The sequence below is a fragment of the Podarcis tiliguerta genome (assembly GCF_965153285.1).
Source record: "Podarcis tiliguerta genome assembly, contig: HAP1_SCAFFOLD_176, whole genome shotgun sequence".
Lineage (NCBI taxonomy): Eukaryota > Metazoa > Chordata > Lepidosauria > Squamata > Lacertidae > Podarcis > Podarcis tiliguerta.
Genome location: NW_028148613.1, coordinates 1 through 53,912, shown reverse-complemented (window position 1 = coordinate 53,912; position 53,912 = coordinate 1). Strand labels below are relative to the sequence as shown.

The window sequence follows — 53,912 nt, the reverse complement described above, 5'->3', positions numbered from 1 at the left end:
TCAGGTAATTGCAAGGCTCCAGCAATGCTATGGGGACAGGTGAGGGGTGAGTTATTTACCTGAGGGATACAGCCCCCTAGCACTGCCTATGTGGGGCATTGCATCATCTTCACAAACCTTTCATTTGATTTAAGCTATCTCCCTCTGAAACATGAATACAGAAGATCTGAATGTTTTCGATCTTACTTCTGTGGAAACTGCGATGACTGACCGAATGCAGGAATGCCGTTCCAGAGGCACGTGATTTTGGCAACGTTCTCTTCCACGTCAGCCTAAGTCACAACGTCTCAAAGAAATTACAATTATGAAATCTGCTTCTCCCTACCTGCCCTCTCTTGGCAAGCTTTGGGGCTCCATTTGGCTTAAAAGCCGGCACTGGGCTTTGCCACCACAATTCAACCTGAGCCATGAAGATCCTTCACCTGTGCTTCGCAGTTCTCTCTTTGCTGTTCCTGGCTTCCCCAGGTAAGGGATGGAGAGGAAGAAGACAGAGGGACACCTGCCAGCCTATTATGGGGTACAGAGGAGTACAGTTGCTGTTCTGTGGCCTTGCAAAGGAAGCTCACTTTTCTTTCTAGAGACATTTCTTTAGTGGTAATCTCTTTAGTGGGAATTCTTTGCATAAAAATGTATATATCAGACAAAATTGCCTACAAAGGTGCATCTATTAGGGGACATATGCACTGTGTTGCTGAATTTCCCCCATTATGCCCCAAACTGCTATGCAATTTCCCCTATTATAACCTATATTTTCATGTTATTGTCATGAAATTACACTTTTTCAGGTACATTTTAAAAACATGTTACTTGGAGGGAGAGCTGCCTTTGAGAGGACGGCTGTGCTTTGATGTTCACATGTTGACTTCATTATGGCACAGTAATATAAAGAAAAAGGGATGCGGGTGGCCCTCTGATTTAATCTACTGAGCCTCTTGGGCTTGCTGATCAGAAGTTTGGCGGTTTGAATCCCCACGACGGCTCCCATTACTTGGTTGCAGCTCCTGCCCACCTAGCAATTTGACAGCACATCAAAGTGAAAGTAGATAAATAGGTACCACTCTGGTGGGAAGGTAAACAGCATTTTTTGTGTCCTGCTCTGGTTCACCAGAAGCAACTTAGTTATGCTGGCCACATGACCCAGAAGATGTCTGCGGACAAACGCCGGCTCCCTCAGCCTGTAAAGTGGTATGAGCGCACAACCCCAGAGTTGTCTGCAACTGGACTTTCCCCAGAACTCTTCCTCAGGGCCACAAAGGCAACAAATCCCTGCCGTGCATAACATCCAGTCTGCAGGAGAATATTGGAGACCTTGGAAGCTCCCTCACTATTTCGTGACATATTTAATTGTACATAGAAAAGTCCCCCAGGGGACTTCCGGGTTGAGCGCCATCGATCATGGCGGCCCCCTGCTGAGCACCGGAGGGGGAAGCTCCGAAAAAAACAGGGTTCTACCGCCACGGCGACGCGGGGGACCCTTGGAAACGTGGACGGAGGAGGTCTACGTCCGTGGGACTCGGCGGGCACCAACAGCGCTCTCCCAAAACGTCTCCGGGGCTCAGTAAGAGCTCCGGAGCGTGGCGGGGGTTGAAGCGGTGCTGAGAGTCAATCGCTTCTTTTCGGAGTGACGTCGCGCAGCTGTGATCGGAGCAGCGCTCAACTTTTTCCTGTGCAATTGGGACTAAAAAGAAGGATCCGTGAGTAGGAAAAATACAAATACTTTAAAGGATCTGACGAAATTAAGCAAGAATTGAGAAGTAATTGGATTTAAATTGGACTTAAATTAACAACGTAATATGATACCGAAGCGGAAAGGTTTAAACAGGAAGTCAGCCTTCCGCCTGTAAATATTGGAAAGCAAAGACGTGAGGACTAAAAACCCTACAAAAATAAAGTTTGAAAGGGTTGAAATCTGAAGTCTTTGGAGAGAAATCCCCCCCCCCTCGGGAAGCAGGGAAAGAGGGGGGGAGTTTAAAAAAAACTTTTTTTATTGCCTGCATTGAAAGAAGTTGAGTATAAAGTTCACTGCCTGGACTCCTGGTCCTGACCTGTCAAATCTGAAAGTTAAGCTATATGGACTGTGGAAGTGCTTAAAGGGATTTTTTACAAGGACTGGAGAAATGGATGTGGAGTTGTGAGTTGTGGATATTGAGAGGGAACATTACTGATACAAGTTTGCTGTGAAAGGAGAGTGGGAGACATATTATCCCTTCAGCTGCAACATCTGCTAGGTCCCCCTGGTGGCTACTGGAATTGTTACAGAGCTACAAAATAACTGAGAAAAATTTCCACTGTTTACTTTGGAGTTGATAACAAGTTACAGCTGCAGAGTAACCTTGAAACAGTCGGCTTATGGCAGAGGAAAGAGGGAAAGTACAGCAATTTCAAGACAAAACAACAAGATCTGGCAAATCTTTTCACACGGGAAGGAGGGGATCCTTCCCAGAACCTACAGGAAGTGCCTCTGTTACACCTAAAGTTAAAGCAATGTCTGGGACAGAAGACCTTATCACGGCAGGATTTGCAAGGGTACAGGGATCCTTAGACAAACTGACAGAAGAACTGGCAGACACTAAAAGACAAGTTACGGAATTAAAAAGCCAGGTCGCAGAAACAAATAAAGGAGTAACAGAGGCCTTCCAAAAAATAGAACAAAATTCTGCAAATATAAAGCAAAATACAGCTTCAATTAAGGAATTATTGGAAGCATCGGCCGAGACAAGAAGAATTGCTGAGGAGGCAAGGGAAGTTGCAGTTGCCACAGAGGAGAAATTACCACCGATGAATAAGCAACTAGAGGAATATAGAGCAAGATTTTCTATGCTGGACCTGAAAGAGAGACAAACGAATCTGAGAATTAGAAATATACCAGAAATTGAGGAAGGAAGCCTGCGGGACCTTCTTACACAAGAATTTGAGAAATTTTGGAACTTGGAACCCGAGAAAGAGGAATTTAAGATCTTGAGTGCCTTTCGATTGGGAAGAACAAGTAAAAGGATCAAAATTAGAGACTGTTTGGTTACGTTTCGAACCAAAGAAGAAAGAGACAAGGTTCTTGGACTACATTTTCAAAAACCCTTGGTAATTAATCAATCCAAAGTTGAGATCTTTAAAGATATTCCAAAATTTCTTTTGGACCTTAGGTCAAACTACAAGGACCTGGTTACTCAACTAAGAAAAAACAATATCATCTTCAGGTGGGAATTCCCGGAAGGAATTTCTTTCAGTATCAAGGGAAGAAAGATAAAGATAAAATCAGTGGAGGACAAGAACATATTCCTAGAAACCTACGAGGAGGACCTACAGAAGGGAATTTTAAAAGTAACAGACCCATCGGAATCATCAGAGGAAGGGAGTGAAGGTGTGACAGGAGCAAAACCAAAGAGGACTCGGAAGAAAAAGACACCACCGGACTCGACAGATAAGGATAAGACGTTGGGAGCAACTGGAGGAACATAATAGAATAAATTCACCATGTCTCTGCAAATTTTAAGTTGGAACTGCAATGGTCTTAACTCGATTCGAAGGAGGAAATCGATCTTTCATATCTTAAAAAAGGAACAATTGGACTTAATTTGCTTACAAGAAACACATGTGACAAGGCTCCATAGGAAAATTTTAATTAATAAAAGACTGGGCCAAGAATTTATCTCATCTGACAAAGTTAAAAAAAGAGGGGTTGTAATATATGCTAAAGAGAGCCTCTCACCAAAGTTTATGTTCAAAGATGAACAAGGGAGATATTTGGCAATTGAAATCCAATATCATGGACAAAAATATCTGATAGTAGGTGTGTATGCACCTAATGATGGAAAATCCGAGTTTTTCAAGAAGTTGCATGAGACATTGATGGATTATTTGGAGTACAATGTGATGTTGATGGGTGACATGAATGGAGTAGTTTCGACAAATATGGACAAGGCACAACGACAGGTTGTCACCAAAGATGGGAGACTACCAAAAACCTTTTTTGAATTGACTGATAACCTGGATTTGGTGGACATTTGGAGAACTAAAAACCCTTTAGGAAAAGAGGGTACTTTCTTCTCTGAAGCCAAAATGACCTGGACAAGAATCGACCAGATATGGATTACGAGAGGACTGGCACCGAAGACAAAAAAAGCGGTAATCTGTCCAAAGACTTGTTCCGACCATAATGCTGTTAAGATGGTAATGAACTTAATACCAACTGGCTCCTTTAGATGGAGGATGAATGACACTCTGTTTAGAGACGAGGAAATAACTAAGAAGGCCCAGAAAACTCTGAAGGACTATTTTGAGATAAATTTGAACACTACGGTGGAGAAAAGAACTGTATGGGACGCAAGTAAAGCTGTTATGAGGGGGTTTCTGATTCAACAGAATACGTTTAAGAAGAGATTACAAAAGGAAAAAAGAGAAAAGATCTTAGAGAAAATCAATGAGGGAGAAAAGAGACTAAGAGTAAAACCAAAATCACAGGAAATTTTAAGAGAAATTAAGTTATATCAAGTTGAATACATGCAAATGATAAATCAAGAAATTGAATGGAAAATAAGGCAAATGAGACAACGGACTTTTGAATCAGCAAACAAATGTGGAAAGTTATTGGCATGGCAAATAAAGAAGAGACAAAAACAGAACACGATAACAAATTTGGAAGTGGAAGGAAGAAATATACAGAACCCAGTGGAAATAAGGACTGCCTTTCAAAAATATTTTAAACAGTTTTACTTTCAGCAACCCCAGAATGAAGCAGATATAGAGGAATTTTTGAAAGAGAACGGGCTATCGAAAATATCTCAAGAAAGCAGATTGAAACTGAGCGATAGGATAACAGATCAAGAAATTCAGAGTGCCATTCAGAATATGCAACTAGGCAAGTCTCCAGGACCGGATGGACTGACTGCCAAATACTACAAAGTATTGAAGGACTGGTTAATTCAGCCGTTGAAAGATGTTTGTAATGAAATACTTCAGGGGAAAAAAGCACCAGAAACGTGGAAAGAAGCTTTTGTCACGCTTATACTGAAGACAGAGACTGAAAAACATCAACTTAAAAACTACCGCCCAATATCGCTACTGAATGTGGATTACAAAATCTTTGCAGATATTTTGGCTAGAAGATTTAAGAAAGTATTAATAGAGGAGATTCATAAAGATCAAGCAGGTTTTCTCCCAGGAAGACATCTATCTGACAATGTGAGGAATATAATAGATATATTGGAATTTTTGGAGGAAAAAATAAATACAAAAGCAGTTCTGATATTTGTGGATGCGGAGAAGGCCTTCGACAATATTTCTTGGAGCTTTTTGAAGAAGAATCTCCAAGGTATGGGGGTAGGCCAAGAATTTGAAAATGGTATAAGTGCAATCTATTCTGAACAAAAAGCTAAACTAATTGTAAATAATGTAATAACTGAGGAGTTCAGAATAGAGAAAGGTACACGACAAGGTTGCCCAATTTCCCCTTTACTTTTTATATCAGTCCTGGAGGTGTTGCTGAATATGATTAGAAAGGACCAATTGGTTAGAGGGATACAGGTCGGATCTAAACAATATAAATTAAGCGCATTTGCAGATGATTTAGTTTTGACATTGCAGGAGCCAGAATCCAGTGTAAAAAGAGTCTTAGAATTGATTCAAGAGTTTGGTCGATTGGCAGGGTTCAAATTAAACAAAGTTAAAACTAAGGTTTTGACAAAGAATTTAACAGAAATTGAGAAAGAAAGGTTTCAGAATGAGACAGGATTGACAGTAGTGAAAAAAGTGAAATACTTGGGAATTACCATGTCTGCTAAAAATGGGAACTTATATAAAGATAATTACGATAAATGTTGGTCGGAGGTAAAGAAAGATCTAGAAACATGGTCTAATTTGAAACTCTCGCTAATGGGTCGCATTGCTGTGATAAAGATGAATGTATTGCCAAGAATGTTGTTTCTATTTCAGACGTTGCAGATTATAGACAAAACTGACTGTTTCAGGAAGTGGCAAAAGGATATATCTAGATTTGTCTGGCAGGGCAAAAAGCCAAGGATAAAATTTAAAATATTAACTGATGTTAAGGAAAGAGGGGGCTTTGCCCTGCCAGATCTGAAACTTTACTATGAAGCAGCAGCTTTTTGCTGGCTAAAAGAATGGCTACTTCTTGAAAACACTGACATGTTGGACTTAGAAGGATTTAATAATGTTTTTGGTTGGCATGCATATTTATGGTATGACAAGGTCAAAGTGCATAAAATGTTTAAAATCCACATTGTCAGAAATGCATTGTTTAAAGTTTGGATGAGGTATAAAGATTTGCTTGAAAATAAGACTCCAAGGTGGTTGTCTCCAATGGAAGCAAAAGCACTAAAAAAACTCAATATGGAGGCCAATTGGCCAAAATATTGGGAGATTTTAGAGCAAGATGGTGATAAAGTGAAATTACAGAGTTATGATAAATTAAAAAGTAAGGTTCGAGATTGGCTTCATTATCATCAAATAATGGAGGCTTTCAAAATGGATAGAAAAATTGGCTTCCAGGTGGAAAAATCAAAATTGGAAACAGAACTGTTAGAACCCAAAACTAAGACTCTGTCAAGAATGTATAACTTGCTGTTGAAATGGAATACACAAGATGAGGAAGTGAAATCAGTGATGGTTAAGTGGGCCCAAGACTTGGGTCATAACATAATGTTTGCTGACTGGGAAAGGTTATGGACCACTGGTATGAAATTTACAGCATCTAATGCCTTAAGAGAGAATATTATGAAAATGATATACAGGTGGTACATGACACCAGTCAAGCTTGCAAAAATCTATCACTTACCTGACAATAAATGTTGGAAATGTCAAGAGGTTGAAGGTACATTCTTTCACCTTTGGTGGACATGCCCAAGGATAAAGACATTCTGGGAGATGATTTATAACGAGCTGAAAAAAGTCTTTAAATACACATTCCCGAAGAAACCAGAGGCCTTTCTCCTGGGTATGGTTAGCCAACAGGTGCACAAGAAGGATAGGACATTTTTCATGTATGCTACAGCAGCAGCAAGGATACTCATCGCACAGTATTGGAAGACCCAACAGCTACCCACACGGGAAGAAATGGCAGATGAAAGTTATTGACTATATGGAACTGGCAGAAATGACCGGCAGAATCAGAGACCAGGGTGAAGAGACGGTGAAGGAAGACTGGAGGAAATTTAAGGACTACTTACAGAAACATTATAAGATAACGAACGTTTGATGACATCGGATTGAGGGTGAATGGGTATTTGGGAAAAAAGTGATCAGAGAAAGATTTAATATTTTGTCAGACTTAAGGAAATGCAACTATCTACTAGACTTTAAGAGTGTTAGAAAATCAAAATATAATAGAGGAAAAGAATTTGCAGACAGAATATTTGATTTGGAATACAGAGAAGGAAGGTCTGGGGAAGTCGGAGAAATAAGTTAATGTAAAGAATATAAGGAGACAAAAATTGTTTTTAATATGTTTATTTTCTTCGTTGTATTTTGCTGTTTTGTGTTTGTGTGTTGTAGTATCTATTTTTCTGTTTTTTCCCTTTCTTTTCTTTTCTGTTGCTGTTCTGAGGTTGTTTGTTTATTGTTGTTTTAAGTTTTTGTTGTAAAACTCAATAAAATATTATTTAAAAAAAAAAAAAAAGTCCCCCAGGGGTATGGATGGGCTAGAGACTGCATTTAATTCTCATCGAAAGGTGAATCTATATAACTCATAGTTTCTGGAAATGAAAAACTGAAACAGACCTATCCCTACTCAATGGTTTATTATCATGAAATCTTTCTTGTGGTCCAACATGCCTTGCTTTGTGTTGTCATGTCTCAAACATGGTCGCTTTGCTATGAAACTGAGTTAACTGTTTTCTTTTTGTTGCTGGTTTCTGTGTTTTAGACGGGAGGAGTGATAGATGCCCTTGAAAAGTGGAAGATGCTCCCTCTCTTTGAGAGCTGCTGGATCCCGCTTGATCCCCAGCTGGGGACTTCTTCTCCAAAGCATCCAGATTGGAAAAAAGCAACATTTTCAAGGCTTACATGAGCTTGTGTCTTGCAATAAAAGCAGACCCAAAAGCCTTTCCCCTCTGTTTTTCATTTCTAAGCATGAGTGCTATTGCTAGTGAAACCAAAATGGCACCTTACGTCCATGAGAAGGAGGTGTCAGCTGCATACTGATGAACACCCAGGCCAAATCCCCTGATGATCTCTCCCAGCTGCTGAATGTAGATGTTGAAAACATCTGCCCTCAGATCTGTGGACCAGACCCAGAGGCAGGGATAGTCCTCAAACAACGACTAAACCTGCCTCTTCGGTAATGACATAGTCTGGTCTTATCATAACTCCTCCTCCTACCCCTAATCACTGAGATCGGTTCTCCCAGTGCACCCCCCGCTCCCGTAGAACCTGCCCCAGCCATTTTGTTGGATGGTCTGCCCCCGCCACTTAATGGATCCAAATGGTTTCCAAAGAGTGGCAGGGGATGCTTTATCTCATGTTGATGGCCTTTCAGCTGATTTCCTGGTGGCCCACTGGAATGTGGCCTTAACCAGGGCTATTGACTGTTTGGCTCCAAAGCGCCCTCTCCGATTGCATGGTTTTCCACAGATCTGAGGGCAATGAAACAATCGCTGAGATGGCTAGAGCGCCAGTGGTGGATAGCTCATTCGGAAGCTGACTGGACACGGGTTAGAGCTCAATGTCGAGCCAACCAAGTGGCGGTAGCGATGGCAAAGAGGACTTTCTTCACCGCCTCTATTGCATGTGCAGAAAACAGCAGCAGGAAACTCTTTCATGTGGTTTGCAATTCAGCAGAACCACCTGCTACATCAGGGCCCAGTACAGGCCACATGATCTCCTGCAATGATTTTGCAAAGTTTTTTGCAGATTAAAGTCACTCAGATTCAAGAAGAGGTAGACTCCACCATGGGAGCAGGGCCAGGGCGGGAGAGTGCTAGAGTCCTGTCTAGTCAAGTTGCGTGGGATCAATTCCAATTTGTTACCTCTGAGGATATGGAAAGGCTTGGATGAGTGAAACCAACCACCTGTCTCCTTGATCCTTGCCCATCCTGGCTTATAAAAGCTAGCCGGGAAGGGCTGGGCGATGGACTTCATGGGGTGGTGAATGCTTCTCTCTGTGAGAGAGCCTTCCCAGACCTGCTGAAAGAGGCGGTTAGGAAACCGCTTCTTAAAAAACCATCTTTAGATGCTGCCAATATGGCCAACTATCATCCAGTCTGAAATCTTCCATTCTTGGGCAAGGTGATTGAGAGAGTGGCTGCTGAACAACTCCAGGCATGCCTGGAAGAAGCAGACCATTTGGATCCCTTCCAGTCAGGATTCAGGCCTCATCTTGGGACTGAAACGGCTTTGGTCACACAGGTCTATGATCTCCGGCAGGCTAGGGACAAAGGTGAGAGCTGTTTCCTAGTTCTCCTGGATGTCTCAGTGGCTTTTGACACCATCAACCATAATATATGTCTGGACCATCTCAGGGGCTGGGAGCCGGGGCACTGTTATACAGTGGTTCTGCTCCTTCCTACTGGCCCATGTTCGGAAAGTGGGGGGGGGGGGATGAGTGTTCAGACCCCTGAGCTCTCACTTGTGGGGTGCCTCAGGGTTGTGTCCTCTCCCCCCTGCTTTTCAACATCTACATGGAGCTGCGGGGAGAGATCATCAGGGGGTTTGGGCTGGGTGTTCATCAGTATGCAGATGATACCCAGCTCTACCTCTCTTTCAAATCAGAACCATTGAAGGCGGTGAAGGTCCTGTGTGAGTGTCTGGAGGTGGTTGGAGGTTGGATGGTGGCTAACACATTGAGGTTGAATCCTGACAAGACAGAAGTACTGTTTTGGGAGGGACAGAATACGGGCAGGTGTGGAAGACTCCTTGGTCCTGAATTGGGTTACCATGTCCTGAAGGACCAGGTGTGCAGCCTGGGAGTCATTCTGGACTCACAGCTGTGCATGGAGGAGCAGGTCAATTCTGTGTCCAGGGCAGCTGTTTACCAGCTCCATCTGGTATGCAGGCTGAGACCCTAGCTGGCCATAGACTGTCTCACCAGAGTGGTGCATGCTCTACTTATCTCTCACTTGGACTACTGCAATGCGCTCTGTGTGGGGCTACCTTTGAAGGTGATCTGGAAACTACAACTAATCCAGAATACAGCAGCTAGACTGGTGACTGGGAGCGGCTGCAAAAACCATTTAACACTGGTCTTGAAAGACCTACACTGGCTCCCAGTACATTTCCAAGCACAATTCAAAGTGTTGGTGTTGACCTTTAATAATAATAATATCTTTATTGTCATTGCCCCCTTCGGGGACAACGAAATTACTTTAAAGTAATTAAAGCCCTAAACAGCCTTGGTCCAGTATACCTAAAGGCGTGTCTCCACCCCCATCGTTCTGCCCGGACACTGAGGTCCAGCGCCGAGGGCCTTCTGGCGGTTCCCTCACTGCGAGAAGCCAAATTACAGGGAAACAGGCAGAGGGCCTTCTCGGTAGTGGCACCTGCCCTGTGGAATGCCCTCCCACCAGATGTCAAAGAGAAAAACAACTACCAAACTTTTAGAAGACCTCTGAAGGCAGCCTTGTTTAGGGAAGTTTTTAATGTTTAATAGCTTATTGCATTTTAATATTCTGTTGGAAGCCGCCCAGAGGGGCTGGGGGAACCCAGCCAGTGGGGTGGGGTATAAATAATAAATTTTTGTGATTGTTATTGTTATTATTTGCATTCTCTTCTCTCACCAGACTGGGTGCCATGGGATCCTAGGATTAAGAATTCTTCCCGGTAGGCACATGTGCATGCAATTATGCCTAATATACTATAATGAGTGGGCTTGGTGGAGCTAATTTCTGCAAAAGCCTGGGCTATTTCCTGTGACAATAACATATGAGAGTGCTGGAGGTGAAATAGTTAAACATGTTACCCAATCAGAACCCAGAGGGTGGAGTCAGAGGGACTATAAAACCAGCTCTGGGAGGGGCGAAGGGAGGAGTTTGTTGGGAGTGGGGTGGTTGGTTGGAGTGGGGGTGAATTGGGCTAGTCTGTGGGTAGGTTGAATTAGTGTAGTGAAATAAGCTGAGTCAGGAACAGTTAGGGGCAAGGAAGACAAGTAAATATCTGAGAGGTGGTTTAGTGAGTAAGAGCAGGTGGCAGAAGTTATAGGTCTGGATAGGCACCCCATGATTGTAATTCACTGAGACCGTTTATGAAACCACATGCTTGTTAAACTGCAAGAAATAATCAGAAGATTATGTTCCAACTTAACCCTGACTGGACTCAGTATTTTACCAGGTAGGACCTGTCTGGTGGCAGCGAGAAATAAAGTGGTGGCACAGGGATCAATAGACGGTGAAACGTTCAGGAACCCTGTGTGATCACCACACTTCCCAACCTGCAATCCTGTGGGGGGAAGGGGGCAAGAATCTATAAGAGGACGCTTCCAGACCTGGTCTGGTCAGTTCAATAATCCAAAAATTCTGACACTTGTGGATTTTGAAGGATGACTATATTTCAATTGGCATGCTTTTTCAAAAAGCGCAACTCAGATTAGTTCCCATTTAAAGGGAATCTGAACAGAATTTCATCTCCCTCCCATTCCACCCTACATATTTTGTCACTCTTCATTTTCCACATTGTGGCCCAGTCCTCCTCACTAGACTGTTTTGGGGGATCCTCACCCCCTTTTAGTCTTCCTTTCTAATGACGTTTTGGGCCTCTTCACAACCATGCCTGCTGACACCTCCTTTTCATGGGTGCCATTTTGGCTTCACTAGCAAGAACACTCATGCTTAGAAATGAAAAACAGAGGCAAAAAGGCTTTTGGATCTGCTTTTATTGCAAGGCACAAGCTCATGTAAGCCTTGAAAATGTTGCTTTTTCAATCTGGATGCTTTGGAGAAGAAGTCCCTAGCTGGGGTTCAAGCGGGATCCAGCGGCTCTCAAAGAGAGGGAGCATCTTCCACTTTTCAAAGGCATCTATCACTCCTCCCGTCTAAAACGTAGAAACCAGCAACAAAAAGACAACAGTTAACTCAGTTTCATAGCAAAGTGACCATATTTGAGACACGAAAACACAAAGCAAGGCATGTTGTACCACAAGAAAGATTTCATGATAATAAACCATTGGGTAGGGATAGGTCTGTTTCAGGTTTTCATTTTCAGAAACTATGAATTACAAAGGTTCACCTTTCGATGAGAATTAAATGAAGTCTCTCAGACACCCCTACCCCTGGGGGACTTCCTTTTCTAGGTACAATTAAATATGTCACAGAATAGTGAGGGAGCTTTCAAGGTCTCCAATATTCTCCTGCAGACTGGATGCTATGCATGGCAGGGATTTGTTGTCTATGTGGCCCTGAGGAAGAGTTCTGGGTTAACAGGAAGCTGGCTCACAATTTTGTGACAATGTTTTGAGAAACACGGGAGAACTGGCACCCTGGGGTTCATTCAGTCCAGTTGCTAATTTCTTTGCCTGGACCCAAGACAAAAGTCTACTTCCTCAGGTTCTTTCCTTAAAAGATAAAATAAGAATGAAGCTGCTTGGAATTGAAAGTGGGAGATTCGCCTGGAATGTATGGGATGTGAAACTGATGTAATCTTAGACGGTTTAGGGCAGGACACCACACAGAGTAAGTGCCCAGCATCTGTTAAAGCTGCAGAGTAGACATCCCTTAGGCACTGAGATAAACAATGGGTGAAGCTGCACAACAAATTAAATGTGCCCATCCGGTGTGGTTTAGGGATTTGTCAAAGGCGAACTGGCATAAGCTCACAGGGCAAAGGGGCCAAAGACAGCTGGACCAACCATGAGGCAGGTGAGGACCCTGCTTCTGGTGGCAGAAGCCCCTCAGACAACAAACCCATTGGTGCCCCTCCTGCCCCGCTGGTTCTGCCTGTGGCGAAGGAACTCAGCACCATCTTGCTTAAAATCGGCCACAATGGTAGTGCCACTTCTGTGCCTGCAGTTAACAGGGTATGGTGTGTGTTAGTGGCATATCAGGCCATGGCAGGAGGAGCAGGTAGATGGGCTTACGAGCCGTGCCGGCAGAATGGCCAAGCAGCAATTAGCATTTTGCATCAAGCGGCAAAATGGGATGTGCCACCCTTGGCTGATTCTGGCATAGGTATTTTTATTTTTATTTTTGCAATGGAGTAATTGTGCTTGCAGGCAAAGGATGATCAATTTAGGAGACTCTGCATTGGGTACTTAAAATGATCAATCCAGAGGGTAATGGGAGAGGGGCAGGAGGTGTAATTCTCATTTGGTCACCTGAAATTACCTTCTGCAACACGGCATTCTAGATAAACACTTTCCAATTTGTTCATGAGTATCGGGACAACGGTGACGGAAGCAACGACCGTTGGCTTCACGGCATTGCCTAGCATTCTTAATTTCCTGGTCCTGTGCAGATCCTGTGCAAAGAGAGAAACAAACATAAGTGGGGAGAAGAAAGTTAATTCACAACTGGATGAAAGAGAGGAACAACTCCACAGCCCTTTGAACAGGAGTGGCTCTGTGACTCTCTGGGTGCTGTGGCATCCCAACTCCTACCCCCACCCCTGCCACTGGCCACTGGTGTTTACCACCCTTGCTACATTCACAAGAAGAAATGGTAAATGTGCTTCTCCAGATATTTGCTCATGAGTGGAAGGTGTCAGTCCACGAAATACGACAGCAAGAAGTGAGGCACACATGGCTTATACATTATAGAGAAACTAAAGTGTGTAACTGAAGCCATCAGAGCCCCAAGGACTACCCAGAATAAAAGGCTCTATATTACATCAAGAAACATTTCCCACTAATTAGAAACCATATACCCCAAATTTATTGGCAGACCTGTGGAAGAGACAAATCAAATTTTTATTTTGTAAAACATATTCCATAAATTTGCATAGAATTCCATAAAATCTAACCAAACTGAGAGAAGAAGAGGTTCCTTTTGTTTTTCCTTACCAGTTTTACATGCAAAGCCATTTTCCTTATATTAAAAAAAGGTAAAGGACTGTTTTGACAGTTAAGTCCAGTTCCAGACAACTGGGGATGTGTGCTCATCCCACTTTACAGGCTGAGGGAGCCGGTGTTTGACCAGAGACAGCTTCCGGGTCATGTGGCCAGCATGACTAAGCTGTTTACCTTCCCACCAGAGCGGTACCTATTTATCTACTTGACTTCGATGTCCTTTCGAATTGCTAGGTTGGCAGGATCTGCGACCGAACAATGGGAGCTCACCCCACCGTGGGGATTCAAACCGCCAACCTTCTGATTGGCAAGCCCAGGAGGCTCAGTGGTTTAAACCACAGGGCCACCCGTGTCCCCTTTTCCTTATATTCCTGTGCCATAATGAAGTCAACATGTGAACATCAAAGCACAGCTGTCCTCTCAAAGGCAGCTCTCCCTCCAAGTAATGTGTTTAAAAAATGTACCAGAAAAAGTGTAAGTTCATGACAATAGGATGAAAATATAGGTTATAATAGGGGAAATTGCATAGCAGTTATGGGCATAATGGGGGAAATTCAGCAACACAGTGCATATTTTCCCTAGTAGACACACTTTGGTAGGCAATTTTGTCGCATATATACATTTTTTATGCAAAGAATTCCCACTAAAGAGATTACCACTAAACAAACGTCTCTAGAAAGAAAAGTGAGCTTCCTTTGCAAGGCCACAGAACAGCCACTGTACTCCTCTCCCTCTTCCACCCCATAATAGGCTGGCAGGTGTCCCTCTGTCTTCTTCCTCTCCATCCCTTACCTGGGAAAGCCAGGAGCAGCAAAGAGAGAACAGCCAAGCACAGGTGAAGGATCTTCATGGCTCAGGTTGAATTGTGGTGGCAAAGCCCAATGCTGGCTTTTAAGCTAATGGAGCCCCAAAGCTTGCCAAGAGAGGGCAGGTAGGCAGATTGCATAATTGTAATTTCTTTGGGACGTTGTGACCTAGGCTGACGTGGACGAGAACGTTGCCAAAATCACGTGCCTCTGGAAAAGCACTCCTGAAACATTTATGAGGAGGATGCAATGCCCCACATAGGCAGTGCCAGGGGGATGTATCCCTCAGGTAAATGACTCACCCCTCACCTGTCCCCATCGCATTGCTGGACCCTTGCGGTTACCTGAAGGAAGGGCACTTTTCACATGCTCGCCTCCCACAATAATTATTCTTAGTAGTAGCCTGTGCTCCCCCCCCCCCTAAAAAATGTTTAGGGTTACTCTCATTTTCCTACTCATGTTGAAATACTGCTCCTCAATATGGCCAAACCTCGATTCACAAAATGTTTAGGGGTATGCGGACCCCTGCATCCCCCCTGGAAATAGCACTGGTAGTAGTAATAGCTTCAAACAGTTCTTCCAGAAAAAAGAGATTCAAGTCCATTGATTGAAGAGGTTGAGTGGGACATGCAGGGCAAGGAGATTTCAAAGGTGAAATGATGGACTCTTTGCTTACTTGAAGGTAAGGGCAATCTTCACATGCTCTCTTGTCCTTTTTCTCATTCTTGCAATCATCATCATCATCCTTTTTCTCAAACACCTTTTTCTAACTAGACTCAATGGAACGTACAAAAATATTTTCAAACTGGAGGGGCTCTGCTTCTCTGCTTGCTCCACCTGCCATGTCCCACTCTGCACCCCATCATAACTGGCCAACCTGTCCTTTCCTTTCTCCTTTCCACCCTAGAATATGACTAAGCCCCCTTTCTCCTTCCCAACCCTGTTTCTGAAGCCAATTCACTCTTCTCTCCTGCGCTCCATGGAGTCGCTGTTATTTGTGGCTAAAGATCAGGGGTGATGGGATCTCCAGATCAGAAACATCCAAAGGCCAATGAGTTAATCTTCTCTGCTTTGAGGTTTCATTTGAGCTTTGATGCTCAGGCCTGGTGCTTTCATGCGCAAGGTGCTTGGAACTGAATGTGGAACACTTTGCAAGGAATATATGGAACCTTATCCTCAGCTAACGGACGCGGGTGGCGCTGTGGTCTAAACCACTGAGCCTTGGGCTTGCCAATCAAAAAGTTGGCAATTCAAATCCCCGCTACAGGGTGAGCACCCATTGTTCGGTCCCAGCTCCTGGCAACCTAGCAGTTCAGAAGAACGTCAAAGTGCAAGTAGATAAATAGGTACCGCTCCGGCTTAAAGGTAAACAGCGTTTCTGTGTGCTGCTCTGATGTCGCCAGAAGCGGCTTAGTCATGCTGGCCACATGAACCAGAAAAACTGTCTGCGGACCAACATCGGCTCCCTCGGCCAGTAAAGCGAGATGACCGCCGCAACCCTAGAGTCGTCAGTGACTGGACTTAACTGTCAGGGTCCCTTTACCTTTACCTTTCAATTCTCCGCTATTCAAACAAGATGGAGGGGAGAAGATCATACTGAGCAAAAGCCCAGTAGCTATTGAAGTTTTAGGATGGACAGTTATGGTGACCCCTTTCCCCTGAGATAAACAATTGATGAAACTGCATATTAATCTAAACAATCAAATACCATATGATTGAAGGATTCGACCAAGAAGAATTGGCAAAACCTCCCAGAACAAAGCAATCAGAGACAGGGCTGATCCCAGAGCCGGACAAGCCTTGAGGCAGGTGAGGATGCTGCTCCAGGTGGCAGAAGCCCCCAACCAGGCACAATGCCCATGGGTGCCCCTCCTGCCCTGCTGCTTCTGCCAGTGGAGGAGAAGCACCTGCATCATCAGCACTGATTTTGCACAAGATCATTGGCATTTGGGGCAATATGGGAAGTGCCGCCCTAGGCTGATTCTGCCATAGGTGTCTTTTGCAATGGACAAAGTATGAAAACAACTGGCTGTGCAACCAATTAAGCTTGCAATCAAAGGGTGATGTATTCAGGGACCACTTAAGTAACTGATGCCTTGTGTAACTAATGGAACAGGTAGCTGGTACTCACTGCTCTATGAAAATGACATTCTGTGTAATAAAAAGGTTGCATTAGAGATACTTTGTACTGCCAGTGGTTGTTTAATTAATGAAAAACCTAATTAAGACAACTGTAAATCTTGCAGGCTGTATAATCAACCTACATAATGAGTATAATGAGTTTTGTTTTGGTTAATTCTGTTTCTGAAGGAATAGAATGGCTCTAAGACACGGAAGAAGGGAAGAGGGAGGGAGGAAAGATGAGTTTGTATCGACGCAGTTTTTACATAATGGATGAAATAATAAAATTTTAATGGAAAATGGATATAGCAGCCAAATGCTATATTAAAGGAGGTTAAACTGGAATCAAATAAATGATCATCATCTTGTAAAGAAACCTATTGTTCATGTTAGCAGGCATAATAAAAGTATTCCAAGTTTTACGTAATGAAATTATTTTCTCAGTTCACTGGCTCCCTTTGCCTAAATCCGAGAAGGGATGTCCACTTAGGGTGGTAGCCTAAAGCTACTCAGATCAGAGGCTCCTCAAAATGATCGATCCATAAATATGCTACAAGAGGGGCAGGGCGTGGGGAGGAGAAATGATACTTTCCTCTGGACACTTGTTTCATTCTCATTTACTAGGCTGAAGTTCCCTTCTGCAACAATTATACCGTGGAGGACAGCTCCCAATGTCAGTGAAGACAGCAGGACAAACGAACGGGAGGCAGATACAATCAGTTTGTGACAGGCCATATCCTGTGTAGAGGGAGCACAAATACCATGGTCCACAAGTGAAAGGAAAGTTCATTCAGAAGAGCATGAAACGGAGGCACAACTTCTTAGGCCCCCCTAAAATAAATCTTGGCTGCACCCATGCTTCCCATAATTGTAATTTCTTTGGGATGTTGTGACTTAGGGTGGCATGGAAGAGAATGTTGCCAAAATCACATGCTTGTGGGAAGATATTGCTGAAATCTGGTAGTCATAGCAGTTTCCACAGAAGTAAGAGCCCAACTACAGATCGCAAACATTCAGATCTGCTGCATTAATGTTTCACAAGGAGATAGCTTGGATAAAACGAAATGTTTATGAGGAGTATGCAATGCCCTGCATAGTCAGTGCCAGGGGGATGTATCCCTCAGGTAAAAAACTCACCCCTCAACTGTTTCCATCACAGTGCTGGACCCTTGTGGTTACCTGAAGGAAGGGCACCTTTCACAATAATAATTGGCCAACCTGTCCTTTCCCTTCTCTTTTCTATCGCAGAGGATGACTAAGCCATTTTTAAATTATTTATTTATTTATTTATTTGTTTATTATACCGCTTTATAACTGGATGTATAGTCAGGTTCGGGAATTTGTTTAATTCTGCCCTTGCTGTTGAGATTTCGGCATTTTGATAATTGTCCTGGGGCCTATTCCTCAGCCTCTGTAGGCCTGAGATGTTTGAGACGGCCCGAGCATTGGTTGCGCCTGAAGCAGTACAGGCAACAACATGGGACACGATTCAAGAGAAGCTCCGCAACCACTACGCGCCAAAGCCGTCCAAGATTGCTGCCCGCCATGCATTCTACCACCAGAACCAGTCAGAGGGGGAGTCAAGTAACAACTACACTGCCGCCCTCCGACAAGCTGCAATGCACTGCGAGTTCCGAGACTTAGACGATGCCCTGATGGATCAAATTGTCTGTGGGGTCTGGGACATCCGGCTGCAACGGCGTCTCCTCGCCAAGCCAGACCTCACCCTACAGGAAGCAATTGAGGAGGCCGTGGCCTCAGAAGCTGCTGAACGCTCCTCCCAGGAGATACGCAAGGCCAGCAGCCTGCGTCTTGCTAGGAAGCCAGTTCCAGTGCATCATGAAGAGGCCAACAGTGATGAGGCATCCTCCAGTGAAGACGATGACGTGCACCAGACAAAGCGGGAGCGCAGGACGTTCGAAAAGAAGTCCAAGGGCCAATCGGAATGTGCTGTTGATTCAGAGATGCCATCTGTCAGAAGTGTTCCAGAAGGGGCCACATCGCTAAGGTCTGCCGATCGGCTCTGTCTGACACCCCCCCTTCACCAACTCGCAAGTCCAAGTCTTCACTCCAGTCCGCCAAGGAAAGCTGTTTTGCTCTCACCAACTGCTGCTGCCCGTCTGGAACCACGATTATCCAAACTGACTCGCCTACGTGACGCAAGCTGGACGTCACGGTGCTCACTGAAGGAGCTCCATGTGACATGGAGATCAACACCGGGTCTGCCCTGTCCATCGTGTCTTGGAGCACCATCAAAAGACTGGTACCTAGAGTGTTCAAAAGGCAACTCACCTCTCACTGTGTACACCTGAGAGACTACGAGGGAAACGACATTCCCGTGGTAGGAGTTGGCCAGTTCCGGATCACCTTCAAGGATTTTTCGGGCCTGCTCCGACTGGTGGTGGTTGAAGGCCAAGCCTCCTAGGGTTTGATGCCCTCGGCCTGGAAGTCACCGGCATCAACTAAATCTCTAACGCAGAAACTGAGGGTCTGGTCAAAGACTTTGCTGAGGTTTTTGATGGCACTTTGGGGCAATATACAGGTACGCCCATCTCCTTTAGCCTTGATCCACAAGTTGCCCCCATCAAGCTAAAGCTACACTGGGTTCCCTTTGCTCTCAAGGCTAAGGTGGACGAACAACTGGACAAGCTGATCGCCCAAGGAGTTTTGGAGCCGGTTGACCATGTCAAGTGGGAAACCCCCATCGTCACGCCTGTCAAGCCAGATGGGTCGGTGAGAATCTGCACTGACTACAAGTGCACGATCAACAAGGCACTTCAGCAGCACACTTATCTGGTTCTTGTTGTCCAACACCTGCAGCATTCCTTGGGTGAGGGTAAGGTCTTCGCTAAGCTGGACCATGCCCAAGCCTATCAACAACTGCCCGTCGATGATGCCACTGCTGAAGCCCAGACGATCGTCACCCACCGAGAGGCATTCCGTTGCCACTGGTTGCAGTTCAGGGTGAGTGTGGCTCCTGGCATCTTCTAAAGCCTTATGGAGTGTCTCCTGCAAGGGCTTCCAGGCGTGGTACCATATTTTGATGACGTCTGGGTGTCTGCAGACTCACACCAGCAGCTGTTCAAGCGCCACCATGCCGTGCTGACCAGGTTCCAGGAGGCCGGACTTAAGGTAAAGAGGGAGAAGTGCCAGATCACCATTCCACAGGTGGAGTTCCTGGACTATCTTATTGACGCCTCCGGCCTTCACCCGACCACATGCAAGATCCGCGCTATCCAGCAGGCCCCCACCCCAAAGAACAAGATGGAGTTGCAGGCGTTCCTGGGACTGCTGAACTTTTATAACATGTTCCTGCCCCACAAAGCCACGGTGGCTGAGCCTCTTCACCGACTCCTCAGCACAAAGACACCTTGGTCCTGGGGTCATTGGGAGACGGTGGCCTTCAACACGGTCAAAGCCCTCCTTTCATCGGACAGTGTGCTGGTACAGTACAGTGAAGCCAGGCCACTGGTCCTTGCCTGCATCGCCTCACCTTTTGGCATCGGCACTGTCCTTAGTCACCGTTTTCCAGACGGAAGAGAAGCACCACTCCCCTACTTTTCCAGGACGCTATCTCTGACTGAATGCCAGCTCGACTGAATGCCAGCTCGACAAGGAGGCACTGGCACGTGGCTGGAGTGAAGAGGTTCCATGAATACCTCTATGGCAGGACTTTTGACCTCATCACTGACCACAAGCCACTCCTGGGCCTCCTCGCCGGTAATTGTCCAACTCTCGCCGTGCATGCTGCGATGGACTGTTTTCCTGGCTACCTACCACTACCGGCTTGCCCATCGCCCGGGGAAATCGATGGGCCATGCCGACGCCCTCAGCCATTGCCCTCTTCCAGCGTTTGTGGAAGACCTGGCTCCTGCTTCATCGCTGCTCCTGATTGAGGATCTTCCAGCAGCGCCTGTATCGGCTGCCTCTGTGGCCTCCGCATCTGCCCAGGATCACACCATCAGCCATGTGCTCAACTGGGTGTGGAGGGCATGGCCACAAGGGCCTTTTGCATTGGAGTTCCAGCCGTTCGCAACCAGACAACATGAACTCTCAGTTCATCGCGGCTGTCTGCTGTGGGGAGACTGTGTCGTGATTCCCCAAAGACTCCGTCAACGTGTCCTGGAGGCTCTGCACGTTGGCCACCCGGGAATTGTCAAAATGAAGGCGTTGGCTCGGTGTTACGTCTGGAGGCCTAACAGGGATGATGCCATCACTGCTTGGGTTTCTGCCTGTCAAGCCTGCCAAGAATCAAGGCCTGCGCCACCGGCAGCTAAGGGACACACCTGGGAGATGCCAAGACATCCTGGTCGAGGGTGCACATCGATCTGGCCGGCCCCTTTCACGGCCGGACCTTTATGGTAGTGGTGGACGCCTATTCCAAATGGCTGGAGGTGGCCCTGATGCCCTCCACCACTACAGAGGCAGTTATCCTGGTGCTGCAAGGGCTCTTTGCGACGCATGGGTGTCCTGATGTCCTTGTCTCCGACAATGGACCACAGTTCACGTCAGGCACTTTTGAGCTGTATCTTTGGGACTGGGAATCCGCCATGCCCTAACGGCACCATTTCATCTATCCATCAACGGGCAAGCAGAGAGAATGGTGCGCTCGGCAAAAGAGGCACTGGTGTGCCTGGACCGGGAAGACTGGCATGAGCGGGTCGCCAAATACTTGTTCATACAACACATCACCCTTCATGCGGCCACAGGGCGGAGTCCTGCCAAACTGCTTATGGGCCGCCGCCTCAGGTCACCGCTCGACCGGCTGCACCCGGACTTCGCCGTGGCCAAACCCCCAGGCAGGAAACCAGGTTTTTGCCCGGAACTTTGTGGGGAACATTCCTTGGGTGCCAGCCACAGTAGTGGGAGTCACTGGACCTCGCTCGTACCAGGTGGGACTCGAAGATGGATGCTTGTGGCGCCGGCACATAGACCAGCTTAGGCACAAGGTTGGGGACTTGGACACTACCGTGGTTTCCCCAACTGCGCTTGCGGCTCCGGAACAGACACAGATGGTGAGGCTCCACCTACACCTCTCTCGCAAACTGCCGACGTGGAGCCGAACCAAGCCACTTCAGAGGGTCTACCAGACTTACCACAGACTCAGACCACTGCCGTGCCTGACATTCTGCCAACTCCACTTGCGGAGGTTCCACCCATAGCAGCGGATCCAGGGGACTTGGTTTCAATGCCACCTAGGGTCGCACCACAGCCTCAGCAAGAATTGGGTGGCCCCCCGGACTTGGTTACCAGTCCCCGGCTGTCTGGCAGAGTTTCCAAGCACCCAACTTATTTAAAGGACTATGTTGTTGGACATGTATCACTGTTGGTCTAAGTATGGGAAATGTAACCGATATGCTTTTGTGCCTAATTGAACCATTAAGTGTAGTGCTGTATATAAGGAAACCATTACGATTGTAACTAACGCCTTATCCCTGTGGGGAGGGGTGTTATGTACTGAAGTTCTCACCCTGGGCCAGCAGGGGGATACTGTAGATAGTTATGCAAATGAAGGATCAAAAGTGATGTTCAGTGATTGTTTAGTTTGTATGCAAATGAGGGATCGAAAGTGACATTCAGTGATTGGATAGTTTTAGAAAGTTGCTACAGTTACGTTGTTCTGGAGCTCTATATAAGTAGGCTAACTGAGCTCTTCAGCTCAGTTCTGTTCTGGCCTATGAATGAAAAAGAGCTGTTTGAAGAATCGCTGTGTCGTCTGATATGTTCGCCCACAACTTAACAGTATTCTCCTGTTAATTATTTGCATTTTGTATTTGACTACGTGTGGGGGTTTTTTGGGGGGGGTTATTGAGTTTCTTTTTATTTTTATTAGGTATTTTGTGGTATTATATCTTAATTTTATTCTGTGAACTGCCCTGAGACCCCCAGTTATAAAGCGGTATATTAAATAAGTAAGTAAGTGACGAGGGTGGTGCTGTAAGGGATGCGGGTGGTGCTGTGGGTTAAACCATAGAGCCTAGGACTTGCTGATCAGAAGGTCGGTGGTTCCAATCCCTGCGACAGGGTGAGCACCCGTTGCTCGGTCCCTGCTCCTGCCAACCTAGCAGTTCGAAAGCACGTCAAAGTACAAGTAGATAAATAGGTACCGCTCTGGCGGGAAGGTAAACGGTGTTTCCGTGCGCTGCTCTGGTGCGCCAGAAGCGGCTTAGTCATGCTGGCCACATGACCAGGAAGCTGTATGCCGGCTCCCTTGGCCAATAAAGAAAAATGAGCGCCGCAACCCCAGTGTTGGCCATGACTGGACCTAATGGTCAGGGGTCCCTTTACCTTAAGTAAGTAAGTAAGTAAGTAAGTAAGTAAGTAAGTAAATGGCTTAGTCATCCTCTACGGTGGAAAGGAGAAGGGAACGGACAGGCTGGCCAATTATTATTGTGAAAGGTGCCCTTCGTTCAGGTAACCACAAGAGTCCAGCAATGTGATGGGAACAGGTGAGGGGTGAGTTATTTATCTGAGTGATACATCCCCCTGGCACTGACTATCCTCCTCATAAACTTTTTGTTTCATCCCAAGCTATCTCCTTGTGAAACATGAATGCATCCGATCTGAATGTTTGCGATCTGTAATTGGGATCTAACCTCTGTGGAAACTGCTATGACTACCAGATTTCAGCAATATCTTCCCACAAGCATGTGATTTTGGCAACATTCTCTTCTATGTCAGCCTAAGTCAAAACGTTCCAAAGAAATTAAAATGATGGGAAGCATGGGTGCAGCCAAGATTTATTTTAGGGGGGCCTATGAAGTTGTGCCTCCGTTTCATGCTCTTCTGAATGAACTTTCCTTTCACTTGTGGACCATGGCATTTGTGCTCCCTCTACACAGGATATGGCCTGTTACAAACTGATTGAATCCGCCTCCCGTTCGTTTGTCCTGCTGTCTTCACTGACATTGGGAGCTGTCCACCACTGTATACCATATTTTTCGCCCTATAGGACGCACTTTTTCCCCTCCAAAAATGAAGGGGAAATGTGTGTGCATCCTATGGGGCAAATGCAGGCTACAGGAAGCTCTCTGCAAGCCGTGGGAGGGCTGCACGAAGTCGCACAGCTCTCCCACAGCTTGTGGGGAGCTGCCTGCACACCGAAGCCTGGGGATGCGCTGAGCTCAGCGCCCCCCAGGCTTTGAGCTTCCCGCAGCTCTCCGGCGCTGGGCTCCCGCGGCTTGCGGAGAGCTGCCTGTTCTGGGGGTTGGGGTCGGGGGAAGCTCAGGCTTCCCCCGCCCCAGCCCCGGCCCTGGGGGGGGGGAATAAAGTTTCCCCCCTTTATTTCCCCCCCAAAAAACTAGGTGCGCCTTATGGGCCGGTGCATCCTATGGGGCGAAAAATACGTTAATTGTTGCAGAAGGAAACTTCTGCTTGGCAAATGAGAATCAAACAAGAGTGCAGAGGAAAGTATCATTTCTCCTCCCCACACCCTGCCCCTCTTGTAGGATTTTTTGGATCCATCAGTTTGAGGAGCCTCTGATCTGAGTAGCTTTAGGCTACCACCCTGAAAGGACATCCCTTCTCGGATTTAGGCAAAGGGAGCCAGTGAACTGAGAAAATAGTTTCATTACGTAAAACTTGGAATACTTTTATGATGCCTGCTAACATGAACAATAGGTTTCTTTACAAGTTGATGATCATTTATTTGATTCCAGTTTAACCTCCTTTAATATAGCATTTGTCTGCTATATCCATTTGAGATTTCCATTAAAACTTTATTATTTCCTCCATTATGTAAAAACTGCATCGATACAAACTCATCTTTCCTCCCTCCCTCTTCCCTCCCTTCCATGTCTTAGAGCCATTCTATTCCTTCAGAAACAGAATTAACCAAAACAAAACTCATTATACTCATTATGTAGGTTGATTATACAGCCTGCAAGTTTTACAGTTGTCTTAATTATGCTTTTCATTAATTAAACAACCACTGGCAGTACAACGTATCTCTAATGCAACCTTTTTATTATACAGAATGTCATTTTCATACAGCAGTGAGTACCAGCTACCTGTTCCATTAGTTACACAAAGCATCAAATACTTAATTGGTCCCTGAATACATCGTCCTTTGATTGCAAGCTTAATTGGTTGCGCAGTCAGTTGTTTTCATAATTTGTCCATTGCAAAAGACACGAGAAGTGCCAGTCTAGGCAGAATCAGCCTAGGGCGGCACTTCCCGTATTGCCCCAAATGGCAGCCCAAAATCAGTGCTGATGATGCTGGTGCTTCTCCGCCCATAGCTGTCAACTTACACATTTGAAAATAAGGGACCAGCAGCCTTGAAAATAAGGGTTGTTGTTGTTGTTGTTTAGTCGTTCAGTCGTGTCCGACTCTTCGTGACCCCATGGACCAGAGCACGCCGGCACTTCTGTCTTCCACTGCCTCCCGCAGTTTGGTCAGACTCATGTTTGTTGCTTCGAGAAAACTGTCTAACCATCTCGTCCTCTGTCGTCCCCTTCTCCTTGTGCCCTCCATCTTTCCCAACATCAGGGTCTTTTCCAGTGAGTCTTCTCTTCTCATGAGGTGGCCAAAGTATTGGAGCCTCAGCTTCACAATCTGTCCTTCCAGTGAGCACTCAGGGCTGATTTCCTTAAGAATGGATGCGTTTGATCTTCTTGCAGTCCATGGGACTCTCAAGAGTCTCCTCCAGCACCATAATTCAAAAGCGTCAATTCTTCGGCGATCAGCCTTCTTTATGGTCCAGCTCTCACTTCCATACATCACTACTGGGAAAACCATAGCTTTTACTATACGGACCTTTGTTGGCAAGGTGATGTCTCTACTTTTTAAAATGCTATCTAGGTTTGCCATTGCTTTCCTCCCAAGAAGCAGGCGTCTCTTAATTTCGTGGCTGCTGTCACCATCTGCAGTGATCATGGAACCCAAGAAAGTAAAATCTCTCACTGCCTCCATTTCCTCCCCTTCTATTTGCCAGGAGGTGATGGGACCAGTGGCCATGATCTTCGTTTTTTTGATGTTGAGCTTCAGACCATATTTTGTGCTCTCCTCTTTCACCCTCAATAAAAGGTTCTTTAATTCCTCCTCACTTTCTGCCATCAAGGTAGTGTCATCTGCATATCTGAGGTTGTTGATATTTCTTCCAGCAATCTTAATTCTTGCTAGGGATTCATCCAGCCCAGCCTTTCGCATGATGAATTCTGCATATAAGTTAAATAAGCAGGGAGACAAAATACAGCCTTGTCGTACTCCTTTCCCAATTTTGAACCAATCAGTTGTTCCATATCCAGTTCTAACTGTGGCTTCTTGTCCCACATAGAGATTTCTCAGGAGACAGATGAGGTGATCAGGCACTCCCATTTGTTTAAGAACTTGCCATAGTTTGCTGTGATCGACACAGTCAAAGGCTTTTGCATAGTCAATGAAGCAGAAGTAGATGTCTTTCTGGAACTCTCTAGCTTTCTCCATAATCCAGCGCATGTTTGCAATTTGGTCTCTGGTTCCCCTGCCTCTTCTAAATCCAGCTTGCACTTCTGGGAGTTCTCGGTCCACATACTGCTTGAGCCTTCCTTGAAGAATTTTAAGCATAACCTTGCTAGAGTGTGAAATGAGTGCAATTGTGCGGTAGTTGGAGCATTCTTTAGCACTGCCCTTCTTTGGGATTGGGATGTAGACTGACCTTCTCCAATCTTCTGGCCACTGCTGAGTTTTCCAAACTTGCTGGCATATTGAGTGTAGCACCTTAACAGCATCATCTTTTAAAATTTTAAATAGTTCAGCTGGAATACCATCACTTCCACTGGCCTTGTTATTTGCAATGCTTTCTAAGGCCCATTTGACTTCACTCTCCAGGATGTCTGGCTCAAGGTCAGCAACCACACTACCTGGGGTGTACGAGACATCCATATCTTTCTGGTATAATTCCTCTGTGTATTCTTGCCACCTCTTCTTGATGTCTTCTGCTTCTGTTAGGTCCTTACCACTTTTGTCCTTTATTATGGTAATCTTTGAACGAAATGTTCCTTTCATATCTCCAATTTTCTTGAACAGATCTCTGGTTCTTCCCATTCTGTTGTTTTCCTCTATTTCTTTGCATTGCTCATTTAAGAAGGCCTTCTTGTCTCTCCTTGCTATTTTTTGGAATTCTGCATTCAATTTCCTGTATCTTTCTCTATCACCCTCACATTTTGCTTGCCTTCTCTCCTCCGCTATTTGTAAGGCCTCATTGGACAGCCACTTTGCTTTCTTGCATTTCCTTTTCATTGGGATGGTTTTCGTTGCTGCCTCCTGTATAATGTTTCGAGCCTCCATCCATAGTTCTTCAGGCACTCTGTCCAGCAATTCTAAATCCTTAAACCTGTTCCTCACTTCCACTGTGTATTCATAAGGGATTTGGTTTAGATTGTACCTTACCGGCCCAGTTGTTTTTCCTACTTTCTTCAGTTTAAGCTTGAATTTTGCTATAAGAAGCTGATGATCTGAGCCACAGTCAGCTCCAGGTCTTGTTTTTGCTGACTGTATAGAGCTTCTCCATCTTTGGCTGCAGAGAATATAATCAATCTGATTTCGATGCTGCCCATCTGGTGATGTCCATGTGTAGAGTCGTCTCTTGTGTTGTTGGAAAAGAGTGTTTGTGATGACCAGCTTGTTCTCTTGACAGAACTCTATTAGCCTTTGCCCTGCTTCGTTTTGAATTCCAAGACCAAATTTGCCAGTTGTTCCTTTTATCTCTTGATTCCCTACTTTAGCATTCCAATCCCCTATAATGAGAAGAACATCCTTCTTTGGTGTCACTTCTATAAGGTGTTGTAAGTCTTCATAGAATTGGTCAATTTCAGTTTATTCAGCACCAGTAGTTGGTGCATAAACTTGGATTACTGTGATGTTAAAAGGTCTGCCTTGGATTCGTATCGAGATAATTCTATCATTTTTGAGATTGCATCCCAGTACAGCTTTCGCCACTCTTTTGTTGACTATGAGGGCCACTCCATTTCTTTTACGGGTTTCTTGCCCACAGTAGTAGATATGATAGTCATCCGAACTGAATTTGCCCATTCCCGTCCATTTTAGTTCACTGATGCCCAGGATGTCAATGTTTATTCTTGCCATCTCATTTTTGACCACATCCAACTTACCCAGGTTCATGGTTCTTACATTCCAGGTTCCTATGCAATATTTTTCTTTACAGCATTGGACTTTCCTTTCGCTTCCATGCATATCCGCAACTGAGCGTCCTTTCGGCTTTGGCCCAGCCGCTTCATCAGCTCTGGATCTACTTGTACTTCCCCAGTAGCATGTTGGACGCCTTCTGACCTGAGGGGCTCATCTTCCAGCATCATAACTTTTATATACCTGTTGTCTTTGTCCATGGAGTTTTCTTGGCAGGGATACTGGAGTGGCTTGCCGATTCCTGCTCCAGGTGGATCACGTTTGGTCAAAACTCTCCACTATGACCTGTTCATCTTGGGTGCCCTGCTCGGCATAGTTCATAGCTTCTCTGAGTTCTTCAAGCCCCTTCGCCACGGCAAGGCAGTGATCCATGAAGGGGGAAAATAAGGGACCAGCAGCCAAAATAAGGGACCTGCAGCCTCACCTGGTCCAGGCACTCCAGTCTTCCTGTCCTCCTGCAGTCTGGTCAAACTCATGCTGGTAGATTCGAGAACACTGTCCAACCAACTTTGTAACCAGAGGTTCAACTGAATAGCATCTGAATCACATGCACCACAAGGCCTATGCAGCCTCAACTTAAGATGGCTCCCCGGCCTCGCTTTGCACTGCAAAGTTTACAGCAGCACGTGCAACAAAATGGCGTCCAGCATTCAAAAAAGCATTCAAAAAACTCCTCCGCTTGCATTAACTAGCCACACACAAGGCATGCAAGCTCCATCCCCCAGTCGTTCTTCGACTTCTTATTGGGTGAGCAACACAGCCAAGAAACACAGTTGGAGCCTCCCTCCTCCCTGGCCGGCAGGGAGGGAGGGAGCGGAGCTGCTTCCTTTGAAATTTAAGGGACATCATTTAAGGGACATTTAAGGGACATCCATCAATAAGGGACAGCAGCGGGACATGGCGCTGGCATAAGTGACTGTCCCTTCCAATAAGGGACACTTGACAGCTATGTCTCCGCCACTGGCAGAAGCAGCAGGGCAGGAGGGGCACCCAGGGGCCTTCTGCCTGGTTGGGGGCTTCTGCCACCTGAAGCAGCATCTTCACCTGCCTCAAGGCTCTGGGATCAGCCCTGTCTTTCGTTGCTTTGCTCTGGGAGGTTTTGCCAATCCTTCAATCACATGGTATTTGATTGTTTAGACTAATATTCAGTTTCATCTATTGTTTATCTCAGTGGAAAGGGGTCACCATAACTGTCCATCCTAAAACTTCAATAGCTGCTGGGCATTTGCTCACTGTGATCTTCTCCCCTCCATCTTGTTTGAATAGCTGAGGATTAAAAGGTAAATGTAAAGGACCCCTGACAGTTAAGTCCAGTTAAAAGAGGAAAAAGGATGATGATGATGATGATTGCAAGAATGAGAAAAAGGACAAGAGACCATGTGAAGATTGCCCTTCCTTCAAGTAAGCAAAGAGTCCATCATTTCACCTTTGAAATCTCCTTGCCCTGCATGTCCCACTCAACCTCTTCAATCGGTGGACTTGAATTTTCTTTTTCTTTTTGGAAGAACTGTTTGAAGCTATTACTACTACCAGTGCTATTTCCGGGGGGGGGGGGGGGATGCAGGACTGACTGAATGCAGGAATGCCGTTCCAGAGGCACGTGATTTTGGCAACATTCTCTTCCACGTCAGCCTAAGTCACAACGTCCCAAAGAAATAACAATTATGGGAACAATTAGGGGTCTGCATACCCCTAAACATTTTGTGAATCTAAGTTTGGCCAGTATTTCAACATGAGTAGGAAAATAAGAGTAACCCTAAACATTTTTTTAGCGGGGGGGGGAGCACTGACAGCTACTAAGAATAATCGTTGTGGGAAGCAAGCGTGGGAAAAGAGCCCTTCCTTCAGGTAACCGCAAGGGTCCAGCAATGTGGTGGGGACAGGTGAGGGGTGAGTCATTTACCTGAGGGATACATCCCCCTAGCACTGCCTATGTTGGGTATCGCATCCTCCTCATAAATGTTTATTTGATTCAAGCTATCTAGCTCTGAAACATGAATACAGCACATCTGAATGTTTGTGATTTTACTTCTGTGGAAACTGCGATGCCTGACCGAATGCAGGAGTGCTTTTCCAGAGGCACGTGATTTTGGCAACGTTCTCGTCCACGTCAGCCTAGGTCACAATGTCCCAAAGAAATTACAATTATGAAATCTGCTTCTTCCTACCTGCCCTCTCTTGGCAAGCTTTGGGGCTCCATTAGCTTAAAAGCCAGCATTGGGCTTTGCCACCACAATTCATCCTGAGCCATGAAGATCCTTCACCTGTGCTTGGCAGTTCTCTGTTTGCTGCTCCTGGCTTCCCCAGGTAAGGGATGGAGATGAAGAAGACAGAGGGACACCTGCCAGCTTATTATGGGGTGGAAGAGGGAGAGGAGTACAGTTGCTGTTCTGTGGCCTTGCAAAGGAAGCTCACTTTTCTTGCTAGAGATGTTTCTTTGGTGGTAAATTTTGTATAAAAATGTATATATCAGACAAAATTGCCTACAAAGGTGCATCTATTAGGGGATATGTGCACTGTGTTGCTGAATTTCCCCCATTATGCCCATAATTGCTATGCAATTTCCCCTATTATAACCTATATTTTCCTGCTATTGTCATGAAATTACACTTTTTCATGTACATTTTTAAAACACATTACTTTGAGGGAGAGCTGCCTTTGAGAGGACGGCTGTGCTTTGATGTTCACATGTTGACTTCATTATGGCACAGGAATATAAGGAAAAGGGGATGTGGGGGGCCCTGTGGTTTAAACCCTCCACTCACGAGCAAATATCTGGAGAAGCACATTTACCATTTCTTCTTGTGAATGTAGCAAGTGTGGTAAACACCAGTGGCCACTGGCAGGGGTGGGGGTGGGGGGTAGGTGTTGGGATGCCACAGCACCCAGAGAGTCACAGAGCCACTCCTGTTCAAAGGGCTGTGGAGTTGTTCCTCTCTTTCATCCAGTTGTGAATTAACTTTCTTCTCCCCACTTATGTTTGTTTCTCTCTTTGCACAGGATCTGCACAGGACCAGGAACCTAAGAATCCTAGGCAGTGCCATCGTGCCAATGGCCGTTGCTTCCGTCACCGTTGTCCCGATACTGATGAAAGAATTGGAAGTTGTACTTATCATCCCTGTTGCAGAAGGTAATTTCAGGTGACCAAATGAGAATTACACCTCCTGCCCCTCTCCCATTACCCTCTGGATTGATCATTTTAAGTACCCAATGCAGAGTCTCCTAAATTGATCATCCTTTGCCTGCAAGCACAATTGCTCCATTGCAAAAATAAAAATAAAAATACTTATGCCATAATCAGCCAAGGGTGGCACAACCCATTTTGCCGCTTGATGCAAAATGCTAATTGCTGCTTGGCCATTCTGCCGGCACGGCTCCTAAGCCCATCTACCTGCTCCTCCTGCCATGGCCTGATCTGCCACTAACACACACCATACCCTCTTAACTGCAGGCACAGAAGCGGAACTACCATTGTTGCCCATTTTAAGCAAGATGGTGCCAAGTTCTTTCACCACAAGCAGAACCAGCAAAGCAGGAGGGGCACCAATGGGTTTGCTGTCTGAGGGGCTTCTGCCACCAGGAGCAGGGTCCTCACCTGCCTCATGGCTGGTCCAGCTATCTTTGGCCCCTTTGCCCTGTGAGCTTATGCCAGTTCGACTTTGACAAATCCCTAAACCACACCAGATGGGCACATTTAATTTGTTGTGCAGCTTCATCCATTGTTTATCTCAGTGCCTAAGGGATGTCCATTCTGCAGCTTTAACAGATGCTGGGCACTTACTCTGTGTGGTGTCCTGCCCTCCACCATTTAAGATTACCTCAGTTTCACATCCCATACATTCCAAGCAAATCTCCCACTTTCAGTTCCAAGCAGCTTCATTCTTATTTTATCTTTTAAAGAAAGAACCTGAGGTAGTAGACTTTTGTCTTGGGACCTGGCAGAGAAATTAGCAACTGGACTGAAAGAACCCCAGGGTGCCAGTGTCTCTCGTGTTTCTCTAAACATTGTCACAAACAGGTGAGCAAGCTTCCTGTTTCCCCAGAACTCTTACTCAGGGCCACAAAGACAACAAATCCCTGCCGTGCATAACATCCAGTCTGCAGGAGAATATTGGAGACCTTGAAAGCTCCCTCACTATTTTGTGACCTATTTAATTGTACCTAGAAAAGGAAGTCCCCCAGGTGTAGGGGTGTCTGAGAGACTTCATTTAATTCTCATCGAAAGGTGAATCTTTGTAATTCGTAGTTTCTGGAAATGAAAAACTGAAACAGACCTATCCCTACCCAACGGTTTATTATCATGAAATCTTTCTTGTGGTCCAACATGCCTTGCTTTGTGTTTTCGTGTCTCAAATATGGTCACTTTGCTATGAAACTGAGTTAACTGTTGTCTTTTTGTTGCTGGTTTCTACGTTTTAGACGGTAGGAGTGATAGATGCCTTTGAAAAGTGGAAGATGCTCCCTCTCTTTGAGAGCCGCTGGATCCCGCTTGATCCCCAGCTAGGGACGTCTTCTCCAAAGCATCCAGATTGAAAAAGCAACATTTTCAAGGCTTACATGAGCTTGTGCCTTGCAATAAAAGCAGATCCAAAAGCCTTTTTGCCTCTGTTTTTCATTTCTAAGCATGAGTGTTCTTGCTAGTGAAGCCAAAATGGCACCCATGAGAAGGAGGTGTCAGCAGGCATGGTTGTGAAGAGGCCCAAAACGTCATTAGAAAGGAAGACTAAAAGGGGGTGAGGATCCCCCAAAACAGTCTAGTGAGGAGGACTGGGCCACAATGTGGAAAATGAAGAGTGACAAAATATGTAGGGTGGAATGGGAGGGAGATGAAATTCTGTTCAGATTCCCTTTAAATGGGAACTAATCTGAGTTGCGCTTTTTGAAAAAGTATGCCAATTGAAATATAGTCATCCTTCAAAATCCACAGGCGACCAGAGCAGGTCTGGAAGCGTCCTCTTATAGATTCTTGTCCCCTTCCCCGCACAGGATTGCAGGTTGGGAAGTGTGGTGATCACACAGGGTCTCCGGATGTTTCACCGTCTATTGATCCCTGTGCCACCACTTTATTTCTCGCTGCCACCACACAGGTCCTACCTGGTAAAATACTGAGTCCAGTCAGGGTTAAGTTGGAACATAATCTTCTGTTTATTTCTTGTAGTTTAACAAGCGTGTGGTTTCATAAACGGTCTCAGTGAATTACAATCATGGGGTGCCTATCCAGACCTATAACTTCTGCCACCTGCTCTTACTCACTAAACCACCTCTCAGATATTTACTTGTCTTCCTAGCCCCTAACTGTTCCTGACTCAGCTTATTTCGCTACACTAATTCAACCTACCCACAGACTAGCCCAATTCATCCCCACTCCAACCAACCACCCCACTCCCAACAAACTCCTCCCTTCGCCCCTCCCAGAGCTGGTTTTATAGTCCCTCTGACTCCACCCACTGGGTTCTGATTGGGTGACATGTTTAACTATTTCACCTCCAGCACTCTCATATGTTATCGTCACAGGAAATAGCCCAGGCTTTTGCAGAAATTAGCTCCACCAAGCCCACTCATTATAGTATATTAGGCATAATTGCATGCACATGTGCCTACCGGGAAGAATTCTTAATCCTAGGATCCCATGGCACCCAGTCTGGTGAGATAAGAGAATGCAAATAATGGCAATAACAATCACAAAAAATTATTATTTATACCCCACCCCACTGGCTGGGTTCCCCCAGCCACTCTGGGCGGCTTCCAACAGAATATTAAAATGCAATAAGCTATTAAACATTAAAAACTTCCCTAAACAAGGCTGCCTTCAGAAGTCTTCTAAAAGTTTGGTAGTTGTTTTTCTCTTTGACATCTGGTGGGAGGGCATTCCACAGGGCAGGTGCCACTATCGAGAAGGCCCTCCGCCTGTTCAGTTTCCCTTTAAATAGTAATCAAACTGAGTTGCGCTCATTTAAAAAGTACGCCAATTGAAATATAGTCATCCTTCCAAATTCACAGGTCTCTGATTTTGGGGTTATTAAGCTGACCAGACCAGATCTGGAAGTTTCCTCTTATAGATTCTAGGCCCCTCCAGCCACAGGATTACAGGATGGGAAGTAGCCCAGGCTTTTACAGAAACTAGCTCCACAAAGCCCACTCATTACAGTATATTAGGCATAATTGCAGGCACATGTGCCTACCAGGAAGAATTCTTCATCCTAGGATCCCATGGCATCCAGCCTGGTGAGATAAGAGAATGCACATCCATTCCTCTCTATGGCAACACTCTTTTAAGATGTGAATGGTGGGTACTTAGCTGAATGGCTATACAGTGGTACCTTGGTTCTCAACATAATCCGTTCCGGAAGTGCCTTCCAAAACCAAAGCGTTCCAAAACTAAGGTGCGTTTTCCCATAGAAATTAATAGAAAATGGATTAATCCATTCCAGACATTTAAAAACAACCCCTAAAGCATCAATTTAACATGAATTTTACTATCTCATGAGACCATTGATCCATGAAGTGAAAACAATCAACATATCAAATACCAAGTACCACATACCAAATTTGCTCTTAAATCATTTAAAAACACACAAACTTAATAAATTACACATAAACTATAGGATCTGAAATAAAGATACTAAGAAGTATGTTTCTGGAGTTCTGCAGACATCCTGACTACACTTAAGATGGGTGAGGTATAAATAGTAAAATTATTATTCATAATAAAACAGGATGTCCCTATTTTCATGGAAGAAATTTGGGAGGTTTTCTTAAGAACAGCAAGGAACCCTATATGGAGAAAACAATGGGGAGACTCCATCTGTTTCTCTTCCAGGTTAGCAGAGTTTGTAACCAGAAACGTTTCTAACCTCAAGCATTTGTAACTTGAGGTACCACTGTATTAAAATTATTATTCATAATAAAAAAGGATGTCTCTATTTCAATGGAAGCAATTTGAGAGGATTTCTTAAGAACAGGAAGGGACCCTATATGGAGAAAGCAATGGGGAGACTCCATCTGTTTCTCTTCTTCCAAGAATCACAAGAAGAATCCAATGCCCCCACCTCTTCCCCTTTGTTTCCTGCCCTGAAGGCCACAGCCTGCCAGCCTCTCTTGCCCATCTGTGCTCTGGCTGGCCTGCTTCTCCTTTGATCTCCTAGCATAGAGTTTGGAGGTGACTTCTAATCCTAAAGTCCTAAAGTCCAAGAGAGAGAAATGTGAGGAGGAGGAGGAAGATGTAAAGCTAAGGTGTATCAGCCTGAACAATAAAGAGATTCAGAGGTCCGCTGAGAATGGAGGAACCACACCATTCTAAGGGTGAATCTACACACAGGGGGAGAAATGTCGGGAAATCTACTGTTGAGACGTGGAACTGTCATTTCCCCAACTTGGCATACAGCCAGTGTTCTTGCCACCTCTGAAGCACATCTTTCATATGATGTATATGGTGTTCTTGATTCTCTTTTCAACATAAGGGCCTACGTGCTCCAGCCAATAATTCTGGTCCCTCAGGTCCCAGTGAGTGGATGGCAAAAGGGAAGCGTTTCTACGGAAATCTTCGTCATAAGTTAAAGCCGCGTTCTCCCCCGCTAGTGCAAATGCCCTTCTCACATGCGCCATGTATGCGATGAGGTGCATTGTATGTTTGGGATAAGCCGCCAAAACTAACCCATAAAAACCTGGTACCCATCTAACCAATTTTCGGAAGTGCGCTCGGCCCGAGGGGTTCTATATCTCCGTTTCCCATATAAACGCCTCTTATCCCCTTTCCCTGTCATTTTAGTCGGGGGGAAGAGGGTAAATATTAACACAGGACGTAAAGTGGCAGCAAGGCTAATATTGAAAAGAAACGGCCCCTTAATTCCCGCCCCACCTTGGAAACAGGGAATGCAAAGAAAAAGGGAGGGCACTTGGTGAGAGACCAGTTATAATGCTACACTACGCTTGGCGAAAGAGCCACTGGGGCTTGGGCAGTCAATAATTATTTGGCAGAGCCACGCTGTGGAGCGTTAGAGTAGACTGAAAGCAAGCCGCCCCTTCGAGCCTCTGTTTAAGCTGCTTATAAGACACACCAGCAAGCAAACAACACAGCCGCAAAAGGCAACCCCCCAGCACTGCAACATCCTCCCCCTTTACAACAAAGCAATGCTAGGTAAAAAGCACGACTGTAAAACCAGCAACAAACGCACACACCTCTGGCGAGCGCTGCAGCAGCCCGCAAATGGCGTGCCCGACTCCGGGGAAGTAATCAAGGCCCAGGGGCTAACTGTCCAGCACTTGGGGGGAGGCCCAACTCGGCAGAGCACAAAGGAGGGAGGGAGACGAGGGGGTGGCTTTTTCCTGGGAATTCCACGTCGCGCAGCGGGGAAGAGGCGTCCGAACGGTAGGAGAAAAGTGAAAAAAACCCAGCCCAAAACACAGGGAACGGGGGGGGGGAGAACACAGCCGCTAATGAAGCCTCAGGCAGCTATTTGGGCGGGCGGATGGAGCTCTCGCAGTGAGGGTTTGGCGGGCGAGGAGTCAGCCGCCGTGGGGTATGATCCGCTCCTAGTCCCTCTTGCCGATCCGCGTGCTGCACGAATCAACCTACAGAAAAACAACTGAAGCAGAGCTCTGAAGCTCTGTAGCCAATTATCTTCGGGGACGTGTTCCTGGCGAAGGTGCCGGGCCCCTGAGAGTTGCTATGGTTCAGATGAAATCACTCTCCTTTCTTCCGCTCAGCCGGCTAAGAACGAGGAAAACCTAGGGGGAAACAACCAAAGGATTAAGCAAGCGGACAAGCACACACGAGGACCGGGGGGGGGGGGGAACCTTACCAGCTGAGCGGTCTCCGGGAGCAAAAAAAAACCTGGCTAGCTGCAGTGCAGGAATGAGGGAGACCCTCGGCCGCACCAGACCTAAATGCAGCAGCTGACCCGGGGATGAGGCATCCGAGGATTCCCTGGTATCACGTGGGGGCTTAAGCCAGCCCCCGTGAGTGTGGGGAGGGGTGTGAAGCCCGAACCACACCTCCTCCCTAGCTCGGAAGTGGCTTTCTCTGAATAAATCAAAATGTTATAAAAACAGTCCACCAGGACTCTGAGTATGTAGCTGATGAAATCTTGGAACGTTGCTGCTCCTGACTGGAATGCAAAGGGCATGACAAAATACTTGAAGCTGCCATACCTGGTGGAAAATATAGTTTTCCACTCACCTCCCTCTCTGATTCAAATTGAGTTATACTCCCCACTCAAATCCAACTTCATGAAAACTTTCGCTGGCCTCATCCTTTCCAACAAATCCCCAATCTGTGGTAGAGGATAGTGGTTTGTCAACATTATTTTGTTCACCTTCCTAGAGCCCAGACACATCCTCAATTCAGCAGCATTTCACTTTTTTTTATGAACAGCGACACTTGGTTCCTTCAAAGTTCTTGCCAGGTTCTTCTCCAGAAGTTTCCTCAAACTTGCCAGCTCTACTTCTGACATTGAATAGAGGTGACTTGTGGGGAAATTACTGTAAACGTGCAGACTAATCAATAGTTAATCATGACAAGCATCCTAAAGTTTTCCAAATTGTATGTACAAGTTGATAATAATTTATATGATTCCAATATACAGTGGTACCTCAGGTTACAAACTTAATTCATTCCGGAGCTGGGTCCTCTCTTTTCCCCTTTTTGAAAATAGGGACAACATTTGCCCTCCTCCAGTCTGGCGGGACTTTGCCTGTTCTCCAGGAATTCTCAAAGGTGACTGCCAGTGGTTCTGAGATCACATCTGCCAGTTCTTTTAATACTGGAGAGGAAGAAGACAGAGGGACATCTGCCAGCCTATTATGGGGTGGAAGAGGGAGAGGTGTACAGTTGCTGTTCTGTGGCCTTGCAAAGGAAGCTCACTTTCCTTGCTAGAGACGTTTGTTTAGTGGTAAATTTTGCATAAAAATGTATATATCAGACAAAATTGCCTACAAAGGTGCATCTATCTGTTGCTAAATTTCCCCCATTATGCCCAAAACTACTATGCAATTTCCCCTATTATAACCTATATTTTCATGTTATTGTCATGAAATTACACTTTTTCAGGTACATTTTTTAAACACATTACTTGGAGAGAGAGCTGCCTTTGAGAGAACGGCTGTGCTTTGATGTTCACATGTAGACTTCATTATGGCACAGGAATATAAGGAAAAACGGACGCGGGTGGCCCTCTGATTTAATCTACTGAGCCTTTTGGGCTTGCTGATCAGAAGGTTGGCGGTTTGAATCCCCACGACGGGGTGAGCTCCCATTGCTCGGTCGCAGCTCCTGCCCACCTAGCAATTTGACAGCACATCAAAGTGAAGGTAGATAAATAGGTACCACTCTGGTGGGAAGGTAAACAGCACTTTTTGTGTCCTGCTCTGGTTCACCAGAAGCAGCTTAGTCATGCTGGCCACATGACCAGGAAGATGTCTGCGGACAAACGCTGGCTCCCTCAGCCTGTAAAGTGGGATGAGCGCACAACCCCAGAGTTGTCTGCAACTGGACTTTCCCCAGAACTCTTCCTCAGGGCCACAAAGGCAACAAATCCCTGCCGTGCATAACATCCAGTCTGCAGGAGAATATTGGAGAGCTTGAAAGCTCCCTCACTATTTCATGACATATTTAATTGTACCTAGAAAAGTCCCCCAGGGGTATGGATGGGCTAGAGACTGCATTTAATTCTCATCGAAAGGTGAAGTTATATAACGCATAGTTTCTGGAAATGAAAAACTGAAACAGACCTATCCCTACTCAATGGTTTATTATCATGAAATCTTTCTTGTGGTCCAACATGCCTTGCTTTGTATTTTCGTGTCTCAAACATGGTCACTTTGCTATGAAACTGAGTTAACTGTTGTCTTTTTGTTGCTGGTTTCTACGTTTTAGACGGGAGGAGTGATAGATGCCTTTGAAAGTGGAAGATGCTCCCTCTCTTTGAGAACTGCTGGATCCCGCTTGATCCCCAGCTGGGGACTTCTTCTCCAAAGCATCCAGATTGAAAAAAAGCAACATTTTCAAGGCTTACATGAGCTTGTGCCTTGCAAAAAAGGCAGATCCAAAAGCCTTTTCCCTCCGTTTTTCATTTCTAAGCATGAGTGTTCTTGCTAGTGAAGCCAAAATGGCACCTTACGTCCATGAGAAGGAGGTGTCAGCTGCATATGATGAACACCCAGGCCAAACCACCTGATGATCTCTCCCAGCTGCTGAATGTAGATGTTGAAAACATCTGCCCTCAGATCTGTGGACCAGACCCAGAGGCAGGGATAGTCCTCAAACAACGACTAAACCTGCCTCTTCGGTAATGACATAGTCTGGTCTTAGCGTAACTCCTCCTCCTACCCCTAATCACTGAGATTGGTCCTCCCAGTGCATCCTCCCTCCCCCCCGTGGAACCTGCCCCAGCCATTTTGTTGGATGGTCTGCCCCCGCCACTTAATGGATCCAAATGTTTTCCAGAGATTGGCAGGGGATGCTTTATCTCATGTTGATGGCCTTTCAGCTGATTGCCTGGTGGCCCACTGGAATGTGGCGTTAAACAGGGCTATTGACTTTTTAGCTGTGAAACGCCCTCTCCAATTGCATGGTTTTCCACAGATCTGAGGGCAATGAAACAATCGCTGAGATGGCTAAAGCGCCGACTTCCTGGTTTGGATCGCAAGCAGCAGGGAGCGCAGAGAAGCAGCTGAAGGGCTTCTCCGAGATACACGGGGGCTTGGGGGCAACGCAAGGGCACTGCGACCTCCAAAATCTCAAGGGAGGCCCCCTTGAGGGATAAGCTGACCAGCGGCGTTGGAGTAGCCCCGACGTTTTTTTCGGGGGTTTTTAAAAGAGGACTCGAGAACGACGGGACTGAGAAATGCAAAGGGTAAGCTCTGCGGACCCCGTGTGGTGATGCCTCTAGCTCCCACTGGAAAAGCGACAAACCTCCGTAACTTTAAGAACAGAACCCTTAGTGTTTTTGGAGTAATTTGTGGCTAAAAATTTGGGCTATACACTAAGTGAACTCTGAATGTAAAAGGATTTAAATGAGGAACCCGCACTGCTTTTCGGCGTGAAAATGGCGTAGCAAACAGAGCCGTAGGAGTGAAGAAAGGAAGAAAGGAAGTGATTAGTCTCCTGCTGTGGAAACAACAGAGGGAAAGCCCTCAACAATTTGCAGTGAGGCAAAGGAAACTAAATAACATAAACATAACAAAGAAGACCTTTAGAAACTTTGTATTTTTTCTGGGGAAACCTTTAAGAGAAAAGAGAAAGAACTGAACAGAGTGGCTACAAAGAGTGAAACACTTCAGAGCCTTAATTCTTAAGACTGAGATACAGGGGGTAGGAAGAGAGAGGAAAGAAGATAAAATAAAATAAAGATAAAATAAAATAAAATACAAATGCCTTAGATTAGATATTAAATAATAATTCCCATTTGTCTGTTTCTCTCTGCTCTAAATCCTGAACCCTCTATGTTACAGTCTGGAAATTGAGAAACAGGAGTGTTTATTGGTTCCTGCCTCTCCTTTTTTTCATTGCAAACCTTAATTATTGGACTTTAACCCCCCGCTATTAAAGAACTGTGATGTTTTGTTTTGTTTTATTGGATTTTCACTTTCTTTCTCTGAGCTACCAGGAACCCCATGAACTGAATTTATAGGACTATACACATATCCTTACTTGGATATTTATTCTCTTCTGTTTTAGTGTTGGGATTAAATTAAGAACACCCCGGACTTTCAAGGTTGGAGCTTTTTGAAATCATTTAAGAAGAGGCACATTTAGACCATGGGGGTATATACCCCCCCCCCCAGCAATCAGATTGATTTTGGACTCTTGGGTCCCTCTTTAATATAACTCATATTGGATTAAGCCAGCAAGTGGCTGAAGAGCATAGAACGTAGAACTTAAAATAAACTGCATTCTTCTTTTTACCTCCTCTTTTTTTTTTTCCCAGAGGCTTAACTGTCTGGAAACTACTAGCACGCACATTAAGGACTACGCCTAAATTTCTGTTTTCTTTTTTGCCCACCCATTGCTTCCTTCTCCATGGACTGTGTTGGTGCGATTTGCCCCTTTTTGGACACAGAAGGAATCGTTTCTTCTCAGACCGATCTCTAAAATATTGATCCCCTCTCCTGATAAAACATTTGAATTGGATTAAGCTAATCAAGTGGCTGAAGATCAAGCAAAAGAAAGAAGAAGAAGCCATCATTTAAAATAAGAATATATATTTCAAGATATGTGCTAAAACTTTACTTTCTTAGTGGCCATTTTATACAAACTTTTCTTTATAAGATTAATACCCTACTAATGGTCTTTACATAAGGTCCTTTTTCAGTGCATAAATAATAATTCTCTGATGAATGTATTATTGAATTAATTTGAAATAACCTGTACTAACTGGAATTTACTGCGGACCTTACCTACATTTAGAGTTTACAGATTGTAAATTTAGAGATTGAGATTTGGGTTTGGGGAAAATAATTGGCAACTTCTGGGAAGCCAACTGGTATTTGGGACTTTATTTGGAGTTGGAAACCTTATAAGTTAATACTGTTTCAGAACTATATTATATGTTCCTCTTTTTTTTAATTCATGAAAAGGCTGTTGAATATATTGCCGGATAATTAATTAAAATTGGTAAAGATTATGCGCCCTCTAGGGGAGAGAATAAATATTACAAGAAATTTAATATTAAAAGGTGTGAGGGAAGAGATGGCTGGGAAGAATGGGAAAAAGATAGGAGGAACACCATCTGACAGGAGAGCATCCCGACAAGAAGAAATAAAGGATTTAGATATCTTATGGCAAAAAATAAAGGAAGAATTCAAACAGAGTGAAATACACATGGAGGAAAAGCTAGGAGAGATGCATGAGTTGATAGATAAGAAAATAGAGGGAGCAGTAGGAGAATTGTCAAATAAAATTAAAGACTTGACTGTTCGATCAAAGACTATGGAGGAAACAAGCAAAAAAATACAAAAAGATATGAAAGAACAAAAGAAGGAGACAGATAGGATAAAAGATGAAATAGGAGAACTGAATAGAAATAAAGACCAAATCTTGGATAATTTAGCAATGATTGAAATGAAACAGAAACAACTAAATTTAAAATTTAGAGGAGTAGGAGAAGAGACAAATGAGAATATAAAAGAAAAAATGACAAAAGAGCTAGGGAAATGGTTAGAATTGAAAGAGGAGGAGGTTGCCTATCAAATTGTAAATGCCTTCAGGATCAAAATAAGGTCTACACAAGTAAAATTGAGAAAAGTCCCAGGAGACTGCTTAGTTATATTTAATTCAATGGAATTCAAAAACATGATATTAAGAACAAGTTATCAAAAGAAATTAATTATTGAAGGCAGGCCAATTATCATCTTTAAAGAAGTACCAATTAGACTCCTACGCAAAAGAGAAGGATATAAACAGGTAGTAAGTGTGTTAAAAAACAATGGTATACAACATAGATGGGAGTTCCCTGAGGGGATCTCCTTTTTCTATAAAGAAAAAAGATTTAGAATTACTGAGACCCAAGAAGTAAGGAAGTTTCTGCGCAGATACGAGAAAGAGCTTGGGAAAGCGGAGGTGAGATACGGAGGAAGAAACGAAGACCCAGAGGAGAGAAGAAGGAAAAAGGAGAAAGGAAAAGAACAGAAAAACAAAAGAAGGGAGGAAGAAGAAGAGGAAGAGGCGGAAGAAGAGGGAGTAGCTGAAGAAGAAGAAGAGGAAGAGGAACCAGAAAACAAAGCCACTCGAATTTAAATTATTGGTTATTTGTAGTTTGAAAAGTAAATACAATAATGAATCTGAAAATTCTGTCTTGGAATGTGAATGGACTGAATGAAAAAACCAAAAGGAATAAAATCGTGAATGTTTTGAAAAGAAAGAACCTTGATCTGATATGTATACAGGAGACACACATGACTAAAAAGCATAAACATATCCTCATAAATAAAAAATTAGGCGTTGAGTTTATAAACTCCATTGCCGGGAAAAAAAAGAGGGGTAGTGACATATGTCAAAGAAAAATGGGAACCCAAGTTAATTTGCAAAGATGATGAAGGAAGGATTTTGGGGGTTCAAATTAACTTTCAGGGTGAAAAACTCAACGTGATAAACATATATGCCCCGAACCTGAATAAATTGGAGTTCTTTAAGAAACTGGAACAAATACTATTGGAGTTAGAGTGTAACAAGACAATATTACTGGGTGATTTTAATGGAGTACCGGCACCAGAAATAGATAGACAATCAGAAAAGAAAAAAGGTAATCAAGGGAAGCTGCCAAGATCCTTCAACAACTTAGAGGAAAATTTAGATCTAGTAGACATTTGGAGATATAAACACCCAATTGAGAAGCAATTCACCTTCTTCTCAGAGCCACATAAGAGCTGGGGCAGAATTGATCAAATCTGGATCTCAAGAGAACTCACATTAAGAACATCTAAGTGTGAAATCCAACCTAGAACTCTATCCGATCATAACTCAATAGTCTTCGAAATAAAATACTATAAAACATTAGAAAACCAACTAACGCCAGTGTTATGTGATCTTATGAATAACATACTAAGAGGAGGTAAGATACCAGAAACGTGGAAAGAGGCCCATATTACGATGATCCCTAACCGGACACGGACAAATTAAATATCAAAAACTATAGGCCTATATCATTATTAAATAACGACTATAAAATTTTTGCAGAAGTGATGGCAAACAGACTGAAAAAGTGCTTAGTAAATTTAATACACAAAGATCAAGCAGGATTCCTCCCAAACACGTTTCTCAAAGATAATGTGAGGCATATCATAAACATCATAGAATATCTGGAGTGTAAGAATGAGGTACCTGCGGCGCTGAAGGCGTTCGATAATGTCTCATGGTTGTTCTTGTTAAAAAGCATGGAGAAAGCAGGGCTAGAAGGTGAATTTATGGAAGGGATTAAATCGATCTATTCAAACCAATCGGCCAAACTGATTATAAATAACAATTTAACAAATTCATTTAAAATTGAAAAAGGAACAAGACAGGGATGCCCTCTATCCCCGCTTTTATTCATTATGGGATTGGAGGTAATAACGAATAAGATTAGAGCAACATCAGAGATTAGAGGGATCAAAATAGGAATGAAAGAATACAAACTAAAAGCATATGCAGATGATATGGTGCTATCTCTGGAAGAACCGCAGAAGAGTGTTAGTAAAGCCTTGGAGTTATTAGAAGAATATGGCAAGCTGTCCGGTTTCAAGTTAAATAAATTAAAGACAAAAATGTTGACTAAAAATTTGGAAAAAGACGAAAGAGAAAATCTGGAGACACAGAACGGAATTAAGGTGGCTAAAAAAATAAAATATTTAGGAATCTGGCTAACAACAAAAAATATAAATCTAATTCAAGATAATTATCTCACAACATGGAAGGAGATCAAAAAAGATCTAGATACGTGGAACAGAGTAAAACTTTCATGGATGGGAAGGATGGCGGCCATAAAAATGAACATACTCCCAAGAATGATATTTTTGTTCCAAAACATCCCTGTGATTAGAGGCTCCTCAATGTTTAAAGATTGGCAAAGAACTCTTTCGAAATTTATATGGAATGGGAAGAGACCGAGAATCAGATTCAAATTACTAACAGATCGGAAAGAAAGAGGGGGCTTCTCGGTTCCTAACCTGAAGTTATACTTTGAGGCCTCCTGTCTCTGTTGGATCAGAGATTGGATAAGATTGGAAGATACGGACCTGCTAGACTTGGAAGGCTTCAACAACAGGTTCGGTTGGCATGCCTATCTGTGGCTAGATAAAGAAAAGGTACATAAAGGTTTTTCAAACCACATTATTAGAGGGCCACTATATGAAGTCTGGGAGAGAAATAAAAAACTTTTGGAATGGAAAACACCCTGGTGGTTATCCCCAATTGATATTCTAACAATCAAAAAAGTAAACATGGAAGGAGAAAGACTGACATATGAAGACCTACTGATAGGATCAGAGAGTGGATGGAAATTGAGGACATATGAGGAGTTGAAAGACAAGTTAACAGGCTGGCTGCAATTCCATCAAATAAATGCAGTTTGGAAGGAAGATAAAAAAGTAGGGATAAATGAGAAAAAATCTAAATTCCAGATAGAAATAATTGAAGGCAAATCCAAGTTATTATCTAAAATGTATAACATATTATTAGATTGGGATACTAAAGATGAAGAAATTAAGGAGGTCATGACAAAATGGGCAATGGACCTCGGACATAATATAGAATATGAAAAGTGGTCGAATTTATGGAATAGTGGAATGAAATTCACGGCATGTGTTTTACTTAGAGAAAATTTGGAAAAGATGATGTATAGGTGGCACATCACACCGGCAAAACTAGGGAAAATATACAAAACAGGAAACAAGGCTTGCTGGAAGTGTAAAATTAAAGAAGGTAATTTCTACCATATGTGGTGGACCTGTGAAACAATGAAGAAATTTTGGGAACTTATATATAATGAGTTAAAAAAAATACCTAGATACACCTTCCCTAAAAAGCCAGAGGCCTTCTTACTAGGAATAATTGGAGACGAAATCAAAAAACAAGATAAGACGTTTTTCCAATATGCTACGGCTGCTGCTAGAATATTAATTGCACAAAATTGGAAGAGCCCAAATATCCCAACAATCAGAGATTGGCAAGCAAAATTATATGAGTATGTTGAGTCAGCAAAAATGACACAAAAAATTAGAAACCAAAAAAATACAAAGTTAGTTAATGATTGGAAAAAATTTATGGTATACATTGAAGGTAACTACAGAGACTTAAAAACTATAGCAGGTTTGATATAAGTCTTACGACGCGCAAACAGTAACAATTAATAGCTGCAGAAAAAAGAAAGAACTTCTTATTAAGAAACCCAAAAACAGGAGGGTAGGAGGTCAAGGGAGGTGTAGGGAAAAGGTTTAAATATTTTAAAATATAATGTTTTAAGGAAAAGGACAAAAATGGTAATGAATGTCATTCCTGCGTTATGTACGGATATTGTTTATTAATCTGTTGATCTGTCTTGTTTTTTCTTTTTCTTTTTGATTTTTTTCTTTTTTTCCCTTTCTTAAGAGAAACTCAATAAAAAGAATTTAAAAAGAGAGAGAGAGAGATGGCTAGAGCGCCAGTGGTGGATAACTCATTCGGAAGCTGACCGGACACGCGTTAGAGCTCAATGTCGAGCCTACCAAGTGGCGGTAGCGATGGCAAAGAGGACTTTCTTCACCGCCTCTATTGTATCTGCAGAAAACAGCAGCAGGAGACTCTTTCAGGTGATTTGCAATTCAGCGGAACCACCTGCTACATCAGGGCCCAGTACGGGCCACATGATCTCCTGCAATGATTTTGCAAAGTTTTTTGCAGATAAAGTCACTCAGATTCAGGAAGAGGTAGACTCCACCGTGGGAGCAGGGCCAGGGCGGGAGAGTGCTAGAGTCCTGTCTAGTCAAGTTGCGTGGAATCAATTCCAATCTATTACCTCCGAGGATGTGGACAGGCTGCTTGGACGAGTGAAACCAACCACCTGTCTCATTGATCCTTGCCGATGGACTTCATGGGGTGGTGAATGCTTCTCTCTGTGAGGGAGCCTTCCCAGACCTGCTGAAAGAGGCGGTTATGAAACCGCTTCTTAAAAAACCATCTTTAGATGCTGCCAATATGGCCAACTATCATCCAGTCTGAAATCTTCCATTCTTGGGCAAGGTGATTGAGAGAGTGGTTGCTGAACAACTCCAGGCATGCCTGGAAGAAGCAGACCATTTGGATCCCTTCCAGTCAGGATTCAGGCCTCATCTTGGGACTGAAACGGCCTTGGTCGCACAGGTCTATGATCTCCGGCGGGTTAGGGACAAAGGTGAGAGCTGTTTCCTAGTTCTCCTGGATGTCTCAGTGGCTTTTGACACCATCAGCCATAACATATGTCTGGACCATCTCAAGGGGCTGGGAGCTGGGGCACTGTTATACAGTGGTTCTGCTCCTTCCTCCTGGGCCATGTTCAGAAAGTGGTGGTGGGGGATGAGTGTTCAGACCCCTGAGCTCTCACTTGTGGGGTGCCTCGGGGTTGTGTCCTCTCCCCCCTGCTTTTCAACATCTACATGCAGCCGCTGGGAGAGATCATCAGGGTGTTTGGGCTGGGTGTTCATCAGTATGCGGATGATACCCAGCTCTAACTCTCTTTCAAATCAGAACCAGTGAAGGCGGTGAAGGTCCTGTGTGAGTGTCTGGAGACGGTTGGAGGATGGACGGTGGCTAACAGATTGAGGTTGAATCCTGTCAAGACAGAAGTACTGTTTTCGGAGGGACAGAATATGGGCAGGTGTGGAAGACTCCCTGGCCCTGAATGGGTAACTGTGCCCTGAAGGACCAGGTGTGCAGCCTGGGAGTCATTCTGGACTCACAGCTGTGCATGGAGGAGCAGGTCAATTCTGTGTCCAGGGCAGCTGTTTACCAGCTCCATCTGGTATGCAGGCTGAGGCCCTAGCTGGCCAGAGACTGTCTCACCAGAGTGGTGCATGCTCTACTTATTTCTCACTTGGACTACTGCAGTGCGTTCTGTGTGGGCTACCTTTGAAGGTGATCTGGAAACTACAACTAATCCAGAATACAGCAGCTAGACTGGTGACTGGGAGCGGCTGCGAAAACCATTTAACACTGGTCTTGAAAGACCTACACTGGCTCCCAGTACATTTCCAAGCACAATTCAAAGTGTTGGTGTTCACCTTTAAAGCCCTAAACAGCCTTGGTCCAGCCGTGGTTCCCTCACTGCGAGAAGCCAAGTTACAGGGAAACAGGCGGAGGGCCTTCTCGGTAGTGGCACCTGCCCTGTGGAATGCCCTCCCACCAGATGTCAAAGAGAAAAACAACTACCAAACTTTTAGAAGACCTCTGAAGGCAGCCTTGTTTAGGGAAGTTTTTAATGTTTAATAGGTTATTGTATTTTAATATTCTGTTGGAAGCCGCCCAGAGGGGCTGGGGGAACCCAGCCAGTGGGTGGGGTATCAATAATAAATTGTTGTTGTTGTTGTTGTTCTTGTTCCTGTTCTTGTTCTTGTTATTATTTGCATTCTCTTATCTCACCAGACTGGGTGCCATGGGATCCTAGGATGAAGAATTCTTCCCGGTAGGCACATGTGCATGCAATTCAGCCTAATATACTATAATGAGTGGGCTTGTGGAGCTAATTTCTGCAAATCCTGGGCTATTTCCTGTGACGTTAACATAGGAGAGTGCTGGAGGTGAAATAGTTAAACATGTTACCCAATCAGAACCCAGGGGGTGGAGTCAGAGGGACTATAAAACCAGCTCTGGGAGGGGCGAAGGGAGGAGTTTGTTGGGAGTGGGGTGGTTGGTTGGAGTGGGGGTGAATTGGGCTAGTCTGTGGGTAGGTTGAATTAGTGTAGCGAAATAAGCTGAGTCAGGAACAGTTAGGCGCTAGGAAGACAAGTAAATATCTGAGAGGTGGTTTAGTGAGTAAGAGCAGGTAGCAGAAGTTATAGGTCTGGATAGGCATCTTTAATGGTTCTGGGGCTTGCTCGTGCGTAAGTTGTCGTTACTCCTGGCTAGGTTGCCTGGTTGAACCCTTTCTGTCTGGACAGCCCCAAGTTCCGTGGCTGCCTCAGTCGCTGGCAGAATCCGTCAGTGGGCGTTTCTTGAACCTCTTCCAGCATAAAATCTGTTTGACGCCCAGTCTTCTCCTACTTTGCCTGCGTGGAAGTCTTCTGCGCACAGTGGGTGTGGGCAGCGGAGTACTCGTGCCCTCTCCGCTAGTCTCAGGCGAGGAGTCCTGGAGCCACCTCTCCGATTCCCCCATCTCCCCCCCTTCTCCACTGGTGTTACGCTGATTTCCTTCCCCAGCGGATGGGCTACCTCTCTCCCTACTGGGACCCTCTCCGCCATCCCTCTGGAGCCTCCTCTCTGCCTCCAGCTCCGATGGCAGTTCCCTGACAGCACCCCATGATTGTAATTCACTGAGACTGTTTATGAAACCACACGCTTGTTAAACTGCAAGAAATAAACAGAAGTTTATGTTCCAACTTAACCCTGACTGGACTCAGTATTTTACCAGGTAGGGGCTGGGTGGTGGTAGCAAGAAATAAAGTGGTGGAACAGGGATCAATAGACGGCGAAATGTCCGGGGACCCTGTGTGATCAAAACACTTCCCAACCTGCAATCCTGTGGGGGGGGGAGGGGGCAAGAATCTTTAAGAGGAAGCTTCCAGACCTGGTCTGGTCAGTTCAATAATCCCAAAATTCAGACACCTGTGGATTTTGAAGGATGACTATATTTCTATTGGCATACTTTTTAAAAGAGTGCCACTCAGGTTTTGGGGGATGCTCACGCCCTTTTAGTCTTCCTTTCTAATGATGTTTTGGGCCTCTCCACAACCATGCCTGACACCTCCTTCTCATGGACGTAAAGTGCCATTTTGGCTTCACTAGCAATAACACTCATGTTTAGAAATGAAAAACAGAGGGGAAAAGGCTTTTGAATCTGCTTTTATTGCAAGGCACAAGCTCATGTGAGCCTTGAAAATGTTGCTTTTTCAATCTGGATGCTTTGGAGAAGAAGTCCCTAGCTGGGGATCAAGCGGGATCCAGCGGCTCTCAAAGAGAGGGAGCATCTTCCACTTTTCAAAGGCATCTATCACTCCTCCTATCTAAAACATAGAAACCAGCAACAAAAAGACAACAGTTAACTCGGTTTCATAGCAAAGTGACCATATTTGAGACACGAAAACACAAAGCAAGGCATGTTGGACCACAAGAAAGATTTCATGATAATAAACCATTGGGTAGGGATAGGTCTGTTTCAGTTTTTCATTTCCAGAAACTACGAATTACAAAGATTCACCTTTCGATGAGAATTGAATCCAATCTCTAGCCCATCCTTACCCCTGGGGGACTTACTTTTCTAGGTACAATTAAATATGTCACAGAATAGTGAGGGAGCTTTCAAGGTCTCCAATATTCTCCTGCAGACTGGATGTTATGCATGGCAGGGATTTGTTTTCTATGTGGCCCTGAGTAAGAGTTCTGGGTTAACAGGAAGCTGGCTCACAATTTTGTGACAATGTTTTGGAAACACGTGAGAACTGGCACCCTGGGGTTCAGTCAGTCCAGTTGCTAATTTCTCTGCCAGGTCCCAAGACAAAAGTCTACTGCCTCAGGTTCTTTCTTTAAAAGATAAAATAATAATGAATCTGCTTGGAATTGAAAGTGGGAGATTTGCCTGGAATGTATGGGATGTGAAACTGAGGTAATCTTAAATGGTGGAGGGCAGGACACCACACAGAGTAAGTGCCCAGCATCTGTTAAAGCTGCAGAATGGACATCCCTTAGGCACTGAGATAAACAATGGATGAAGCTGCACAACAAATTAAATGTGCCCATACGGTGTGGTTTAGGGATTTGTCAAAGGCGAACTGGCATAAGCTCACAGGGCAAAGGGGCCAAAGACAGCTGGACCAGCCATGAGGCAGGTGAGGACCCTGCTTCTGGTGGCAGAAGCCCCTCAGACAACAAACCCATTGGTGCTCCTCCTGCCCCGCTGGTTCTGCCTGTGGGCAAAGAACTCGGCACCATCTTGCTTAAAATGGGCAACAATGGTAGTTCCACATCTGTGCCTGCAGTTAACAGGGTATGGTGTGTGTTAGTGGCATATCAGGCCATGGCAGGAGGAGCAGGTAGATGGGCTTAGGAGCCGTGCCGGCAGAATGGCCAAGCAGCAATTAGCATTTTGCATCAAGCGGCAAAATGGGATGTGCCACCCTTGGCTGATTCTGGCATAGGTATTTTTATTTCTATTTTTGCAATGGAGCAATTGAGCTTGCAGGCAAAGGATGATCAGTTTAGGGGACTCTGCATTGGGTACTTAAAATGATCGATCCAGAGGGTAATGGGAGAGGGGTAGGAGGTGTAATTCTCATTTGGTCAGCTGAAATTACCTTCTGCAACAGGCATGTCTAGGACTACAACTTCCAATCCTTTCAAGAGTACCGGGACAACCTAAAGGGAAGCAAATACCATTGGCATGATAGCACTGCCTAGAATTCTTAGGTTCCTGGTCCTGTGCAGATCCTGTGCAAGGAGAGAAACAAACATAAATGGGGAGAAGGAAGTTAAATCACAATAGGATGAAAGAGAGGAACCACTCCACAGCCCTTTGAACAGGAGTGGCTCTGTGACTCTCTGGGTGCTGTGGCATCCCAACTCCTACCCCCCACCTCCACCCCTGCCACTGGCCACTGGTGTTTACCACCCTTGCTATATTCACAGGAAGAAAAGGTAAATGTGCTTATCCAGATATTTGCTCATGAGTGGAAGGTGTCAGTCCACGAAACACGACAGCAAGAAGTGAGGCACACATGGCTTATACATTATAGAGAAACTAAAGTGTGTAACTGAAGCCATCAGAGCCCCAAGGACTACCCAGAATAAAAGGCTCTATATTACATCAAGAAACATTTCCCACTAATTAGAAACCATATACCCCAAATTTATTGGCAGACCTGTGGAAGAGACAAATCAAATTTTTATTTTGTAAAACATATTCCATAAATTTGCATAGAATTCCATAAAATCTAACCAAACTGAGAGAAGAAGAGGTTCCTTTTGTTTTTCCTTACCAGTTTTACATGCAAAGCCATTTTCCTTATATTAAAAAAAGGTAAAGGACTGTTTTGACAGTTAAGTCCAGTTGCAGACAACTGGGGATGTGTGCTCATCCCACTTTACAGGCTGAGGGAGCCGGTGTTTGACCAGAGACAGCTTCCGGGTCATGTGGCCAGCATGACTAAGCTGTTTACCTTCCCACCAGAGCGGTACCTATTTATCTACTTGACTTCGATGTCCTTTCGAATTGCTAGGTTGGCAGGATCTGCGACCGAACAATGGGAGCTCACCCCACCGTGGGGATTCAAACCGCCAACCTTCTGATTGGCAAGCCCAGGAGGCTCAGTGGTTTAAACCACAGGGCCACCCGCGTCCCCTTTTCCTTATATTCCTGTGCCATAATGAAGTCAACATGTGAACATCAAAGCACAGCTGTCCTCTCAAAGGCAGCTCTCCCTCCAAGTAATGTGTTTAAAAAATGTACCAGAAAAAGTGTAAGTTCATGACAATAGGATGAAAATATAGGTTATAATAGGGGAAATTGCATAGCAGTTATGGGCATAATGGGGGAAATTCAGCAACACAGTGCATATTTTCCCTAGTAGACACACTTTGGTAGGCAATTTTGTCGCATATATACATTTTTTATGCAAAGAATTCCCACTAAAGAGATTACCACTAAACAAACGTCTCTAGAAAGAAAAGTGAGCTTCCTTTGCAAGGCCACAGAACAGCCACTGTACTCCTCTCCCTCTTCCACCCCATAATAGGCTGGCAGGTGTCCCTCTGTCTTCTTCCTCTCCATCCCTTACCTGGGAAAGCCAGGAGCAGCAAAGAGAGAACAGCCAAGCACAGGTGAAGGATCTTCATGGCTCAGGTTGAATTGTGGTGGCAAAGCCCAATGCTGGCTTTTAAGCTAATGGAGCCCCAAAGCTTGCCAAGAGAGGGCAGGTAGGGAGAAGAAGATTTCATAATTGTAATTTCTTTGGGACGTTGTGACCTAGGCTGACGTGGACGAGAACGTTGCCAAAATCACGTGCCTCTGGAAAAGCACTCCTGAAACATTTATGAGGAGGATGCAATGCCCCACATAGGCAGTGCCAGGGGGATGTATCCCTCAGGTAAATGACTCACCCCTCACCTGTCCCCATCGCATTGCTGGACCCTTGCAGTTACCTGAAGGAAGGGCACTTTTCACATGCTCGCCTCCCACAATAATTATTCTTAGTAGTAGCCTGTGCTCCCCCCCCCCTAAAAAATGTTTAGGGTTACTCTCATTTTCCTACTCATGTTGAAATACTGCTCCTCAATATGGCCAAACCTCGATTCACAAAATGTTTAGGGGTATGCGGACCCCTGCATCCCCCCTGGAAATAGCACTGGTAGTAGTAATAGCTTCAAACAGTTCTTCCAGAAAAAAGAGATTCAAGTCCATTGATTGAAGAGGTTGAGTGGGACATGCAGGGCAAGGAGATTTCAAAGGTGAAATGATGGACTCTTTGCTTACTTGAAGGTAAGGGCAATCTTCACATGCTCTCTTGTCCTTTTTCTCATTCTTGCAATCATCATCATCATCCTTTTTCTCAAACACCTTTTTCTAACTAGACTCAATGGAACTTACAAAAATATTTTCAAACGGGAGGGGCTCTGCTTCTCTGCTCGCTCCACCTGCCATGTTCCACTCTGCACCCCATCATAACTGGCCAACCTGTCCTTTCCTTTCTCCTTTCCACCCTAGAATATGACTAAGCCCCCTTTCCCCCTTCCCACCCCTGTTTCTGAAGCCAATTCACTCTTCTGTCCTGCGCTCCATGGAGTGGCTGTTATTTGTGGCTAAAGATCAGGGGTGATGGGATCTCCAGATCAGAAACATCCAAAGGCCAATGAGTTAATCTTCTCTGCTTTGAGGTTTCATTTGAGCTTTGATGCTCAGGCCTGGTGCTTTCATGAGCAAGGTGCTTGGAACTGAATGTGGAACACATTGCAAGGAATATATGGAACCTTATCCTCAGCTAACGGACGTGGGTGGCGCTGTGGTCTAAACCACTGAGCCTTGGGCTTGCCAATCAAAAAGTTGGCAATTCAAATCCCCGCTACAGGGTGAGCACCCATTGTTCGGTCCCAGCTCCTGGCAACCTAGCAGTTCAGAAGAACGTCAAAGTGCAAGTAGATAAATAGGTACCGCTCCGGCTTAAAGGTAAACGGCGTTTCTGTGTGCTGCTCTGATGTCGCCAGAAGCGGCTTAGTCATGCTGGCCACATGAACCAGAAAAACTGTCTGCGGACCAACATCAGCTCCCTCGGCCAGTAAAGCGAGA

At 44.8% G+C, this 53,912-nt stretch overlaps 1 long non-coding RNA gene across 2 annotated transcripts; it reads right to left on the bottom strand.

Moving 5' to 3' along the window:
- Positions 1–11,797: 11,797 nt before the first annotated feature.
- LOC310669975 lies at positions 11,798–52,436 on the bottom strand. 2 transcript variants are annotated; one of them, XR_014507467.1, is made up of 3 exons: positions 52,408–52,436; positions 50,929–51,061; positions 11,798–11,974 (listed from the first exon to the last, which is right to left on the bottom strand). It is a non-coding gene; the product is annotated as an uncharacterized lncRNA (long non-coding RNA). The 2 variants fall into 2 exon arrangements; XR_014507468.1 differs by lacking the exon at positions 52,408–52,436 and having other exon boundaries at positions 50,929–51,180.
- Between the last annotated feature and the right edge of the window lie 1,476 nt (positions 52,437–53,912).